We start from the raw sequence: 72089 nt of genomic DNA, 5'->3' as shown, positions 1-72089 counted from the left end.
TGGAGGGTGGGCTCCAGGAGGAACTGAGGAGAGTGTAATCAGGACCCTCATTAGGGGCCATGGGGTGGGAAAGGTTGGGAACTGGCCAGTCATTTTTATCCCATCACATGAATTATTATTTTTGGCAGAGGAGAAGGTGCCTGTGTTAGTACCACAAACTGTGGCTTAAAATGACAGAAATCTATTCTCTTACAATTCTGGAGGTTAGAAGTCAGAAATCAAGGTGGTGGCAGGGCCATGCTCTCTCTAGAATCTCTAGGAGAGGGTCCTTCTGAAAAAAGAAAAACTTCAGCTGAATTACATTTAAAGGAGTTTAATTGAGTTTAATTAAATGAACAATTTGTGAATCGGGCAGCACCCAAATCAAGCAGATTCACAGAGACTCCGGCGCAGCCACATGGTGGAAGAAGATATATAGACAAAGGGAAATGATGTACAGAAATTGGAAGTGAGGTACAGAATGGCCAGATTGGTTACAGCTCAGTGTTTGCCTTATTTGAACGTAGTTTGAACACTCAGCAGAGTATGAACGGTTGAAGTATAGCCTCTGGGATTGGCCAAGACTTAGTTATTGTTACAGGCCCATACTCCTAAGTTAGGTTTTCAATTTTGTCTGACTATTAAGCTAGGTTACAGTTCATCCACAAGGACTCAAATACAGAAGTACAGAGTCCTTCTCAGGACATACATAGTTTGCTTTAACACTTCCTTTCCTCTTCTCAGCTTCTTATCCTTTCTGGCATTCCTTGGCGTTTCTTGCCTTGTAGACCCATCATGTTCATTTCTACCTCCATCTTTACGAGGTCTTTTCCCTGTGTATTTGTGTCCAAACTTTCCTCTTCTTATAGGGCCACCAGTCATTGGATTAGGGACCACTCTAGTTGAGTATGACTCTATCCTAACTTGATTGCATCTGCAAAGACTATTCCCAAATAAGACAGTCACAGGTTTGGGGGTCAGGATATATCCTTTGGGGGAACATAATTTAACCCAGCCTGTAACAACGTCATATCATTCAGATTGATTCTGAGCTAGCCCATTCCCAGTCTAATATCTCCAAACCTGGTTTCCCTAGACCGTTGAGCTTGTCTGCGACTCTTGTACAAATGAAGCTGTGAGGCGAGCTGCCCTGCTGACCAATGGCAGGGCCTCCCTTCTGGCTCCAGGCTCTGCACTGAAGCGCAGTGGGCCAACCAGGTACTTGCCCAGTGCCGTGGGGGAAGCCAAGGAGGGCATAGCCAGTAGGAAATATATTCTACAGAAGTGATCACTTTTCAGTAGAAAAAAAAAAAAAAAAAAAGGCCGGGCTCAGTGGCTTACGCCTGTAATCCCAGCACTTTGGGAGGCCAAGGCAGGTGGATCACGAGGTCAGGAGATCGAGACCATCCTGGCTAACACAGTGAAACCCTGTCTCTACTAAAAATACAAAAAATTAGCCGGGCGTAGTGGCGGGTGTCTGTAGTCCCAGCTACTCGGGAGGCTGAGGCAGGAGAATGGCGTGAACCCGAGAGGCGGAGCTTGCAGTGAGCGGAGACCACCACCGCACTCCAGCCTGGGCGAGACTCCGTCTCAAAAAAAAAAAAAGTAATTAATTGGTATGTTTTAAAGGTATATGTCAACATAATGTTTTATTAAGATTATGAGTGAAATTTTTTCTTCTACAAAGAATCAATGTGAAGTTATGGTTAAAATATCAATCACTATGTCATATTAGGAGATAAAAGAGGAACTATTCAATAACTGAAGCTAGGAAAACATCCATATGGAGAAAAATGAAACTGGGCAATGTCAAAGCATGTCTTCATTGTTTATCTTGGTAGAAAAGATAGAGGACTGTCTTTCTCGGACTAAAGAAGGGAAGAGGCCAGGCATGGTGGCTCACACCTGTAATTCTAACATTCTTGGAGGCCAAGGCGGAGGGTTCACTTGAGGCCAGGAGTTTGAGACTAGTCTGGGCAACAAAGCAGACCCTGTCTCTATAGAAAAATGTTTTAAATTGGCTGGGTGTGGTGGCATGTGCCGGTAGTCCCAGCTACTCAGGAGACAGAGGTAGGAGGATTGCTTGAGCCCAGGAGTTCCAGGCTGCAGTGAGCTGTGATTGAGCCACTGCACTGAAGTCTGAGTAACAGAACAAGACCTGTCAGTAAAAAATATTTAAAAAGAAGGGAAGAATTCTTAAATTAGGTACAAAAAAGTACCAACCAAAAAGAGAACAGATTGATACATTATATTATTATTATTGACTATATTAACTATATTATAAAATTGAATATTCACATTCTCTATGACCCAATGTGTGCATCAAGATATATCTATTAGAATACCCTTAGGAACTCTGTAGATATCAGCAAAAACAAACAAAATCAAACCAGAAACATCCCAAATGTCCACTGACAGGTAAATGAATAAGCAAATTGATCTATTCACACTGTAGAATATTACACAATTAAAGCAATGAACTATAACTATATGCTACACTGTTCTTACAATGTAATTGTATATAGACTACCTATAACATAATACCTTTCTATCAAGTGTTCTTCATTTATTTATTTTTTGAGACAGGGTCTAACTCTGTCACCCAGGCTGGAGTGAAGTGGTACAACCTCGGCTCACTGCAACCTCCACCTCCCAGGCTCAAGTGATCCTCCCGCCTCAGCCTTCTGAGCAGCTGGGACAGCAGGCACATGCCACCATGCCCAGCTAATTTTTGTATTTTTTTGTAGAGATGGATTCTTGCCATATTGCCCAGGCTAGTCTCTAACTCCTGGGCTCAAGCGATCCTCCCACCTTGGCCCCCAAAAGTGCTGGGATTATAGGTGTGAGCCTCTGTGGCTGGCCCTCTAACAAGTTTAAAAACAACTAAAACTAAACATTTATTAAGCATTACATTAATCAATTTAACATTATTAAATTTATATAATTTAATACATTATATATATTTATTATTAAATATATATAATTATAAATAATATAATTTAACATTAATTAAACATTAATTAAGGATAACACTAATTTAACTATTTTTTAAAGGAAGAAAATTATTGGACAAAATGGAAGTAAAGGGGTAAAGGGAAGCACACAGGTAAATGTAAGTTATTGTTGCTATTTTAGGCCAGGTGCAGTGGCTCACGCCTGTAATCCCAGCATTTGGGAGGCCAAGGCTGGTAGATCACTTGAGCCTTGTGTTGAGACCAGCCTGGGCAACACAGGGAGACCTCGTCTCTACAAAAATAATAAAAATTTAAAAAATTAGTTGAGCTTGGTGCACCTGTTATAGGTGCAACTGTAGTCCCATCTATAGCTACTTGAGGTGGGAGGATCACCTGAACCTGAAGAGGTCAAGGCTGCAGTGAGCCGTGATTGTGCCACTCCCCTTGGTACCAGTGAAACCCTGTCTCAAAAAAAAAAAAAAAATTAGATCTTGGGTTGACAGATGTGTTCACAGGTGTTCAGATACATATAATTTTGAAATAAATTAATAAAATAAAAGAAAGCCATGCTAGGAAAAAAGGAAATATCAATGGTCAAGTGGCTAGGCTGTATGGCATGAAGAGTAGTTAGTCAAAGAGAAGCACCTTTTCAAATGTGCCCTATCACCCACCAGCCAGTAGTGGACAGCTCCCTGTCATGGGATGACCTGGCTGTGCTTCTCCTGGAACTTGGGCCTTACCATCTGGGAGTTCCCATTTAGTTGAGAAGCTGTAGAGGGAGTTTATTTCTGTGGCCTTGTAATGGGGCACATCTTCTGTTTGGGGGGGAAGTTCCCTCCTGTTCCAGGGAGATCATGAAGCAGCAGCTGCATTGGCAAGGGCAGAGAAGATGTCCCAGTGATGGCTATTAAGGGGTCCCTCCCTTGCAGAAAAGGATTAGTGTCCAGCTAGCAGAGAAACACTTGCCAGGTACTTAATAGGTTCTACTTGATGGTAGTAGAAGCTCTCCCCAACACACATGCCCACTCAGCCTGGGAGAAGGTAGCAGGAAGGAAGGAGGCCCCCTGAGTATTGTGACCACAGAGATAGCCTGCCCCTGCAACCACACCCACACACTGAGGTTTCACCAGGGCGTAGGGGAATGGTGGTTAAAAGACAAGAGAACAGGCAGATACTATTATCTCCAAGTTTTGCTCCAAAATATGAGCTCTGAAAGTGAACGTGAGGACCCATTTCCATCTGTCCCCTACCCCATTCTACTCCCAGGTATAAGTTGCTTACCAAGATGAATAATGAGGGTTCTTTGCAGCTTGTAAAATACTTTTTAAAAACATTATCACATTTGATCCTCCTTAAAAAAAACCCAGTGGGGGTGGTTATCGTGCTTACCTTTATTTTACAGATGAAAAAACTGAGGCTTGGAGAGGCTCAGCGACTTGTCTAAGGTCATAGACTTGGAGGCAGAGATGAGAGGAATGCTTCTGACTCCCTCTTATGCCATGTTCCCAGAGGGAGTGCCCAAAAACATGCTGTCTCAGCAGGAAGCAGCCACTACCCAAAAGCAGAATGGGAGGAAAGGAACAGGGGCCACATCAGATCCTTACTAGCCAGTGCAGAAATGGTGGTACTGGAAGGAGATATTTAGAGAGTGGCCCTCCTCTCACCTGATCCAAAGGCCAGGATCGAAGGAGCTATGTCCTAGAGCAGCAGAGTTCTGTTAATTTGTTGTCTGTGCCTTCTGTATAATATCCCTTTGTGCCCCTGGATATGCTGTTTTCTCCAGTGAGTCTAGGGAAGGAACTCCGAGGGATCATTTCACTGTCATTAAAAAACAAAACAAAACAAAACAAAAAAAAGTTTAAAAGGGATGCTTCAAAGTTTGATGCTCTAGTTGTTTTTAATCAAGCAGGGATTGCTCATTGTAAAAGTAATTTGGGATAATATAATCAAATAAAAAGTAGAAAAAAGAATCACACCACCCAGGGATAATCACTTGTCCATCACCAACTTATCCCTGGCAGGGAATCTGCAGATAACATAGCACTGTTACCTCCCTTTGAGGCCTCAAATAATTTCTAACAGAAAGAGGCTGTTTTCGCTTAGGATGCAGATGAATAAAGAACAGAACTCCCCAGGCCGGGTGCGGTGGCTCACACCTGTAATCCCAGCCCTTTGGGAGGCTGAGGCAGGTGGATCACAAGGTCAGGAGATGGAGACCATCCCGGCTAACACGGTGAAACCTCGTCTCTACTAAAAATATAAAAAATTAGCCGGGCATGGTTGCGGGCGCCTGTAGTCCCAGCTACTTGGGAGGCTGAGGCAGGAGAATGGCATGAACCCGGGAGGCAGAGCTTGCAGTGAGCCGAGATCGCGCCACTGCACTCCAGCCTGGGCAACAGAGCAAGACTCCATCTCAAAAAAAAAAAAAAAAAAAAAGAACAGAACTCCCATCCAAACGGTGAGAAAAAGACGTATAATCTACAAATCACACCTTTTCTTGAACTCGTCAGAGAGCTGAGGTCACAAGGCAATGAAATGAACTGAATTCTAAAGAGTAACTATCCCCCCTGAGAAGAAATAGGGAACAGGAGCTATTTTACCTTTGCCCAGGACTGGCTACATCATTTACAGATTTATAGGACCCAGTGAAAAATACGGGGAACTTCTGAGCACAGGGCACTGTGTGACTGCACAGCTTGGATACCATGAGGTGGGTCCTGTCTTTGGCAGAGAACAGAAGGAAGTGGCCACCACCAGTGTTGGTGAAAAGGAAGGAACTCAAATGTCTTGGATTCCCGAAGACTAAGTATGGATTAGCATTCAGTTTATTTATTTATTTATTTATTTTTGAGACAGAGTCTTGCTCTGTCACCTAGGCCAGAGTGCAGTGGTGCAATCTTCGCTCACTGCAACCTCCTCCTCCCAGGTTCTAGTCATTCTCGTGCCTCAGCCTCCCAAGTAGCTGGGATTACAGATGTGTACCACCATGCCCAGCTAATTTTTTTTTTTTTTTTTTTTTTTTTTTGAGATGGAGTCTCACTCTGTCACCCAGGCTAGAGTGCAGTGGTATGATCTCAGCTCACTGCAACCTCCACCTCTCAGGTTCAAGCGATTCTCCTGCCTCAGCCTCCCAAGTAGCTGGGATTACAGGCCTGCACCACCATGCCTGGCTAATTTTTGTATTTTTAGTAGAGGCAGGGTTTCACCATGTTGGCCAGGCTGGTCTCAAACTCCTGACCTCAAGTGATCTGCCTGCCTCAGCCTCCCAAGCTGCTGGGATTACAGGCGTGAGACACTGCACCCGGCGCGTATCAGTTTAGAATGACTGGGAGCCCCAGACAGAAGGGGAGTTTGTCACTACAAGCCCTTTTCCATGGGCCTCCACTAGGTGCTCACGAGAGAAAATGGGGATAGGGCAAGAGCCCCATGCTTGATGGTGCAGGCATTCAAGATGATGCAGGCAACCCTACGCCAGGGTGTAGCCAAGAAGTGGGTGGGGACTCACTTCCAAAGACTCCTCTTTCATCAAGTAAAAGCATCAAGCAGCTAGAAGAATGGCAGCAAACACTTTCCACCCCAGAGCCACAGGTGTAGAAGCGGAGTCTGGCTGCCTTTGGGAAACAATAGGAAACTCTCATTCTACATTGGCAAGGGCAAAGATCCACTGCTTCTGGGATAAGAGTCAAAGCAAAAGCTGACTTCTCCTGGGAAAACAGGGGTAGGAAAACCTTCTGGGCCTAGGATTCTGCACCAATATACAGTGGAGACGTGTGAGTCTGGAGGAGGGACTCTTGCTATGTTGCTCAGGCTGGTCTTGAACTCCTGGCCTCAAGCAATCCTCACACCTCAGCCTCCCAAAGTGCTGGAATTATAGGCATAAACCACTATGTCTGGCCGGAGGGGCTCTTTTACACCCAAGACCCAGCACAGATTCCAGGACAGAGTTTGGTTGCCATGGGGATGGGAAAGGAGCAGAAACTCTGAGAAGGCCTCAATCACAGGGCTCAGGCTCACAGCCTCTGCCTAAGACTGAGGCTGGACCAGGAGAAGCAAGAATGCCCTTAGACCCTACCATGAGCCTAACATCGAGTAACAAAATAACAGCAATCTATATTAATCAAAACTTAACTGGGCGTGGTGGTGTGCACCTGTAATCCCAGCTACTGGGGAGGCTGAGGCACGAGAATCACTTGAACCCGGGAGACAGAGGTTACAGTGAGCAGAGATCATGCCACCGCACTCCAGCCTGGGCGACAGAGTGAAATTCTGTCTCAAAAAACAAACAAACAAACATATTGGCTGTATTAGTAAGCTTTTGCTAGATTGTGCTATGGAAACAACCAACCCCAGAAGCTCCACGGCTTGTGAAAATAAAGGTTTGCTTCTTTGTCATATCACATGGCCTTCATGAGTGGGTTTGGCCCTGCCCCATATCTTGTTCATTTTAGGATTCAAGTTCAAGGAACAGCCCCCTCCTATCTGAAAGACAGAAAAAGGGACATCAGAACCACATGAAGACTCTTTTTTTTTTTTTTTTTTTTTTTTTTTTGAGACAGAGTCTCATTCTGTTGCCCAGGCTGGAGTGCAATGGCGCGATCTCGGCTCGCTGCAACCTGCACCTCCCTGGTTCAAGAGATTTTCCTGCCTCAGCTCCCCAAGTAGGTGAGATTACAGGTGCCTGCCACCATCCCCGGCTAATTTTTGTATTTTTTTAAGTAGAGACGGGGTTTCATCATGCTGGCCAGGCTGGTCTCAAACTCCCGACCTCAGGCGATCCACCCACCTCAGCCTCTCAAAGTGCTGAGATTACAGGCGTGAGCCACCATGCCCAGCCCGCATGAAGACTCTTAAAGCTTCTCCGAAATGGCCTGTGTTGCTTCTGCTCACATTTCATTGGCTAAAGCAAGTCACTCGCCAAGCCGGATGTTAGCAGGGTAGAAAAGTGTAAGCACGTTGCGGAGAGGAGCAGCAAATAACTGAGGATAATGATACAGTCTACCTCCTGAGCATTTAAGAAGCCTTAAATATAGCATCAAAACATTTTTTCTGGAACTAAAAACATGATTTTCTGATTAAAAACTCAGTAGATGTATTCAAAGAGCTCACGGGCAAAGTCATAAAAGAAAAACTTCAGCCAAATTAAATTTAAAGGAGTTTAATTGAGCAAGGAACAATTTGTAATTCAGGCAGCCCCCAGAATCACAGCAGATTCACAGAGACCCCCGGGGTGCCTCGTGGTCAGGACAAATTTTTAGACAAAAAAGGTAAAGTGAAGAGGCCGGGCGCGGTGGCTCACGCCTGTAATCCCAGCACTTTGGGAGGCCGAGGTGGCCGGATCACGAGGTCAGGAGCTCGAGACCATCCTGGCTAACGAGGTGAAACCCCGTCTCTACTAAAAATACAAAAAATTAGCTGGGCGTGGTGGCGGGCGCCTATAGTCCCAGCTACTGGGGAGGCTGAGGCAGGAGAATGGCTGAACCCAGGAGGCGGAGCTTGCAGTGAGCCGAGATTGTGCCACTGCACTCCAGCCTGGGCGACAGAGCAAGACTCCGTTTCAAAAAAAAAAAAAGGTAAAGTGACGTACAGGAATCAGAAGTGAGGTACAGAAACAGTGAGATTGGTTACAGCTCTGCGTTTGTCTTATTTGTACATAGTTTGAACATTCAGCAGTCTGTGACTGGTTGAAGTATGACCACTGGGATTGTCCAACACTCAGTTATTGTCACAGGTACATACTATTAAGTTAGGTTTTCAATTTTGTCTATTAAGCTAGGTTACAGTTCACCCACAAGGACTCAAATATAGGAGTACAGAGTCCTTCTCAGGCCATATTTAGTTTGCTTTAACAGTAGAAATATTAATTAGTAGCCTGGAAGATCAAATGGAAGAAAATCTCAAATCATAGCACAGAACTTCAAAAAGATGAGGAAATATAATCACTATATTATTATCAAAACTTACATACACTAATATACTTAATTTATACTGACATCTATGAGTTAGCTATTATTACTCACCAACCCATGTCACAGCTGAAGAAACTGAGGCTCAGAGGGGTAAGGAGCAATCCCAGGGTTGCACAGCTGGTATTCAGACCCAGGTAGTTGCGCTTCTGTGACTGTGCTGTTAAGTGCTGGTTTGCTGTTGTTGTTGTTTTAAATTTAACTTAATTTTATTTTAAGTTCCAGGATACATGTGAAGGATGTGTAGGTTTGTTACATAGGTAAACATGTGCCGTGGTGGTTTGCTGTGCTGTTGTTAATCACATTTTTTTGCTTCTTAATGCCCATGCAATTTTACCATGATAAAAGACTTGGAGGATTGATCCAGGAGACCTAATTTAAGAAACAGAAATTCAAGAAGGAGAAAAGGAATTGTTGGAGGAAGTACAGGGATTAAATAAATGATGAAGTTGAGGTGGGAGGAACACTTGAATCGGAGGTCAAGGCTGCAGTGAGCTGTGATCATGCCACTGCACTCCAGCTTGGGCAACAGAGTGAGACTCTGTCAAAACAAAGAAAGAGAGAGAAAGAGAAAGAGAAAGAGAAAATGCTTCTGTGATTAAAAAAGACTTGTTATTTACAAGGGCTCATTGAATTCCAGCCTGGATTGAGAAAAAAGGCACACATCCAGAAATATCCTGTAAAAAGCCCTCAACTTCCAGGATAAAGAGAAATTTCTGTAAGTTTCCAGGCAAAAAGAACAAATGACTTATAAAGGAGTATCAGACCTTCCTCAGGCTTTTCATCTACAACAATGGAAGCTAGAAGATTACAGAATAAAATCTAATGACAATGAGAGTAAAAAGACCTTGAGAAATTAGCCAGGCATGATGGCTGGTGCCTGTAGTCCCAGGTACTCGGGAGGCTGAGGCAGGAGGATCGCCTGAACCCGGCAGGTGGAGGTTGCAGTGAGATCACGCCACTGCACTCCAGCCTGGTGACAGAGCAAGACTCCGTCTCAAAAAAAAAAAAAAAAAGACCTTGGCCTAAGGATCTGACACCCAGGCTGACAGGCCTCACTTATCACGGTGAAAGAATGTTTTCTGTGGATATGATATGAGTCAGAGAGTACTGCACCCACACACTCTACTTGGGGAATTTATTCAAGAAGAGCCTCCGTCCAAGCAACACGTGAATCAATCCCAAAGGTAGTATGTGCTTAAAAAATAATAAATAAAGGCAGTGGCTCACATCTGTAATCCTATCACTTTGGGAGGCTGAGGCAGGTGGATTGCCTGAGTTCAGGAGTTTGAGACCAGCCTGAGCAACACAATGAACTGTACTAAACTACAAAAAAATGAGCTGGGTGTGGCGGTGTGTGCTTGTAATCCCAGCTACTTGGGAGGTTGAGGCAGAAGAATCACTTGAACCTGGGAGGTGGAGGTTGCAGTGAGCCAAGATCGCGCCATTGCACTCCAGCCTGGGTGACAGAGCAAGACTCTGTCTCAAAAATAAAAATAAATAAATAAATAAATAAATAAACCAAATGAATCAAAACAAAAATCTCAGCGTAGTGGAATATGATAAAAAGAGGAAACAATAACAGTGAGACATAAGCCTAATACATATCTATTTATCTAAATTTAAATGAATACTGATAGAGTAACTAGGAAATTATTCTATAAATTTGGTTTTATCAGATGCTTGAAGGCAGCATGCTCTTTAAGAGTCATCACCACTCCCTAATCTCAAGTACCCAGGGACACAAACACTGCAGAAGGCCGCAGGGACCTCTGCCTAGGAAAACCAGAGACCTTTGTTCATGTGTTTATCTGCTGACCTTCTCTCCACTATCATCCTATGACCCTGCCACATCCCCCTCTCTGAGAAACACCCAAGAATGATCAATAAATACTTCATAAAAAAAAAAAAAATTTGGTTTTATGATTGTGGTGGGAGATTTAAAAACACTCCTTTTAATCAAATCTAAACAGGCCAAAAAATAGTGAAATCATAAAGAAATGAAATATTTCATTAACAGGCCCAATTATAGTAAGTGTTAACTCAATTATAGTAAATGTAAATGTTAATGTTTACAATGATAATAAAGGTTATAATGATAGGAAATGTACTCTATGTGTGGCAGAGGCACCTGGCAGCCTTAACTTACGCATACCCTGAGAATGACTACAGTCTAAGAAGAAACTGTTTTTGGAGTTACAACCTAAAGAATCCGGGAGTGGCCAAGCTGGAGATTCACTCCCTGTGGTTTGAAGGACATCTGAGCTTCTGGCCCATCCTGTGGAATGCAGGACACATAGGGGATCTAGGCATTTTGTTTTGGGTTAAATGGAGGCTGCTAGGTGCATGCTTTTCACAAAGGGTAGCAGTCTTCCTGTTCAGCCCCCTGCCACTGGACTGTCCCTATTTGTAAGTGCCCCCAGTAAACCCTTTGTCTCGTTCGCTCTCTCTGGATCTCTTTTTGTCCCTTCAGACACAGTGCTATTCCTACTGGAGTCAATTGGGGTCTGGCACAACACCCTATGAATAGAGAGAGTGAGAATAAGGCTGCTCTCCTGCATAGAGACCCCACCATCCCAGGGACATAAAATGCTCCTCTCAGGGAACATTCTTCTGCTCACTGACCTTTAAATCGAGATGAGAAATGACTCCTTTGGTTTGAGGTTTTGTTCTCTGTTCAGAGATCTCCCAGAGAAGTCTTTATTTTAAACTATGGCCATCACCTTCCCTTCAACAGAAATCTGCTTGTTAAATTCTATCCTGAGAAGAGATTTAATAAGGGATAAATGGGGAGAGTATAAATTCAAGGGAAGGGTACCTAAGGGAGTGAGACAGTGGGGAAAAGACCCTAAAGCTATTAAAAAGGGTAGTTCTGACCCACCTCAAGCCCACCTTGCCTGCCTCCCAGGCTGGGATACATACTCCCGGCCCTTCTCTCTCTGCTCCCATCTCTTCCTGTTCTTCCCTATCATCTCTCCGTGCCTACATTGCAATTGTTAAGTTAATGGGGGATGGGACAAAGCATTTCTTGTTCCTTCAACCTAATTCCCGAGAGAAGCAGCTGCTACTTAAGGAATTTCTCAAGCTCAGAGCATAATTAAGTGTGACTTTTAGCCCTGAAAAAAAAAAATCTGAATTTCAATTTGGAGCTCCTGAGTGAGCAGTCTCCTTGACATTTGAAAGCTCAAACCTTATCTGGAGCAGCCCTTTGGAGGCTGACAGACCTTGTTGAACTTGAGCCATTTCAGAACCCACCGTAGGGTTATTTTTCATTCCTGTTTTTCAATTACACAGCAGCAGAAGATTCAATTAGACTGTGAGGGCTTTTCCTCATTAATCCATAGAAGCTTAAGTGACCATATTTTATAGAGAATACCATAAAATAAATATTGCACTGGATTTCTTTCTTATGTTAGTTTCCTCTTGCTATTATTAAAATGCGAGGAACATCAAAATCCAGAAGCCTCAGGGTTCACTCAGGTGTCAAAACCTCCACAAGCATCTCTTCCCACTGCTTCTTCTCTGCTCTGCCGTGACCTTTGAGAGCCTCGGTTTTTACCCAGCTGTATCTGTTTCTAGCCTCCTCCCCTAGCACATTTGTATATGTATTACAAGAATAATCTCACTGTGGATGTCAGTATTTTTCCATTATAACAATTGCTCCACTTGGTGCGTTTACACAGACATACCATTTTTAAAGTACAAAAGCATTGTGTCAGATATCTTATACACATTTTTCTCTATCCTCACACAAACATGTAAGCTTGGTATTATTATTCCCATTTCTCAGATGATGTTCTGGTTATCCATTGTATCTATATGTACCATGTTTTGTTTATCCATTCATCTATTGATAGATATTTGGGTTTGAGAAAGAAAACAACATTTTTGCCGGGCGTGGTGGCTCACACCTGTAATCCCAGCACTTTGGGAGGCTGAGGCAGGCAGACCACCTGAGGTCAGGTGTCCGAGACCAGCCTGGCCAACATGGTGAAACCCCATCTCTAGTAAAAATACAAAAATTAGCCAGGTGTGGTGGTGCATGCCTGTAATCTCAGCTGCTCGGGAGGCCAAGGCGGGAGAATTGCTTGAACCTGGGAGGCAGAAGTTGCCGTGAGCCGAGATCACGCCACTGCACTCTAGCCTGGGCAACAGAGCGAGGCTCTGTCTCAAAAAAAAAAAAAAGGAAAACATTTTTATATGGGGAATGTGAGCCCCTTTTAACTACCAGGCCCAGAGAGCACTGAAATGTGACAGTGTGTGACAGCAATCATTCTCACTCCCCCCGGTAAGCCAAATAATTACCTCTTGAAGCCACTTACTATGCAGGCTCTAGACTAATGCCAAGTAGCCATAAAATGCCCCATGCTAAACACCATAACTCATACTCTACATTTCAAGTACGCATAGGCAATTGCTAATCAATGTTGTTTCTGCAAACCAGTGAGAATTCCTGTCAAACAATTTTGTATCAGCCCATTTCTTGTTCTCTTTTGCCTTTAAAAACCTGCTTGTAACCAATCCGGAATGGACCACTCCCCAAACCAACTTGGAAGCCAGTTGCCCTCAACCTTGGCCCAAATAAACTGTCTACATTCATTTTGCCTCAGATTCTTCAGGTCAACGTTTTGTTTCCATCTCTTGGCTATTGCAAATAATTCTGCTGTGAACATGAATGTACATATATCTGTTCAAGTCCCTGCTTTTAATTCTTTCGGATATGTACCTAAAAGTAGAATTGCTGGATCCTAATAGTAATTCTGTTTAATTTTTTGAGGACCACCATGCTGTTTTCCACGGTAGCTGGACCATTTGACATTCCCACCAACAATGCTCAAGGATTCCAACTTCTATGCATCCTTGCCATCCTAGTGGGTATGATGTGGTATCATCTGCCACTTTTGAATGGTAAATACCTAAGAGAAAAAGCAGCCCCCAATATGAGGCTCACCTCCCTGGGCTTCCCTTCTCCCTGGCATCTTGGCCCATCAAGTCCTTACTGCCTTTGGTAGTTCTCTAGTACATTCACACCTATTTCAAGAACATTTTGTCCAGCTTAGAGTTGTACTCACTAGGAGGTTGGTTGAAACAAGCCATTGGTGCCCCTTCCACACTTCTGGAAAAAAAAAAGATTACTCTCTAACTCCTTGCATCATGGGATTGTAAGAAAACCTATAAGGTCATTTTCTTGTGTGTGGGTTTTTTTTGTTGTTGTTGTTGCTTGTTGTTTGTTTTACGTAGAGATGGGTCTGATTCCCAGGCTGGTCTCAAACTCCTGGGCTCCAGTGATCCTCCTGCCTTGGTCTCCCAAAGTGCTGGGATTACAAGCATGAGCCACCATGCCTGGCCCTATACAGTCATTTATATGTGGTAATCATCAATGCTTTTGCCAAATATCCATTTTAGTTTTATCCCCTTCTGGGCATGTGTCAGGATTGTATTTCTTGGTGTCCTTGTGATAGGGTAGAGCCACATAGCCAGTCCTGGCCGGTGATTTTCTTTGTCGGATGATGTTGGAGCAGCAGTGTAACTAAAATGCGTGCCAGTCACTCACCACCTGCAGGGTCCAATTCACAAGAGTGAGGTCTGGTCTAAAGAAAGTGACTTTATTCCAATGTTTAGCTTAATGGAAGTACAGGCTCCTGCCTTTAAGGGTATTGCTTCACTTTTGGGGCAGAAAGCAGGGAATTTTAAAGGGGATTTGGCATGAATGGCATGCATGGGAGGGAATGAGCAGGTGCAAGATCTAAGTGACTGACTTTGGTGCCTTATCTACCAGGTGGTCAAGCTGGTGCCATTGCAAGTCGTAAAGTGGCCATTGCCTCAAGATCCCCTCCGGGTGGGAGACAATTCCCTCGCAGGCATTCTTTAGGTTGTAAATTGACTGTTGTCTCTCAGGTGATCTCTTGATGGAAGAGAGCTCCCGCTCTGGAGCTTCTAAGTCAGCACATAGATAAGCTTGCTGCGCAGGGAGTGTCTTAAGGTCTGTGTCCTTCTGCACACTCAGGGAAATCCATTTACCTTTTGCAGCTCCTGGAGGCTGCCACATTCCCTGGCTCATAGCCCCTTCCTTCTTCAAAGCCAGCCACGGCTGGCTAAGCCTTCCTCATATCACATCACTCTGACACCCACTCTTGTTAACAAAAGACCATGAGGTCCACAGAGAAAGGAAAGGAGAAGACTTTCTTTTCAGAGGGAGAAGCAATCGTGGATTGAGGAACATAGCTTCCAGGGACAACCAAAAGTACACGCCCTGCAGAAGGAAGGGGGAGCTGGTATATGTGTCTTACAGGGCAAGCCTTACATGCATATTGAGCAGGGTTGGGGACATTCTATGAATATTCATGAGGGATGGCTGGCACGTGCACAGTGGGTAAACGTCTATAATGTACATTCCGTTCACTTTGGGATGGGGTTTTAGGCATTAAAATGAGGTAGAATTTGGCTCTTGATCTCAAAAGGTAAACTGTGGGGCACAAAGACACTTTGTGCACAGTCTCTGTAAGCTAAATGGCTGCAACTAGCTTGAGGTCTGCAGCCATTTATCAATAAAGAAAGTTTATAAGACCAGTCATCTGTCCAGTCAGAGTTGTGGTGGGGAGGGAGGGGAGATTGGGGACTGGGTATGCAGGAGGCAGGTGGAGGGGTTGGGTCGGCTAGAATCTTGGGGTCATTTGGGAAATTTTCCAGCTATAGTTGTTTGGGCAATGCTTTTCAGAAACTGGTTTCTGCTTAATTACAGGAAATAAACCTTATGGCCGTTAACGACACTGGAATTTGTGACTAATCCCCCATCCTGCTGGCCATGAGATTCTGTTTTTGGTGTATCTCATTTTAGCCACAAGAAGTCTGCTTTGTTTGTTGGGGGTATATTTTAACACTCTTTTGCCTCCCTCTTCCACATTTAAGGATCTGTTAGGAATGCAAAATGCTTGTTCCCTGGTGCCATACAGAAATAGCACTTGAACATAAATTTAATTCTCTCAGCAAGGCAATTTTTACTTTCTGCAGAAAGGGTACACTCGCCAGCCATCTTGCCACGAGAGTATACTGAACAAAGGAAAAGCAGACATATTTATCTCTTACGCATTTGGGTCGTTCTTACTGCTGTGTCCTGCATCCACTAGCTGGAGCCAAACCTCATAGTCTAAACTGATCCCCGATTTGCTAACAACCTAAAACTTTCTTAAATAGGTGAAGGCAAGGGAGAACAAAGGAAAGGAGGAAGTTGCTTACAAAAGATTTAGAGAAGCAATAGCATTTCCAAATAAGGAAGGGGCATAGGCTGTTAGCTGGAACGTGCCTGTGAGCATGTCCAACAACTATATGGGATAGGGCTTAACAAAGAGTTATTAGCACAAATCAAGGAGGTTTGAAGAAAGTCTTTAAAAGAAGCTATTATTTCTAACACTTATGATTTATTTTTTAACAAGAAGGGAAACTTTGAAGAGGAAACTTTTTACTTTCTATAGATCTGTATGATTACATTGGGCCCACCTGCATAATCTAGGGTGCCCTTTCTATTTTAAGGTCAAGGGATTGGCAACCTTAATTCCCCTTTGCTATGTACGGTAACATATTTTCAGGTTTTAGGATTAGGACTTGGGCATCTTTGGGGGGCCATTATTCTGCCTACCAGGGTCACTCAGCTTTGCCCTGTGGTAGGAGATGGTGGTAATGACCGTGATGGTAGTGGTGGTGAGGCTCATAGTCCTGATGAGTCTTGCTTGAAGCTATAGGTCAGTACCTTCCTGATTTTTACATAGTGGGTGTCCTACATTTTCCAACCTTCCAGAATTACCGTTTACTTAAATAATCAACGAAAAGAACATGCTCTGCAGCCAGAGGAATTCTAGCCCCTTTCCAAATTGCCAAGAGTTCCTGGAAGCACATCCACCCTCACAGTCACTGGTCTCCTCCCACTCTGCTGCTCCCAGCTTCTCCTCGATCCCTCTGGCTCCTCTATCACAGGCTCTGCATACCTTCCACTTCCTCTGAGGATTTTCCTCCCAAACAGGGACCTTCCCGTCATTCTGGAGACAGGGCTACCTGGAGAGATCAAGGTTAGAAGGTTTTATTAACTCCACCAAAGGCCTGAAGATCCTTGTAAGGACTTTAAAGTACAGGAGGAGAGAACTTCATTTAGTACTTAGTACAGAGAAGTTCCTGAGTCCTTTGGTTACACCAGTGTCAAGGGAGGCCTTTACTTAAAGTCTCCCTGCTTGAGCCAAGCTTAAATTCTCTTCCCTGAAGCCCCAGGCCTCAAATTGCTCCTTCTAGGACCACCAAAGGAAACAGAAACCCTTAAATATTGATTTTATTATGCAGAGCATTATAGCTCCTTTGGTCTCCAAGAGCTTACTTCAGCCTGATCTCAGGGCCTTACCTTTGCATAACCACAGGGCCCATTAAGACGTTTTTCCCAAACAAAAGATACATTCTTTCCCAAGATGAATTCTTCTCCCACTCTTGGAATGCACAAATGCTGCAGTTGAAAAGTACAGCAAAGCAAAAACAGCTCCGTTTATTTCTACTTCCATTATTTACCACAGAAACAAGTAGTGTTAGTATGTGTGGTGTGGTGCAAAAGACTTAGATTTTATATCACAACACACATACCAATTGTATTAGTCCATTTTCACGCTGCTAATAGAGGCATACCTGAGACTGGGCAATTTACAACATAAAGAGGTTTGATAGATGCACACAGTTCCACTTGGCTGGGGAGGCCTCACAATCATGGCGGAAGGCAAGGTGAAGCAAGTCACATCTTCCATGGATGGCAGCAGACCAAGAGAGAGAGCTTGTGCAGGGAAATTCCTCTTTATTAAGCCAACAGATCTCATGAGACTTATTCACCATCACGAAAATAGCATGGGAAAGACCTGCCCCCATGATTCAATTACCTCCCATGGGGTCCCTCCCATGACATGTGGAAATTCAAGATGAGATTTGGTTGGGGACACAGCCAAACCATATCATCCCTGCACACATGTGACTTAAATAAAAGAAAAAATACCTATTCCTACTATTTGGGATACACACCTTGATATTTTCCATTCTGTTCAAATTTTAAAATGCTAAACATGATTTACAGAGGAGAACAAAATATGCCACCCTAAAATATGACCGTATGAAACCAGATTATGCCACTGTAGGGGAGTGAAAATGATTTCCTTCCACCCTTCTAGGTCCCTTGGCTGGGCTATGAATTAAATTGGCATAAGACAGATTAACAGGAGAAAAATCATATTTAATTATGGTCATATGCACAGAGACCCACAAAATATGACTCAAAGAAAGACTGATGATTGGAGTTTATATGGCATCCTGAGCTACAGAAAGGAACGGTGGCTTGCAGCTTCTGCGGGTGTGGTGGCCACACAAGTTATGAGAGAATGAGGGAAGGAAATGTATGGTGAATAAAGGTCTTCTTGTTATGCAGGTAAAAGTCTCCCAGGTTGGCCAGTTGGTGGCTCACTCCTGTAATCCCAGCACTTTGGGATGCCAAGGTGGGCAGATCACCTGAGGTCGGGAGTTTAAGACAAGCCTGGCCAACATGGTGAAACCCTGTCTCTACCAAAAATAAAAAAATTAGCCAGGTGTGGTGGCATGTGCCTGTAGTCCCAGCTACTTGGGAGGCTGAGGCAGGAGAATCTCCTGAACCCAGGAGGCAGAGGTTGCAGTGAGCTGAGATCATACCACTGCACTCCAGGCTGGGTGCAAAAAAAAAAAAAAGTCTCCCGGGTAAAAAAAGTTGGCTGGAGCAGCCCTCAGGAGAATGAGTGGTTTCTGTCTGGATGTGACACCCAGGCTCTCTTGTGTGATCCCAGTTAATCTTCCCTGGTGGATGAGATTCCTGGGAAGGGAATTCCTGGGATTCAGGACCGTTGAGTTCCCTTTGGAGGATGGTCTTTAGGTAAGGGGAACTCAGAGAAAGCCTCTGCCTGTTTTCCTGTTCCTCTATTCCCCATGTACCCTCAGTTCAATGTAATCAGCACACCAAGGCATCATATTCTGGGGGTGGCACTCCCTGAACTCCCTCACCTCCCCCCCCCAAATATGCCATTTTGGCATAAGGATTATTTGAGCTTGAGCTTTTTTTTTTTTTTTCTTGAAAGGGTCTTGCTCTGTCACCCAGGCTGGAGTGCAGTGATGCAATCATAGTTCACTGCAGCGTCAAATTCCTGGGCTCAAGTGATCCTCCTGCCTCAGCCTTCTGAGTAGCTGGGACTACAAGTGTATGCTTCTGCATATTTCTTCTATTTTTCTGTAGAGATGAGTCCTTGTTATGTCGCCCAGGTTGATCTCACACTCTTGGACTCAAGCGATCTTCTTGCCTTGGCCTCCCAAAGTGCTGGAATTACAGGTTTCAGCCACCATGCCTAGCCCTAAGCTGATTATTTTGAGGAACAGCAGACACAGGAGAGGCTCCAAAACCAGTATAAGTTGCCCTTTTGTTAGGGAAATTTACATTTCTAAAGTAACTCCCCATTTGTAAGGATGTCTCCCTCTCTGCACCAGGAAGAAAAGGAAGACTCTAAATCACAAGACTTTTATCAATGGAGAAAGCACTGACTTAAATCTGCACAGCAAACCTTACTCTTGTTAACTGTACTTTTCCTGGTCACCTTCCCATAACTTGCCTTGCCCACACCCTTCTGCCTTTGTTAGCTAAAGAGTGTATTTCAGCTCAAGTTTTAGCCACTACTCTTCCCTGAGTTTCTCCCATTTGTATATAAGATCTGCATATTAATAAACTTCTGTTTGCCGTTCTCTTGCTAATATATCTTTTGTAACAGGAGCTTGAGCTGAGAACATAGAAGAATAGAAGGAAATATTTTGTTCTTCCCTTACACTCACTAAATATTTTTCATGACCTGCTGATAGCTCATAACCTGCACATTTAAAAGCATTGCACTAAGCAGAATACCCTTTTATCTCCCCTCCCAGGGCTAAGTATTTGTGTAATGCTTTAGTGTCTACAAAGCATGTTTTAAAGCATACATTATCCCATTTAATCCTTGCACAACCCCAAAATGGGAATAATAACTTTCCTTTTATAAATGGGGGGAAATGAGGTCTAAAATGCTGGAGCAGCTTGCCAAAGTCATGCACCCAGAAATGCAGAGTTTGGATACTAATCTCTGAATCTAAATCCAGAGCTCTTTCACCAAAACCAGACTCCTAGTCCCACTTTATCAATACCTTCAACTCTTATGGTTTAGGTTAAACTAGACGAAGTAAGCTCTTTTTGCGTAAACTGGATTCTTAGTGCTCACAAAACCTCAGAATTCTTTGTGAGCCTGGAGTTTGCATACCTGTCCTGCCTTCCCTTCCCTTAGCCCAGGTGGTCTGGCAGAGCTGGGAAGGTCTTTGCAGAGTATAAGGTGTGCCACTTTCCCCCCAGGGCAAAAGGCCTCTACACCCACCTGGGGCTTCACTGTGGCTGGCCTTGGGTTTGAGCCCTGCCTTTGAACACAGCAGGGGGACACAGTCCCTGCCCTGGGTTGGAAGTAGTTCATTCACGTTGCTGTAACAAAGTACCATACACTGGGCAGCTTATACACAACAGAAATGTATTTCTCATAGTTGTAGAGGCTGGGAAATCCTAAGATGAAAGTTCTGGCAGATTCAGTGTCTGTTGAAGGTCTGCTTCCTGGTTCATAGATGGTGCCGTCTCAGTGTGTCCTCACTTGGTAGAAGGAGTGTCGATGAAAAGAGTCAACTCTGTAAAATATTTGAAGAGATTTATTCCGAGCTAAATATGAGTGACCCATGCATGGCCCATGACACAGCCCTCAGGAGGGCCTGAGAACATGCGCCCAAGGTGGTCAGGGCACAGTTTGGTTTTATACATTTTAGGAAAACATTAGTGTATTAGTCCTTTTTCATACTGCTATAAAGAACTGCTTGAGACCAGGTAATTTATAAAGGAAAGAGGTTTAATTGACTCACAGTTCAGCACGGCTGGGGAGGCCTCAGGAAACTTATAATCATGGCGGAAGGTGAAGCAAGGCACCTTCTTCACAAGGCAGCAGGAAGGAGAAGTGTCGAGTGAAGGGGGAAGAGTCTCTTATAAAACCATCAGATCTCATGAGAACTGACTCACTATCACAAGAACAGCATGGAGGGAACTATCCCCGTGATTCAATTACCTCCACCTGGTTTCTCCCTTGACATGTGGGGATTATGGGGATTACACTTCAAGATGAGATTTAGGTGGGGACACAGAGCCTAACCATATCAATGAGACATCAATCAAATGCATGTAAGATGTACATTGGTTTGGTCCAGAAAGGTAGGACAACAGGAAATTGGTAGGGGACTTCCAGGTCATAGGTAGATTCAAAAATTTTTCTGATTGGCAATTGGTTGAAAGAGTTAAGTTATTGTCTAAAGACTTAGGAATGCCTGGGATAAGATAAGGGGTTGTAGAGGCCAAGGTTTTATCATGCAGGTAAAGCCTCTAGGTAGTGGGCTTCAGAAAGAATAGATTGTAAATGTTTCTTATCAGACTTAAAGAGTGTTCTATCAGTAATTCCAAAAAGGAGGAGGGTATAGGGAGGCAGTCTGACCCCTCCTTCCCATCATGGCCTGAACTAGTTTTTCAGGTTAGCTTTGGAATGCCCTTGCCAAGAGGAGGGGTCTATGCAGATGGTGCGGGGCTTAGAATTTTATTTTTGGTTTACAGGAGCAAGGCAGCTCCCTGGGCTTCTTCTACAAAGGCTCTAATCCCATTCACGAGGGCACAGCCCTCACAACCTAATCACCCCCCAAAGGCCCCCCCGACCCACCTCCTAACACCATTACCTTGGGGGTTAGGATTTTAACCAGAGAGGAGGAATTTTGGGGGAACACAGACATTCAGACCTTGGCACTCAGGAAGCTGGGAAATGATACCAGGTATTGGAGAGGGAAAAATGGCTTTCCTCTACCCTTCTGCTTCATTGGCTAGGCTACTAATTACATTGACATTAGGCAGATTAACAGGGGGAAAAACATGTTTAATTCCATGCATACACATGGGAGACCCACAAAAACAGGAGAGTCACAGAAGGGCCAAATGATTGGAGGTTATATAGCATCCTGAGCTACAGAAAGGAACAGGGGCTTGGGGCTTCTGGGGGTTACCTTACACAGATGAAAAGTCTCTCAGGTAATAAAGCTTGTCTAAGCAGCCTTCTTCCTAATACAGATACGTTTACTAAGGTAAACTTCCTTTATAGATGTAATTTTTTTTTTTTTTTAAATAAAAAGAAAGCTTTTCAGAGCTACCCCTCTGTCTGCAGTTTCTCAGAATAACTAGCTCAAAATATACCAATGAAGTATAGTTTGGAGTGGCATATTCAGGTCACCTACAGTAATATTTTGGGGTGGTGTGTCCTGAGCCCCAACACAGAAAGACAAACCATGGGGTCTGAGGACAGATGAGCCAGCCTAAGGATGAGTGGCTTTGGGTGAGGGGCTGGTGAAAGGTCAACTGAATGAGCTGAGGATAGGGATGGGGTATCACATATCCATGAAATGCTGAGCACCCTGGGGGAAGGAAAGAAAACCTGGGGGTTAGAAAGCATGTCTACCAGGCCGGGCGTGGTAGCTCAAGCACTTTGGGAGGCCGAGGCGGGTGGATCACCTGAGGCCAGGTGTTCGAGACCAGCCTGGCCAACATGGTGAAACCCCATCTCCACTAAAAATACAAAAAAGTTAGCCGGGGGTGTTGGTGTGCACCTGTAATCCTAGCTACTTAGGTGGCTGAGGCAGGAGAACCTCTTGAACTCGAGAGGCAGAGGGTTGCAGTGAGCTGAGATCGTGCCACTGCACTCCAGCCTGGGTGACAGAGCAAGACTCCGTCTCAGAAAAAAAAAAAAAAAAAAAGGCATGTCTACCAGTTTTCAAGTTGAAACACTGCCTCTCCTTCTTATTCTCCTACAATTCTGCTTCCATGGGTTTTCTACATGAGGCAGTGGTTAGGAGGAGTTTTGCAACATTTCAAACAAATGAGCTTTGTCTTTGTAGGGAAGGAAGGCTATCTAAACGCTGATATGTCTAGAGAGACTGGTGAAGAACTTTTTCAAATGGGCTGCCAGGCTCTGCAAGCCAGAGAGCTCAGAGAAAAGCTCATCAGGGCCGAGAGAGAACTCTTTCTATATCCTCAGGATCCAGCCCTAGGTACCCGGGACAGCATTCTCTTCCCACCCAGAGAAACCAGGGTTCCACAGAACTGAGCCTCCCTCCAGCGCTAGCGGCTGGTGGGGGTTGAGGATTACCCGTATTTCATCCAACCGGAGACACCATCACTGTAAGCTGCACTGTTATTTTCTGTACCATTATGCAAGAAAAAAAAAGCCAAATATGGAGACACCACTTAAAAGCTGGGATGCTGTAAGAAAATAAGTCTTCCCACGGGAGTGGCAGGCTGGAGAAATGCGCACGTCTCAATCCTGACACTGTGGAGGGAGGAACAACAATTCTCTCCTGAGAATTTGAACCACAAGCCTGTGCTCATGCAGATTTGAGGTCTGAATTCATGCTGTCAGTGTGGTCTGAAAAAGTGAAGCTGAAAATTAATTTAAGGTGGTCTCAGGTTGGTGGTGACTTGGAAGTGACTGGCAGCTGTGCGTCATTTCAGGGAGAACTCAGCTTCGCACTGCAGGATGCCACTGATTTTAAAACACATCCTGGTTTCAGTGATGTTAAATATGAAGAAATGTGTTGCTTAAAATTAATGATGAAGGGGGCCAGGCACGGTGACTCATGCCTGTAATCCCAGCACTTTGGGAGGCTGAGGTGGGTGGATCATGAGGTCAAGAGATTGAGACTATCCTGGCCAACATGGTGAAACCCCATCTCTACTAAAAATACAAAAATTAGCTGGGCATGGTGGTGCGTGCCTGTAGTCCCAGCTACTTGGGAGGCTGAGGCAGGAGAATCGCTTGAATTCGGGAGGCAGAGGCTGCAGTGAGCCAAGATTGCACCGCTGCACTCCAGCCTGGCAACAGAGCGAGACTCCATCTCAAAAAAAAATAATAATAGTAATGATGTATGGGCATGAAATAGGTGTGACATTGGCTGAACTGATTACTAACTTTTCCAGGTTTGTCTGGAACTTTCCTGGTTTTAGCTCTAAAAGCCATGTTCTCTATGAAATCCCTCAGTCCCAGACAAACCACAAAGTTTGATCACTCCACCCATCTGGTTGTCTTTTGGAGTTATCTCCTCTGGCCTGGGGGGCCTTGTTTTTTGCAGGGGTGGGATAATTGTACCCAGCACGGACACCTGACCTGGGGTAGGATAGGGGAATATGGAAATTTAAACTCGGGAATCTGAAGAAATGAGAACATTTTCTGAGAACACTAGGCCTGGGCTAGTTATTCAGTTTCTCTTGGGTTCCTGTGCATTGAAATAATTTCAATAAATTCTCCCTTTTATTTATGTGCTCTTTGAGGGGTGGGGTAATTTCAGTATATCTTTGGCCTTTATAGCTAATGGGGCCCTGACTGAGGTAGGGAGGCAGCCCTGAAAGGCTTTTTAGAGGCTCCAAGACTGTCCTAGGCGCCAGGCTTGCCGCTTGGAAACCTTCCAAGAGAAACCAGCGATGCCTGTCAGCAGGTCTGTGTGTGTAGGGGATGGGCTTTCCTTAGGCAGATTTGTCTAAATGAAGCAGAAATACCATGAGCTCCATCGAACACTGTTGTTATTCTCACAACCCTGTAATTAGCAGAATGATGTGAATTATTCCCTAAACAAAGGCCAACAGAATAGTTTAACCGTCTCTGTTTTATTTGTGTACTAAATAACTGTACTTGGAGTCGTGTTTGCTTCCAAGCTCCTTATCACGTGTTTTCCTTTTTCTCTTCCCTGCCTCCTAGACCAGTAAACTTCTTGAGGGAAGAGTAAGGTTCTCCTGCTCATACCTGCCTCTCCCAGAGCCCAGCGTAGCTGCTTGTTTTCCTGTAAGCTCCTCGAGGACAGGCAGTGCGTCTCTGTGTGTTCCTAATGCTGAGCACCATCATGACACCTAATAAGTTCTCAATGAGTGAGTGCTGAACTGAGCTGCTGCTTGCAGACTCACCGATAAATACCTGAGCCAAGGATGACGGGTTTCCTCATCCATTCATTCACTGAGTAGTTAATGAATTTGTATTATATGTTTCCATGCAGCTTACATTCTACTGAAAGGCAGACCAAAACCTAGTAAACAGACAAATAAAGTCAGAATAAGGTATGATAAATGCTGTGGGAAACAAAAAGGAGAAAGAGGCCCAGTTGAGATACAATAGCCAGGGAAAAACCCCTCTGAGGAGGTGACAGCTGTGAGAAAGGAAACACTTTCTCCCCACTCTCTTAGGTTCAGTGTTGGAGGCCTGCGAATTAAACTGACAAAAGACAGATGGGCAAAACAAAAACAGAATTTTGCTCACATACATACATGAGAATTCACAGAAAAATGGGGCTCAAAGAGATGATTAGAATTGGGGGCTTATATATCTTTTTCACAGGCTCTCAGGTGAAAGACCTTTGTCTTTTGGTGGTAGCTCTGACATTTGATGACACAATATACACTCTTAATAGGAGAAGGGGATGGAGAGAAAGGGGACTGGAAAACCAATGACTTCTAGAAAAGATAAATGAGCCCTAAGGCGAATAGATATGAGGGAGATATGATAGTTTTGTGACCATGTCTATTTAGGAGAGTTTTTATAGCCTTGTGGCTTCTCCTCTCTGGTGAAGGGAGTCACTCTTCCCTGGTTGGGAAACCTCTGGGAAGGGGATCTACGATGGTTGCATTCTTTTGGGAGGCTCTGCTTTTAGGCAGAAAGGGGAGTTTAGGAAAAAAAAATCTCTTCACCGTGGTATGTTCTGGATCCTTTTGCTAGAAAGTTGGTTTCTTTTTTTTTTTTTTTTTTTGAAACAGAGTCTTGCTCTGTCACCCAGGCTGGAGTGCAACGGCTTGTGCATCTCCTTCTGCAGCTTTCTCTGTATTCATTGTTATGGACTGAATTGTGTCCCTCCAGATTCATACAGGGAAGCCCTAACCCCTAATGCCACTGTATTTGGAGGCAGGGCCTACAAGGAGCTAATTAAGATTAAGTGAGGTCACAAGGGTGCAGCCTAAAGCCAAAAGGACCGATGTCCTTATAAGAAGAGAAAGAGACATGAGAGAGCCCCCACTTCTCTCCTAAGCAAGCACAAAGAAGGGGCCATATGAGGACATAGGAGAAGGCAGCTGTCTACAGGACAGGAAGAAAGGCCTCACCAGAAAGCAGCCCTGACAGCATTTTGATCTTGGAGTTCTGGCCTCCAGAACTGAGAAAATAAATCTCTGTTGTTGAAGCCACCCAGTCTGTGGTATTTTGTGATGGCAGCCCTAGCCAACTAATAGACTTGTATTAGTATACACAAAGATCCGTGCACAGGGAGAGTGTGTTTTATTTGATGTTTATTTGAGCAAAAATGGGATTGGGCTATACTCTCTTTCCTCTGAAACTAGCCTTAGTCGTTAACACTATTAAGTGGCCATCTGGCTTCTTGCTGACACCCCACATCCAGTTCCATTAGGACATCCTGCAGGCTCCACCTTCAAAATCCATCCGGAATCAGACTGCGTCCCCCCACCTCGTGGCTTCCACTTGGAGCAAGCCCGATCCTCTGTCTCTCTCACTTAGCTACAGCAGCCTCTACACCCCTCTCTGCTTCCACCCTTGTTCCTTCAGTCCATTCCCCTCACAGCAGCCAGAGGAACCCTTTGAAACCTGTCAGATCACGTTGCTCCTCAGCTTAGAAATCTTAACTGCTTTCCATTCTACTCAGAGTAAAAACCAGTCTCAGCCACGTGGGGGGAGTGCACTCATTGTCTCAGTTACTCGGGAGGCTGAGGCAGGAGGACTGCTTGAGTCCAGGAGTTCAAATGCAGCCTGAGCAACATAGTGACACCCCATCAATAAAAAACCAAAAAAACCAAAACCAAAGTCTTCACCAGGAGCTGCCAGGCCCTACATGGTCTACACCATGCATATACATCCCCCGCCCCCCCACACCCCTGCTCGCCTCTCTGATCTTCCTTCCCATCCCCATCTCCTGCTCCCCTGGCCTCTTTGACGCTACTAGATCACACTAAGCACATTCCAAAATCAGGGCCTTGGCACTCAGTGGGGAATGCCCGTCCTCCTGACGGCCACAGTGTTCCTTCCCTCACTTCCTTCCGGGCTCCATCCCCCAACCCACCGCCATTATTCTTCATAGCATTTCTCATCAGCTGATACTATATACTTATTTATTTGTTTATGGCCTGTCTTCCTCCACTAAGATGTGAAATGCATGAGCAAAAAAACCTTGTCTTATTCCCTGCTATATCCCTAGCACTTAGAACAGTACTAGGTTCATAGATGATGCTTAGTAAATATTCAATAAAGAAATCTCTCCAAGTCACTAAACATAAATATAACAACCTTTTTAATGGTTTTATAACATGTGCTAATATGAATAGATCACAATTCACGAAACCATCCCCCGTTAATGATGTATATGTTGTTTTTCACTTTTTCCTACATTAAGCGATGTTTGTGACAGACGCTTTTACGTACCCTTCTCTATTAGTCCTTTTGTTTCTATAGGATATTTTCTCTAAAGCTGGATTGATGTGTCAAGAGATAGGCATCGGCTGGGTGTGGTGTCTCACACCTGTAATCCCAGCACTTTGGGAGGCCGAGGTGGGCAGATCATGAAGTCAGGAGTTCGAGACCAGCCTGACTAACATGGCGAAACCCCGTCTCTACTAAAAATAGAAAAATTAGCCGGGCATGGTGCTGTGTGCCTGTAATCCCAGCTACTAAGGAGGGTGAGGCAGGAGAATCTCTTGAACCCAGGAGGCAGAGGTTGTGGTGAGCCGAGATCGCACCACTGGACTCCAGCTTGGTCGTGACAGAGTGAGACTCCATCTCAAAAAAAAAAAAAAAAAAATGAGAGAGATAGACATCAAGTTGGAATAGCCATTAGTGCTTTTTCTTAGTCACTGTTCATAGACAAATCCCCAAGCAAGGCCTCAATCATTTCCGGGAACCTGGGGCCAGTGCAATATTGTCCTTAGACCAGGCAAGAGGCCCTCTACCCTTTGGAGGGCCTTGCATGTCACAAACACAAAAATTAAATTTATTGAAGACCACATGGGAGCTTTTGTCACCTGGGATCCTGGCCATATCACTGGCACAGTGTGACCCGTAATCGTGAACACCGATGCATGAGATGAACACCCTCAGTCTCCACATTTCCCTCCTATGTTCTCAAAACAAAAGGCTGCTGAGCCCAAACACTGTGAAGGTCTACAGGTTGTGCCCCTGCTGACACTGGAGACAGACACTGCTTTGGAGGGAGAAGGAATGTAATTGCCTCATATGTGTGTCCCTTCTCTCAGAGAGCACGAATTCAAGAGGTCCTGGCATAACCAAATATTATTTCTCAATAGTGCCAAGGGCCTATTTTTTTCTTAATTTGTCCTAATTCATGATTCTGGAGGCATTCACAAATTAGCTTAGTGTTTACAGGAGTCGCACGTGGTGGCTGTGTCAGTTATCTATTCCTGCATAACAAACCACACCGAAACCAGGTGGCTTAAAACGACAAAAATTTATTTGCTCATAGTTCTAGGTTGGGCTCAGCTGGGCAATTTTTCTGCTGATCTCCTTTGGGGTCACTTATACAGCTGCAGTCAGCCAGCAGCTCAGCTGGCACTGGATGTTCCCAGATGGCTTTGTTTATGTGCTTGATATTTATGCTGGCTATTGGCTGGGGCGCCCTAGTTCTCCTTCAAATAGCCTTTCCTCCTTTAGGAAAGGACTGGGCATTTTCACATAATGGCAGAAATGTGTAATGTAATTAAGGCCTAGCTGTGGGAGTTGCACCATGTTACTTCTGTCTCAGTCTATGGAGCAAATGAAGCCTTAAGGTATGCCCAGATCCAGGGATTGGAAGGATATAAGCTCTATGTCTCCATGAGAAACATGGCAAAAATTATATTGCAAAGGGGCTGGATGCAGGGAGGCAAGACGTGTTGGGGACCATTATGTAACAATATGCCACAGTGCCTGGGGAACATTTTGCCCGGCTGAAGAATTGAAATTTTTTGGCAAGGCACAGTGGCTCCCATGTGTAATTCTAGTACTTTGGGAGGCCAAGGCGGGTGAATCGCTTGAGCTCAGGAGTTCAAGACCAGCCTGGGCAACATGGTGAAACCCTGTCTCTACCAAAAATACAAAAAATTAGCCAGGTGTAATAGTGCGCACCTGTGGTCCCAGCTACTCGGGAACCTGAGGTGGGAGAATCGCTTGAGCCTGGGAGGTGGAGAGCCATGATCACACCACTGTACTCCAGCCTGAGTGAGAGAGTGAGACCCTGTCTTAAAAAAAAGAAAAAAAAAAGAATTCATATTTTCTTACATTTATATACATGTAGTTGTAAGATATTTGAAGCATGATACAGATTCTTTGTTTTGCTTATTAAACAGACATTAAAACCCAGAATTGTGAAGTTTTATTTATTTATTTTGAGATGGAGTCTCGCTCCGTTGCCAGGCTGGAGTGCGGTGGCACGATCTTGGCTCACTGAAACCTCTGCTTCCCTGGTTCAAGTGGATCTCCTGCCTCAGCCTCCCGAGTAGCTGGAACTACAGGCACGCACCACCACGCCCAGCTAATTTTTGTATTTTTAGTGCAGATGAGGTTTCACCATGTTGGCCAGGATGGTCCCAATCTCTTGACCTCATGATCCACCCGCCTTGGCCTCCCAAAGTTTTGGGATTACAGGCGTGAGCCACTGCGCCTGGCTGAAGTTTTACTTTTATAATAATATTGAATAAGATTTAATTATCAAGTATAAAAAAATTTAGCCTTAAATAACTTTATTTTTTAAATTTACTAATTAAATTTTTGTATTTTGCTTTGTAATATTAATAATTTGGTCAGGCATGGTGGCTCATGCCTGTAATCCCAGCACCTTGGGAGGCTAAGGTGAGAGGATCACTTGAGCCCAGGAGTTTGAGACCAGTCTGGGCAACATAGTGAGACCCCTGGTGGAGCTGGGGAAAGAGCCACAGAGAGAGCTCAAAAAATTAGCTGGGTGTGGTAGTGAGCACCTGTAGTCCCAGCTACTTGGAAGGCTTAGGTGGGAAGATTGCTTAAGTTTGGGAGGTCGAGGCTACTGTTGCCCAGGATGGAGTGCAGTGAACTGTGATCATACCACTACACTCCAGCCTGGGCAACAGAGAAAGACACTGTCTCAAAACAAAAAAAAGTTGAATGTTTTAGAAGAAAAACAACTTTATTTTGTAAACTCTTAGATCACTAGGAATGAATACAAGTTGAGTTGGGATCAATTTAGAAAATATGACAGTGGAGCTCAAAAAAAAAAAGCCAAAAAAGGAAAAGTATTCAGAAGGGCATCAGCTTAAATTTTTTAAAACTGGCAACACTGAAAATGAACAGTTTTCTGTCGAGGTCTCTCATGAAATTTGTAAGCAAGAGAACTTCACAAATTCTTTTTCTTTTCCCTTCCCTCCTTCCCTCCCTCCCTCCCTCCCTCCCTTCCTTCCTTCCTTCCATTTTTGAGCCAGGGTCTTGCTCTATTGCCCAGGCTAGAGTACAGTGGCATTATCATAGCTCACTGCAGCCTGGAACTCTTGGGCTCAAGCAAATCTCCTGCCTCAGCCTCCCAAGCTAAGACTACAAGTTCATACACCTCACACGGCTAATTTTTTATCTTTTGTAGAGATGAGGTCCAGCTATGTTGCCCAGTCTGGTCTTCAGCTCCTGGCCTCAAGTGATTCTGCTGCTTCCCAGGCTGGAGTGCAGTGAGCTGTCATCACAGCCTCCCAAAGTGTTGGGATTACAGGTGTGAGTCACAATGCCCAGCCACAGATGCTTTTTTAATGAGATTTTAATGCTGATGAAACTGTAAAAATTATTTTCATTAAATTCATAACTTGAAGAGGTTGAATGCAACTTCTTTTTTTTTTTTTTTTTTTTTTTTTGAGACGGAGTCTCGCTGGAGTGCAGTGGTGTGATCTCAGCTCACTGCAACCTCCCCTCCCGGGTTCAAGCAATTCTCCTGCCTCAGCCTCCCGAGTAGCTGGGATTACAGGCGCCTGCCACCATGCCCAGCTAATTTTTGTATTTTTAGTAGAGACAGGGTTTCTCCATGTTGGCCAGGCTGGTCTCGAACTCCTGACCTCAGGTGATCCACCCACCTCGGCCTCCAAAAGTGTTAGGCCTGGCCGCAACTTCATATTTTTTTACCAAATGAGGATCTGATTACAGATCCAAAGAATAAGAATGTATGTGGCCTCTGTTTGCACTTGCAAGTGTTGGGGGTGATGAAATTGTGTCAATCAGCTTCCTTCTCCCCAGAGTCTGTTTTCAGGTTAGGCAGGAGAACAGGGCAGAGTCATTCCCAGAAGCCTGGGCCTTTGTCAGATTCTTCAGAAGGGACGGCCTCCTGGGACACTCTGGGTCCCTGGCAGAGAGCTCAACCCTGACAGCCTCCCTGAGTCATACCAGAGCAGTCACTGGGTCCTGATGTCCCTGTTTCAGATGCTCTGCTCCCTGCCCCCGCATCTCTGGAGTCATCGGGGCTGCTGCATGCCCATCAGCCTGAGTAGTTGCAGGCTATTGGTGTCATTTCTGGAAAAGAAGGCAGCTGCTTCTCTGTTTTTCTCTTCCAACACAGTGCCCTATTTACCTACAGAACCCCCACAAAGTGACAGCCGTGGCAGATCTGCTACCATTCAGCAGCTGCCTCAAGTCACCCAACATAATGTTTGAGTCTCCAGTGAGAGGGAGGGAGACAAAGGCTGCATTCCACAGACCTGGTGTTGGAGGCCCAGAGAAGAGAAGTGATTTCCTCAAGGTCACCCTGCTTCTCGGTAGCAGAACCAGGATTCTCAATTTTCAGTTCAGATCTTTTCCATTGTATGAATTAGGAATACTGAACTGTCTTCACTTTTTGTTTGTTTGTTTGTTTTTGAGACAGGGTCTCACTCCCCTTGCCCAGGCTAGATTGCAGTGGTGAAATCACAGCTCACTGCAGCCTCAACTTTCTGGGCTTAGGTGATTTTCCCGTCTCAGCCTCCTGGGTAGCTGGGACTACAGGTGTGTGCCACCATGCCTGGCTCATTTTTTGTATTTTAGTAGAGATGTGGTTTTGCCATGTTGCTCAGGCTGGTCTTGAACTCCCGGGCTCAAGCAATCCACCTGCCTTGGTCTCCCAAAGTGCTGGGATTACAGGCGTGAGTCACATCTTGGTTAGAAGTTTGTTGTTTTGTTTTTTTGCCCTCCTTTGTAAGACAGCCCTATCCTGATAAATTATCAGAATACAGGCTTAGGGATTGGGTGAGTTTACCGATGAGATTGCAAGAATGCTAATTAAATTATCCCTTTCCCAGGAGCTTCTGCTTCCTGAGGCTGCCCCACTCCCAGCCACCAAATGCAAATGGACTTAACTGCAGTAAACTTTTGTTTACTTGGGGATGTTGGTTACATTTTCAACTGCAAAGATTTATAACCAAAGTTAAGGGGTTATAAAAAGACCTCAGTGTCCTATTTATTATGACGTGAAAAGTAAATATCCAGACTACCTTATCTGCAATAGCAAAAGTTTGGAAATAACTAACTTGCCCATTAAAATAGGATTGATGAAATGACTCCTAGTACATCCACAGGACAGCATACTATGGAGATATAAAAAAGGAATGATACAGAAGCTTTCCTTTTTACTTTTAAGTTCTATTTTTTGCATAATAATCTACAAATAGAATACTGTATAATGAAAAGCCTCCCTTCTATTCTGTCCCCCAGCCACCAAGTTCACCTTCCTACAGGCAACCAGCATGACCTATTGCTTCTGTAACCTTTTAAAGACATTTCATGCACATAGAAGCATTTATAAGGATAGTCAGCCCAGTGTTTTGAGGCTGGGCTCAAATGCCTCTGGATTTTTTCATTTACTGTTTTCATTTGTTCAGGAAACACTTACTGAGCACCTACTATGTGTCAAGCACTCTTTTAGGCATTTGGAATTTGGTAGTGAACAAAACAAATACATTTCTTGCCCTCCTGGGGCTTACATTTTTTAAATTTTTTTTTTTCCAAGACAAGGTCTTGCTCTGTCACCCAGGCTGGAGTGCAGTGATGTGAACACCGCTTGTTTCAGCCTCGACCTCCTGGGCGCAAGTGATCCTTCTGCCTCAGCCTTCCAAGTAGGTGGGACTACAGGCACCCACCACTACCCCCAGCCAGTTTTTAAATTTTCTGTAGAGACGGGGTCTCACCATGTTGCCTAGGCTGGTCTCAAACTCCTGGGCTCAAGCAATCCTCCCTCCTTGCCCTCCCAAAGTGCTAGCATTACAAGTGTGAGCCACTGCGCTGGCCACGCTTACAATTTTGTGGGATATAAATAAACAAGTGATATATAGTGATAAGTGGTAAGTGCTGTGGAGCAAAACAGGGTAAGGGGATAGATGTGTGTGCATGCATGCATGTGTGTGTGGCGAGGGTGGTGATGAATGGGATGTGGGTATTTTATGATAGGGTGGTGTGGGAGACCAGAATATGCCACCCCAAGATAGAAGGATTTTTGAGCTAAAGACAATTAAGAAGAAGCAGATGCAGGAAAGCTCTCTGCCCTCCTTCCATTTGCCTAAAAGCAGGACATAGATTTACAAAGGCAAAAGGTATCCTACCCTGCTACGCTTTTTCCAGGGAAAACAAAGATTAGCCCTGAAGGTCTAACTTTGAACCCTTATCAGCCTGGAGATGGCACCAGAGGAAGCCACATGAACAGGCCTTACTAGCCAGGCTGTATCTGCCATTTATTGGCTTTCTCACAAGTTGCTGCCCCTAGAGACTCAAAATCCTTTTCCTTTGCCTTGTCACTTCTCTAAATATTCATTGTTCTTTGTTGACAATGCCACATAAGCTAGAATTCAAAGCCACCTCTTTGAGAACTACTCATTCTCTGGGTGTGTTCCATGTATACATTAAATATACATGTTAAACTTCAGTTTGTTTTTATCTCGTCTTTTGCTACAAGGGTCTTTTCCAATCAAAAACCTATGAGCGTTGAAGAAAAAATTGTTTTTATTCTCCTATAGTGGTCAGTGAAAGATTTGCCAAGGCCTGAAGAAAGTGAGAGAGTGAGCCAGGTTTCCTCTGCTTTGAATCCAGATATCTGGATTTGAACCTTCAAAGCCTTCAAACCCTCCACGTGGAGCGGAAGGAACTTGCTATGAGGAACAAAGCAGTTATGGTTGAAACTGAGTGAATATATCTTGGAGACCTTCTGTATCATGAGAACTTGCTCATTCTTTTTACACCTGCATCTTATTCCATTGTATGTGTGCACCATGGTTGAATTAAGCAGTCTGTTACTAATGGAGATGTCTGAGACATCTGTTCTTTTGTGATTGCAAACAATATTGCAGTGAGTAACCTTATCAGGTGGTTCTTTGCAATATGCAAATTTCTGTGGAATTAATTCCCAGAAGTGGAACTGCTAGGTCAAAGGTATGTGTGCCTGTATTTTCATATAGATTTTGCCAAACTGTAACTAACAAAGAAGGTGAACTATTTTTGGTCTGCTGCCAACTATATATTGATTTTTTTTTTTTTTTGAGACAGAGTTTTGCTCTTGTTGCCCAGGCTGGAGTGCAATGGCGCAAACTTGGCTCACTGCAACCTCCGCCTTCCGGGTTCAAGTGATTCTCCTGCCTCAGCCTCTCGAGTAGGTGAGATTACAGGCCCCCGCCACCACGCGCGGCTAATTTTTTGTATTTTTAGTAGAGATGGGGTTTCACCATGTTGGCCAGGCTGGTCTCGAACTCCTGGCCTCAAGTGATCTGCCCGTCTCAGTCTCCCAAAGTGCTGGGATTACAAACATGAGCCACCGCACCTGGCCGATTTATTATTCTTTAAGTAAATATGTATTGAGCACCTACCATGAACCAGGTACTAGTCTAAATGCTGACTGTTGAGTATTGGAACAGAAACCACAACTTGCCAAGCATATCCTGACTCACAGAACAGATTGACTGTGCCAGACCAGTCATGCCAGAAGCTATGATGTGCTTCATACACTATCAAAACTCAATACTCAACACCAATTTATTCAGACCCATGATCCCAAGGTAAGACCACTGACAATTCCATTAATTATCTAGTTTTCAAAATCTTACCAATCCTTGCAAAGAGCACCCTCTAAATAACATCTGGGACAAAATATACCCATTAGTGAAGACCATTTGACTTTGGGTAGTGCAATAGGAAGAACACTCATTAATGAGAAAGGTCTCAAAAAAGAGGAAACAAACTTGCATTTTTTTTTTTTTTTTTTTTTGAGATGGAATCTCGCTCTTTCACCCAGGCTGGAGTGCAGTGGTGCCATCTTGGCTCACTGCAACCTCTGCCTCCTGGGTTCAAGTGATTCTCTTGCCTCAGCCTCCCGAGTAGCTGGGACTACAGGCGCCCACCAGCATGCCCAGCTGATTTTTGTATTTTAAGTAGGGAGAGGGTTTCACCATGTTGGCCAGGCTGGTCTCAAACTCCTGACCTCAGGTGATCCACCCACCCAGACTTCCCAAAATGGTGGGATTACAGGCATGAACCACTGTGCCCAGCCCAAACTTGCATTTTGATAAAACAAGGGAGTCATTGAGGAAGAGTGGAAGCAAGTCTCATCTTGGACATGTCAGGTGAGGTGGTCCTTTGTAGTTAGCGTTTTCTCTGAACATAAGGGTGGTGGGATTTCCTAACCATTAAAAAGGTTCTATCTCAGCCAAGCATGGTGGCTCATGCCTGTAATCCCAGCACTTTGGGAGGCCTAGGCAGGCAGATCACGAGGTCAGGAGTTCGAGACCAGCCTGGCCAACATGGTGAAACCTTGTCTCTACTAAAAACACACAAAAAAATTAGTCGGATGTGGTGGTATGCTCCTGTAGTCCCAGCTACTCGGGAGGCTGAGGCAGGAGAATCGCTTGAACCTGGGAAGGGGAGATTGCAGTGAGCCTAGATTGCACTACTGCACTCCAGCCTGGCAACAGAGCAAGACTCTGCCTCAAAAAAAAAAAAAAAAAAAAAAAAAAGGTGCTATATAGCTTTGGGCTTTGGGTTTTTTTTTTAAATGACAGCTTGACATATGATTCACATATTATACAATTAACTCATTTAGAGTGTACAATTCAATGGTTTTTGGTATATTCTTGGTAAATTTATGTGACCATCACTAGGATTAATTGTAGAACTTTTTCTTTTTTGTCTTTCTTTCTTTTTTTTTTTTTTTTTGAGACAGAGTCTGCAACCTGCACCTCCCGAGTTCATGCCATTCTCCTGCCTCAGTCTCCGGAGTAGCTGGGATTACAGGTGCCCGCCACCACGCCTGGCTGATTTTTGTATTTTTAGTAGAGACAGGGTTTCACCATGTTGGCCAGGCTGGTCTGAAACTGCTGACCTCATGATCTGCCTGCCTTGGCCTCCCAAAGTGCTGGGATTACAGATGTGAGCCACTGTGCCCAGCCAATTGTAGAACATTTTCATTACCCTCAAAAGAAACCTCATACCAATTAACTGTCATTTTCCATTTTCCCATTGCCTATTCCTAAGCTTGCTAATCTGTTCTTGCCTCTATAGATTTGCCTATTCTGGACATTTCATATAAATTGAATTATTCATTATGTGATCATCTTTTGTGACTGACTTCTTTCACTTTGCCTAATGTTGTCAAGGTCTATCCATTCTAGCATGCATCAATACTTCATTTCTTTTTATTGCTGAATTATACTCCATTGTATACTATATTTTGTTTATCCATTCATCAGTTGGTGGACATTTGGGTTGTTTCTACTTTTTCGTTATAATGAATAATATTACTAATAAACATTCAGGTACAAATTTTTGTGTGAACATATGTTTTCAATTCTTTTAGCCACGGACCTAGGAGTGGAATTGATGGATCCAATAGTAACTCTATGTTTAATCTTTTGAGGAACTGCCGAACTGTTTTCCAAAGCAGCTGCACCATTTTACCTTTCCACCAGCAATATGAGGGTTGCAATTTCTCCATATTTTTGCCAACACTTGGGTTTTTAAACATTTTTTATTATATTGTAGGGGCAGAAAGGTGTGATACTTTTCCTCACCCATCATAAGGCACATGGCCAATACTCTGATAACAAAAGACAGGTTAACAAGAGAAAAGCATAACGAATTTATTTAATCAAAGTTTTATGTGACACAGGAGCCTTCAGAAATGAAGGCCCAACAACTTAGGGAAAACCATTTATTTTTTGCTTAGGTTTGGTTAAGAAGGGACTGTCTTATAGAAATTGATTGGACAAAGAGGTACAAGCGAATAGGAATAGACTGAGGGGGAAAACCCAGCAAGGCTTGTCTAGATTCATCTTGGCCTCTCTGTGGAGCATCACTCTACCCTTCCCAGGTGTGGGGCAAGACACCCCTGAAATAAGGGCCTTCAAGGGAGAAGGGAGAGAGTGACCTTTCTAGGTTTTATGGCTTGCTTTTGGAGAGAGGGTCTCTGGTTTCTATGACTCACCTTAGAAGAATTCTTGTTTCTATGAGGAGAAAGAAGGGTGGGAGACAGGAGGACGGAAGAAGGTCAGAGAGATCTTGCTTCTGAGATCCTTCCAAGCTCTTTTAGTTCAAAGTACTTGCCATGCTGTTGGGACTCAGAAAACAATACCCCAAGAAGAAGACCTTAGCAGTGAAGGGGCATTGTTGTCTGGGGTAAATACCTGGGGTCTGTTGTCTGGTGTCAAGAAGATAAAGGACACAGATACACACGAAGTGTGAGTTTAGGAGCAGAGGTTCAATAGGCAAAAGAAAGAGAAGGGAGAGCAGCTCTTTCTCTGGTGAGGAAGAGGGGATATCCGAAAGGGAAAAGTCAGCCCATGGGGGACTGAGCCAGATTTTATAGGCAGGCTTGAGGAGGTGGTGTCTGATTTACGTAGGGCCCACAGATTGGTTGGACCAGGTGTGATGTTTGCATAGCTCAAGGGGAAGGCTGGTCACCCCACCCTTATTTTATTATGCAAATGGAGTCTTTCCCTGGCTGGTGCCATATTGTCTTTTCCTTACTGTACACATGGTTTGGCAAAGAGAAGCCGCCATTTTGAACATGGCTAGTCCCAGGTAGCCTTTTCCTATTAGCACGACTGCTAGCATTCACCTGTACAAGCTTCCAGCTCGTCTATGTCTGCAGCTCGATTTTACAGGTTGCTCTTCGTTAGAAAAGAGAACGATTTGGGGGCTGCTTTTCATTAAAAGGAAAACCTTACTGTGGTCTCCTGCACCCTCACTATCTGCCTAAGTAATTTCTTCTTAACTCCTATATCAGCAGCAGCCTCAGAAACAAAAAGTTTCCTCTGACCTTGTCATGCTCTCCTGTCTCTCAGTCCCATTCTCCCCAGAGGCCAGCCATAGCAACTAGAATCCCTCTTCCCTAAGGGAGGTCATTGAAACCAGAACCCTTTTCCCCCAGAGCTAGTCATAAAACCTAAAAATATTACTCTAATTTACTCCAATTATCACCAAAATAATTAGATAATATGTAAATTATCTAAATATTACTCTAATTTCCTCCACCTTTCCATGTAAAAACTGGACATAAATTATCTGGGCCAGGCGTGGTGGCTAACACCTGTAATCCAAGCAGTTTGGGAGGCTGAGGTAGGAGGATTCCTTGAGGCCAGGAGTTCGAGACCAGCCTGGGCAACATAACAAGACCCCATCTCTATTTTAAAAATTAAAATAAAATAAGAAATTACCCTGACCTACCTTGTTTGACTGTAGGTCATAAGAGTCCCATTCCAGACAGGGCTCTGTCTCATACTCAGAAGGAAGGAATAAGTGGTCAGAGGCCAAGAAAAATCTAGACAGACAGGCCTTGATGGGTTTTCCCACTTATTTAGATCATACCCTCTTGTCCAATCATATTTCTATACAGCTGTCCATACTTTTTAAAATCTAAGCATAAAAATGATAATTGTCCTTGTATCTTTGGGTCTTCATGCTAACAGCTCCCATGTAGACATGTTAAATAAATGTGCATGCCTTTTCTTCTATTAATCTGCCTCATATCAGTGATTTTTTGGTGAATCTTCAGAGGACCAAGGGAAATCTTCAAAGGGCCAGTGGGTTCCCCTTGGCCCCTACAATGCTAAAGCACCATAATTGGAGATATTTTGTTCTGAGCCCCAGTAATAGCTACTCTAGTGGGCACGAAATGAGATCTCATTGTGGTTTTTCTGGGTTTTGTTATTTAAGGTAAAATGTCACATGAAGTCTTGTACTGTCTATCCTCCACCATAACCACCACACAGATTGTCTCTCATGGTAGCCTTTAATCTCCCTCTGGGAAACACACCTTTCTTCTTTTTGGCTTTACTTTGTTTTTCTTGCTTCTGTTTTTCACTGCAAGTCATCAATTTCTGATGAAATACACTCATCTCAAACTGAGGCTTTAAAAAACTGGTATAATATAGTCACTTTTCATGCTGTGTAATTTTTGTCTTTAGTAACTTTCCAAACTCTGAAGTTATCTCTTAAAGAGGCTCGTAGCTATCTATTTCATAAACTGTATTATTAACACCAAAGGTTTATTTTGCTAATTCGAGATCTGACTTTTTCTGTGATTTCTTTAGTTGCAATTTATCTGCTATTTTTTCTGGTGTTAGCACTTTAGGTTTTTCACGTTCTTCTAACCTTTTCTTGATTTCTTATTATCTTTTCTTCTGTTGCCATTCTTTGTCTTTTATTGAAGCCATCCTTACAGGGTTAACAAGAATTTTGGCCAGAAATATAGTTATAATTAAGCATTGCCGGGTGTGGTGGTTCATGTCTGTAATCCCAGCACTTTGGTGAAGCTAAGGCAAGTGGATCACCTGAGGTCAGGAGTTCGAGACCAGCCTGGCCAACATAGTGAAACCCTGTCTGCACCAAAAAAATACAAAAATTAGCCGGGTGCAGTGGCGGGCACCTGTAATCCCAGCTGCTTGGGAGGATGAGACAGGAGAATTGTTTGAACCTGGGAGGCAGAAGTTGTAGTGAGCCAAGACTGTACCATTGCACTCTAGCCTGGGCAACAAGACTGAAACTCCGTCTCAAAAAAAAAAAAAAAAAAAAAATTAAGCATTAATCAGGCTGCGCTTTGACTCACTTCTTTGTAACCTTAAGTCACTTATGTAGCACTAGACGCTTACCATTTACATCCCCAATGTTCCTTTTCCGGTGTTAAGACTTTTGTTTAAAAATTGCTTAAGCAGATTCTGAATTCCAGCAAAACAGTAATGCCAACCAATTTAAAGACCCCCACGGAGGAACTGAATCAGCACAATAATACACTCTCCTTACCTCCGTGTCTCATCACTTCACCCTGCATTCAGCCAAACAATCTCCACACTTGAGCCCACTCCAAAATCCTTAAAAACCCTAGCCCCAAACTCCTCAGGGAGATTTGAGATCCCATTTGGCTGTCCTATGATTAAACCTCTTCCTCTGCCGCAGCCTGGTGTCTCGGCATACTGACTTGCCATGTGCACTGGGTGATGACTTTATTAAGGTTAGAGTATCTTCTCTGTTATTTTTTTCTTTTCTGAAAATTTTACTTCTTTTTTTTTTTGAGACAGGGTCTTACTCTGTCGCCCAGGCCGAAGTGCAGTGGCACCATCTCGGCTCACTGCAGCCTTGACCTCCTAGACTCAAGTGATCCTCCTGGGCTCAAGTGATCAATCCTTCCATCTCAGCCTCCTGAGTAGCTGGGACCATAGGTGTGCACCTCCACACCCAGCTAATATTTGTATTTTTGTAGAGACAGGATTTTGCCATGTTGTCTAGGATGGTCTTGAACTCCTGGGCTCAAGCAATCCTCCCGCCTTGGCCTCCCAACGTGCTGGGATTACAGGCGTGAGCTACCAGGCCCGGCCTGAAATTTTTACTTCTGGTTTTGCTTCTGCTTCCTTCCTTCCCTGCCCCTGACATATCATCATCATCCCAGTTATCCTTGATGTCTTCATCTTCTCCTTCCCAGTGGTCCCCTACCTTGTAGTGCCAGTGCCCTCCACACTCCACAGAGAATGAGTCCATGTCCCAAGAGTCCAAGTCCTCCCACCTATCATCACTGCTGCCATCTGAAGCCAGGTATGGCTGGGCCTGAAGGGAAGAGTTAGCGCTGCAGAGGTGAGAGGTGAAATGCTGGATTTGCTCTCGTTGGCTGGCAAGGGCCCTCAATGGTTGTGACTGGCATTTCCCTGATGGCTAGGGATGTTCAGCGGCTTTTCATATGCTTGTTTATTATTTTTTAAATTTCATCATCTCTTTTGATGAATAAGGTTATGCATCCTTGTATATGTTTAAGAGCCCTCTGTATGTTATTTTCTATGAATTGTTTATATCTTTTGTTTAGTTTTCTTTTGGGATGTTGTTTCTTTTTCTTGTTTTCTTTCTTCCTTTCTTGGCCTTTTTGAAGAACTAACTCATAGATTTATTTATTAGTGCTAATTTTTATGTTTTGTAATTCATTTGTTTATCCTTTATTAATTTCTTCCTCTTGCTTTCCTTAGGAACGATTTTCTTCCCCTCCCCCTATAACTTTCTTGAGTTTTTTTTGTTAAATGAATTTTATTATTTTGATTAAAATTATTTTTAACAGCCGGGTGTGGTGGCTCATGCCTGTAATCCCAGCACTTTGGGAGGCTGAGGCAGGCGAATCATGAGGTCAGGAGATCGAGACCATCCTGGCTAACACGGTGAAACCCCATCTCTACTAAAAATACAAAAAAATTAGCAGGGTGTGGTGGCACGTGCCTGTAGTTCCAGCTACTTGGGAGGCTGAGGAAGGAGAATCACTTAAACCCAGGAGGCAGAGGTTGCAGTGAGCTGAGATCATGCCACTGCACTCCAGCCTGGGCGACAGAGTGAGACTCCGTCTCAAAAAAAAAAAAGTATTTTTAACATAGTTTTTCTCCTCTACAAACTGTTTTAGCTATAGTCTATGGGTTCTGATATATACAGTTTTCACTAACATTATTGTCTACTTAGGGGAGAAAAAAGCTTTTCCTCTACCCTCTCAGTTTTAGTACCTAGCGACCTGTCAAGAGTCACATTCACAGGAGAAAAACCATACAGCCTTTTTTTTTTTTTTTTTTTTTTGAGATGGAGTCTTGCTCAGTCACCCAGGCTGGAGTGCAGTGGCACGATCTCGGCTCACTGCAAGCTCCACCTCCTGGGTTCACACCATTCTCCTGTCTCAGCCTCCCAAGTAGCTGGGACTACAGGTGCCTGCCACTACACCCGGCTAATTTTTTTGTATTTTTAGTAGAGACAGGGTTTCACCGTGTCAGCCAGGATGGTCTTGATCTCCTGACCTTGTGATCCACCAGCCTCAGCCTCCCAAAGTGCTGGGATTACAGGCGTGAGCCACCGCGCCCGGCCAAGGCATACAACTTTATCATGTTAATATTTGTACATGCGCCAGGCTTCACAGACAACAAGTGAAAAATCCAAAGAGATGATTGGATTTGAAGGCATATATACCATTTTAACATAAAGTGATAAACTAAGGAGAAATGACTAGAAAAGAAAAAGAAGCCTTGGGCTTCTAAGGGGTTAAATTGTAGGAAGGTGATGAGAAAAAGTCTGGGAGAAACTAATGGCAGATAAGGGTTGTTTAGTGCTATCTCTAGAGGTAACATTAATTTTCCATTCTCCTCTTCCTGGTATGGGTGGGGGGAACTTTACAAATGGGAATTTTCTTTGCAGAAAGGAAATGTATGTCCTGCTTGTAGTCAGATAGGAGGAGGGCAGAGAGCTCTTCCTGTGTCTGCTGCTTCAGCTCAAAATAATCCTTATACCAAAGTTATGTATTTTGAAGTACCATATTCTGATCTCCTTCACTGAGATATTTTATACTTTCTTTTTTTTCTCTTCCTCCTTCTTTTTCCTTTTTGGACCTAGTGTTAAGTCAGGGAGAGTTATAAAAGTCCAAGTGGTAGGCTGGACACTGTGGCTTACACCTGTAATCCTAGCACTTTGGGAGACTGAGGCGGGCGGATCATGAGGACAGGAGATTGAGACCATCCTGGCTAACATGGTGAATCCCATCTCTACTAAAAATACAAAAAATTAGCCAGGTGTGGTGGCAGGCGCCTGTAATCCCAGCTACTCAGGAGGCTTGAGATAAGAGAACCACTTGAACCTGGGAGGTGGAGGTTGCAGTGAGCCGAGGTCGCGCCATTGCACTCCAGCCCGGGTGACAGAGTGAGACTCTGTCTCAAAAAGGAAAAAACAAAAAGTCCAAGTGGTAAAGTTTGTTTGTTTTCTGGTTCTATAATAATTTTTAGTTTTATTACATCATGATTAGAGAATGGTGTCTCAGGCCAGGCATGATGGCTCATGCCTGTAATCCCAGTACTTTGGGAGGCCAAGGCAGGAGGATCACTCAAGCTCAGGAGTTTGAGACCAGCCTAGGCAACACAGTTAGACCTCACCTTTACTAAAAATAAAAAAATTATCGAGGTGCATACGCCAGCACACACCTGTAGTCTCAGCTACTCAAGAGGCTGAGGTGGGAGGATCACTTCAGCCTGGGACTTTGAGGTTGTAGTGAGCTATCATCACCAATGCACTCCAGCCTGGGTGAAAGAGTAAGACCCTAGAGAAAAAGAGAGAGACAGACAGTGGAGAGAGGGAGAGAGAGGTGTCTTTATTCCTTTTGCAATGTAATTACTTTTGGGATTTATTGAAGTTTTTGTGACATAATTACTGTGCAGTCAATTAATTTTGAAAACGTTCCATGGATACCTCATAATAAAATAAATTTTTAGTCTTTAGATTATAAATTTGATATATAAAAAGGAGCTCTATTGAAAAAATATGTTATTTGGGTCTACCTTATGACCATGGCCTAAAAGAGAGGTAAATTAAACTCCCTAACTGGTATGTTTCTATAAAAAGCAGTACAAAATTGTTCTTTATAGTCTTAATATTAATTAGATAATTATTAATTAGTGGTAATGTAACCACAAAACAGGTTCACCTTGCCTGCTGCCAAGTATTATTTGTTACTTAGATATTAATAAGAATTAATAAAAATATCAATTGTGTGAATTTCCCAACGTTATTATTAAAGAACTATTGTCTCATTTAATGATTTTTCTTTTTTAACAGAATTCACCCAAGTCTAGTATTAAGATCACAATCTCTGCTAAACTTTTTCTTTTTTTTGAGATGGAGTCTCACTCTGTCACCCAGGCTGGAGTGCAGTGGCGCGATCTTGGCTCACTGCAACCCCCAGGTTCAAGCGATTCTCCTTCCTCAGCCTCCCAAGTAGCTGGGATTACAAGTGCATGCCACCATGCCAGGCTAAGTTTTTTTTTGTATTTTTAGTAGAGATGGGGTTTCACTGTGTTAGCCAGAATGATCTCGATCTCCTGACCTCGTGATCAGCCTGCCTCGGCCTCCCAAAGTGCTGGGATTACAGGCGTGAGCCACTGTGCTCCACCTAATCGCTGCTAAACTTTTACACTTGCTTGGTGAAAACACATTTTTCTCAGCCTTTTGTATTCAAACTTTCTTTCTTTCTTTCTTTCTTTTTTTTTTTTTTTGAGACAGGGTCTCACTCTGTCACCCAGGCTGGAGTATAGTGGTGCCAGCTTGGCTCACTGCAACCTCCACCTCCCAGGTTCAAGCTATTCTCCTGCCTCAGCCTCTTGAGTAGCCGGGATTACAAGCATGCGCCACTACCCCTGGCTAATTTTTGTATTTTTAGTAGAGATGGGTTTTCCCTTGTTGGCCAGGGTGGTCTTGAACTCCTGGCCTCAGATGATCCACCTGCCTCGGCCTCCCAAAGTGCTGGGATTACAGGTGTGAGCCACTGCACCTGGCCACAACCTCTCTTAATCGTTTTGTTTTATCATTAGGTTTTACTTTGTGATTAAATATGAGAATGTCTTTTAGCAGCTGATTGTCATATCAACAAGTAAGTCATGTTGATATGACAATTATGTTGATATGACAATTATGTGTTGGTCTATTATCTTTGCTTTATTATTGTTTGTGTTTTTAGTGATAATTTGAAAGGTGTGTATTATTTTTGTTCTAGTAGCTACCTTTATCACTTTTTTAAGAAATAATTTTTAGAAAATGATAAAGACATAACTCTCATGTAGATACAAGAATGAACATGTGTTGAAGATTTTATTTTTCTCCTTAATTAGCAAGGGAACCAGTCAGGTATTATAACTGTTTCAAAGGAAAAAGTCAAAGGAACACAAATTTAAATGGACAAAGAGATTGAATTACAAATGGAGGCAAACTGGTTTTTCCACAAGGGAAAGAAATCAAAGGAATCTCTTCTAGGTAATACAGTTTGCATATCTATCAGTCACCTATGATTTACAAAGAGATGCAAAATAGCTCCAAGACAATGAACAGGACCAGAAAATGCAGTTTTTCATTGAAGTACAAAATTGCTTTTTATAGTCTTAATATTAATTAGATAATTATTAATTAGTGATAATGTAACCGCCCAACAGGTTCACCTTGCCTGCTGCCTAGACGGAGCTGATTTATCAAGACAGGGGCACTGCAAAAGAGAAAGAGTTTAATTCATGCAGAGCCAGCTGTATGAGAGACTGGAATTTTATTATTATTCAAATCAGTCTCCCTGAACTTCGAGGATGGCAGATTTTAGGATAATATGATAGGCAGGGGCCAGTGAATCAGGAGTACTGATTGGTTGGGTCAGAGATGAAATCATAAGGAGTCAAAGCTGTCCTCTTGTGCTGAGTCAGTTCCTGGGCGGGGGCCACAAGACCAGATGAGCCAGTTTTTTGAACTGGGTGATGCCAGCTGATCCATCAAGTGCAGGATCTGCAAAATATCTCAAGCACTGATCTTAGGTTTTACAATAGTGATATCATCCCCAGGAGGGCCAGAATCTTGTAGCCTCTACTCAAATTACCTAAACTCTGAGTCTCAGTTTCCTTCTCTGTAAAATGAGGATAATAATAGAACCTATCCCATAGGTTTGTGGAGAGGATTAGTGCATGTGAAATGCCTGATAAGTGTAATGAATATTGGCTGTTATTAAGGAAACTGAGGCTCAAAGCAGATGAAGGGTGATCTTTCTGTTCCCCAGTGCTGCTTGCCTTACCTAATATGTCAGAAGGTGACATAAGGAGGGGAGCATTCAGTTCTAGGATACACATTGTCTCTACAAGCATTTATGGAAACTTTCAGACCATGACTCTAACTCATGACATCCTTCCTCAGACTCCCCAAGAGCTGGCATGACACAGTGGGAGGTGCTGCCTGAGTGTGCAGAGTGGGCCTTCACAATGCCTGTCCAGGAGGACTGAGTTCACTGGGTGAGCACCTCAATCCCTTGTCCCTGTTGCCTCATCTGTGAAACGAAGGGGTTACCAGTGTGATGCTAAGCGTAGACCACAGACTATAGCCTCATCTTTTGGTGCACCTGAAGGAAGTTAGAAATGCAAATCTCAGCCATCCCCCTCCAACTCCCCTCACACAGACTTACTAAGTCAGAATCTCTGGAACAAGGATCTGAGAGCTTCCATTTCTCTTTTCTTTCTTTTTTTTTTTTTTTTTTTTTTGTGAGATGGAGTCTTGCTCTGTTGCCCAGGCTGGAGTGCAGTGGCATGATCTCAGCTCACTGCAACCTCCGCCTCCTGGGTTCAAGCGATTCTTCTGCGTCAGTCTCCCAAGTAGCTGGGACTACAGGCATGCAGCACCATGCCTGGCTAATTTTTGTATTATTAGTAGAGACAGGGTTTCTCCATATTGGCCAGGCTGGTCTCTTTTTTTTGTTGTTTTTTTGAGACAGAGTCTGTTGTCCAGGCTGGAGTGCAGTGGTGTGATCCCAGCTTACTGCAACCTCCACCTCCCAGGTTCAAGTGATTCTCCTGCCTCAGCCTCCTGAGTGGTTGGCACTACAGGCACCCGCCATCATGCCTAGTTAATTGTATTTTTTTTTTTATTTTTTATTTTTCTAGATGGAGTCTCGCTCTGTCACCCAGGCTGGAGTGCAGTGGCATAATCTGGGCTCACTGCAAGCTCCATCTCCCAGGTTCACGCCATTCTCCTGCCTCAGTCTCCTGAGTAGCTGGGACTACAGGTGCCACCACCATGCCCGGCTAATTTTTTATATTTTTAGTAGAGACAGTGTTTCACCGTGTTAGCCAGGATGGTCTCGATCTCCTGACCTTGTTATCTGCCCGCCTCGGTCTCCTAAAGTGCTGGGATTACAGGCATGAGCCACTGTGCCTGGCCAATTTTTGTATTCTTAATAGAGACAGGGTTTTGCCATGTTGGCCAGGCTGGTCTTGAACTCCTGACCTTAAGTGATCTGCCCATCTCAGTCTCCCAAAGTGCTGGGATTATAGGTGTGAGCCACCACACCTGGCAGAGTTTGCATTTCTAACATGCTCTCCAGGTACTTTTTTTGCTTGCTGAAGTGGAGAACCTCTGGGTTCTGACAGTGGACTGTCAGAGGTCTTCACAGACTTGAGTCCACAGATGCCTTCAGGTGCCAATGCAGGGGCCTCACGGTTGGGCTTCCTGGGTCCCCACCCTAGGTCAGTGCAGGACTCAACCAGAGCAACTCCCCTGGGGTTCTAAGAAAATGAATGTTCCCCTTCTCACTCATTAGAGGTTAGAAACTGCTGGGCTGGGGTCAGGGCCACTTTTGTAATTTGTGGGGTCCAGTGCAAAATGAAACTGCAGGGCCCCTTATTCAAAAAACAGGAAGAAAGCTTTTTTCCTTTCTTCTGTGGTCTCCCATGTCACAGTGGTTTTTAATTTGTGATTTAATGTCATGCACCCTTCAGGCATGGGGATACAGGCAAGGTGAGTACAGACCCTTACCAGCTTCCGGACCTTCCTGAGGAAGCTGCAGTTTACAGGGAAACCTCTGAGCTCTTTTTGGAGCAAAACTGATTGCAGCTGGCAGCACGCAGGTACTTAGGGTGATTAACGAATGCATTTGAAAATTCCCTCCTGCTTCAGCCTCAGCCTGCGCCTGAGCTATGGTCAGTGCAGCAGTACATTTCTGTATAATCTCTTTTGACAACTGAGAGGGGGGCCAACCCACAAGACTAACCCAATTACAGCAAAAGAGAGACCTGGCTGCTCCCTGTCGACAAGGTGAACACAAGGGTATCCTCTTTCGGGGATGTGGTGCTTCAGGACCAGTGGGCTGCCGGCACGGGAAGTACTTTCCTGCTCCAGCATCTTGAGATATTTTTGCTTTGTGACAAACGGTGGCTGTCACTCTTGGGCTGTGTCAATTAGGCACAATCTGCTTGCACCTCCACAGCTGGGCCTGAGATACTTCAGCCCAGGAAGAGATATGCAATGGTAAGAGCCCTTACCCGGGATCAGAAAAGTTGGGGTCTCTGGTTCCCTATCTTGCTGTGTGGCTTTGGGTAGAACATTCAGTCTCTTTGGGCCTCAGCATTCTCTTCTGTAACATAATAAGGTGTTAAAGTAGATTACCCCCACCTCTTCTTCTCTCTCATTAACATTCCATGCGGGTAAGGATTTAAGAGAGAGTTTTCAGTCTATACTGTTAGTTTTACAGGTATTGCTGTAAGAACATAGGGCAGAGGGGATATACACCAAAACAAGGGTTGGGGTTACATCATGGAAGGCTAAAGTGTCCACTTAAAGAGTTTGGCACTTCTTCATAGGCAACAGGGAGTCATTGAAGGCATCTAAAGAGGGAAAGGAATATGTTCAGAGCTGAGCATTAGGAAGAGGAAGTGGGAAGCGATGTTTCAGAAGAATTGAGGATGGAAAAGAAGCCAGCTAAGTAGTGACCACGTGTGCACACACCTTTTGCACTTCCTGGACAGCATCAGGCTGCCTCCCTAATTCACAGTCCCAACAGCAAGCTAAGAGAGTCCTTATTTCCTCATAATCTCTCTATCACTTGGCATTGTCAGACATCTACATTTTTGCCAATGAGATGGTTAGGAATTGGCATGTCATCGTACTAATTTGAAATTGCATTTCCTTGGTTAGTAGTGCAGTTGATTTCACTATATTGCCCAGGCTGGTCTCGAACTCCTGACCTCAGGTGATCCTCCTGCCTTGGCCTCCCAAAGTGGTGGGATTACAAGAGTGAGCCCCTGCACCCAGCCCATTTTTCTTTATGTATTTTTTTTTTTGAGATGGAGTTTCACTCTTGTTGCCCAGGCTGGAGTGCAATGGTGCGATCTCGGTTCATCGCAACCTCTGCCTCCCAGGTTCAAGTGATTCTCCTGCGTCAGCCTCCCAAGTAGCTGGGATTATAGGCATGCACCACTACACCTGGCTAATTTTGTATTTTTAGTAGAGACGGGGTTTCTCCATGTTGGCCAGTCTGGTCTCAAACTCCCAACCTCAGGTGATCCGCCACCCTCAGCCTCCCAAAGTGCTGTGATATAGGCGTGAGCCACTGCGCCCGGCCTTCTTTATGTATTTTTAAATCTTTTTTATTCCCCTACATATTCTGATACTCACCTTTTGTCAGTTATTTGCAATGCAAATGTACTTTCCTAGTTTGTCTTTACACTTGGGTTATTATGGTGGCTTTAAAAAACTAGTCATAGATAACTAACAGTTTAATTTTTATTAATTTATGTTTTTGAGATGGGGTCTCTCTCTGTCACACAGGCTGGAGTGCAGTGGCACAATCATGGTTCACTGTAGCCTCTACCTCCCAGGCTCAAGCAATCCTCCCACCTCAGCCTCTGGAGTAGTGGGGCCCTCAGGTATATGCCACTATGCCTAGCTAATTTATTATTATTATTATTTGTAGAGACTAGGTCTTGCTATGTTGTCCAGGCTGGTCTTGAACTCCTGGACTCAAGCAATCCTCCTGCCTCAGCCTCTCAAAGTACTGGTATTACAGGTGTGAGCCACCACACCCAGCCATCAACATTTTTACTTATGGTTTGTTCTTTGGTGTCTTTTTAGAAATTCTCTACACTTAAATCATAAACCTATTCTATATTTTCTAAAAGTTTTTTTTTTTTTTTTTTTTTTAAGACCGAGTTTCGCTCTTGTTACCCAAGCTGGAGTGCAACAGCGTGATTTGGCTCACTGCAACCTCCACCTCTCGGGTTCAAGCAATTCTCCTGCCTCAGCCTCCCAAGTAGCTGGGATTACAGGCACACACCACCACGCCAGGCTAATTTTGTATTTCTAGTACAAACAGGGTTTCACCATGTTAGCCAGGCTGGTCTCGAACTCCAGCCTCAGGTGATCCACCCACCTCGGCCTCCCAAAGTGCTGGGATTACAGGCATGAGCCACTGCGCCCGGCCTCTAAAAGTTTTAATAATTTTCTTTTACCTTTAAGTCTTTGACCCACGTTGAATTTATTTTGTGTATAGCATAGGTAAGGATGCAATTTTATCTTTTTCCACATGGATACCCAGTTGTCCTGGCACCATGTATTGAATGGTTCACAGGTCGACTCTGCTGCCCAGGGTGAGACAAGCAAAGCACTGGTTCTCAGGGTTGTGCAAGCTCATGACCGGCAGCAGAGAGTGAACACCTCCTTAAGTTTTGCACCCTGGGCACCTCACTTGCCTCCCCCTGCATGCCTGGCCTGGCTGTTGCTCTCTGCACCTGGGAATCCAGCCCAAGGTGAGAGGGCTTCTCTTGTCATTGACAGTCCCCGACACACACAAGAATTTGCGTCTCCTTCTTAGGAATGTTGGTTCCTGATACAGAAGGGGCTTTGTGAAGAAGGAGGAAAAGGAACTCTGGAATTTCCTATCAGCTCTGGAGGTGTTAGGAGGGGTGCCTGGGACTAGGGCAGCTATGGTGAGACCTTTCAGGGTGAGGGTCAGGGACCTTGTGCCCCAGAGGTGCTGTTTGAGGCTTCACAGTTTTCTGAGGCTTCTGGGGGCAGGATGCTGGTGCTTACATGGCCTCTCCCCTCTGCGCTGTCAGGAACGAACCCTGGAATGCCTGGTACTTGTGGTTCTGCCCCCGGCCTTCTCCACAGAATGTGGAAGATGCTTACAAAGCACCCTAGAAAGTTTAACCTACTGCACAGACGTGGACTCAGATAGCGGTAGAAGTAGAGAAAAATTTTCCTCTTCTTTTTTTTTTTTTTTTTTTTTTGAGATGGAGTCTCACACTGTCGCCTGGGCTGGTATGCAGTGGCATGATCTCAGCTCACTGCAACCTCCGCCTCCTGGGTTCAAGCGATTCTCCTGCCTCAGCCTCCTGAGTAGTTGGGACTACAGGTGCGTGCCACCACGTCCGGCTAATTTTTGTATTTTTAGTAGAGACAGAGTTTCACTATGTTGGCCAGGCTGGTCTACAAACTCTTGACCTCGTGATCCACCCATCTCAGCCTCTCGAAGTGCTGGGACTACAGGTGTGAGCCACTGCTCCCGGCCTTTTCATTCTCTTTTAATCCTTCTAATTGCACCTGGGAGAAAAGCTAACCTATAAAGCCCCCTCCGTGACAACACTTGCTAATCTTCCCCTGTTATCCCCTAGAGACTGGGCCTCAGGCTTGGGAGCCTTGGTGAGTTATGGTATCTGACCAGATATCTAGTCAATCGTTTTGTTTTGTTTATTGAGACGGAGTCTCACTGTGTTGCCCAGGCTGGAGTGCAGGGGCGCAATCTCGGCTCACTGCAACCTGTGCTTGCCAGGTTCAAGCAATTCTCTTGCCTCAGCCTCCCGAGTAGCTGGGATTACAGGTGCCTGACACCACGCCTGGCTTATTTTTGTATTTTTTAGTAGAGACGGGGTTTTGCCATGTTGGCCAGGCTGGTCTTGAACTCCTGACCTCAGGTGATCTGCCAGCCTCAGCCTCCGAAAGTACTGGGATTGCAGGCGTGAGCCACTGAGCCTGGCCACATTGTTTTGTTTTTGTTGTATTTATTTGGGAGGAGTTACCTTCTATTCTTGAAAGTGATGGCAGTTTGCTATTAATGATACCAGTAGAGCATTTCCTTTTGAACACATTTATTTGAGCAAAAAAATATGTCTTATGTGTGTAAAATCACATTTATGTGTGTATTTGGATAAAGACATGTAGGAAAGGAGGACATCAAAATGTTGATGGTGGTTTTCCCGGGGTGATGAGATTTCAGGTGGTTTTTGGCTTCCTTATTTTTTTTGTGTTGTTTGCATTTTTTATAATGAGTATACACTGAGTTACACAATCAGAAAAGAACTATATTTATTTATTATTATTATTATTTGTTTTTTGAGACAGTCTCACTCTTTCATTCAGGCTGGAGTGCAGTGATGTGATCTTGGCTCACTGCAACCTCCGCCTCCCGAGTTCAAGTAATTCTTGTGCCTTAGCCTCCTGAGTAGCTGGGATTACAGGTGTGCATCACCACACCGGCTAATCTTTGTATTTTTAGTAAAGATGGGGTTTTGCCATGTTGGCCAGGCTGGTCTCGAACTCCTGACCTCAAGTGATCCGCCTGCCTCAGCCTTCAAAAGTGCTGGGATTACAGGTGTGAGCCACCACACCCAGCAGAAAAAAAGTATTTTTATTATGGAAAGAGGTATATGCACTTAAAAGAACATATTAAGTGAATAATAATACAAGGAATATATTTGTCAACATGTTGACTAAAGTTGGGAAACCCAACTCACGAAATAGCAACTTAGGGAGAATGTGGGGCTTGCTTTGGGAGGCTGTGTGGGAGAGGAGGGGACAACTGAAAGCAAGCACAGAAGGATCTAGGAAGTGCTTCGTGTCCTGGGACATTGTGGCTGCCGCCAAACAGCAGCTGGGCTCTGTCCTTTCAGTGTTGTTCACAGGATGCCATTTCAGAGTCTCAGTTACAACTTTTTAATCAGGGACATATTGATCATTTGGTGAGGTCAAGGCTGAGTTTTGGTGGTGTGTTATTTACCTTGCCAGGATGGGGTGGACAAGAGGAAACTTCGTCAGGGGTCTTGCTATGTTGCCGTATTAGTCCATCCTCATACTGCTATAAAGACATAGCAGTATGAGACTGGGTAATTTATAAAGAAAAGAGGTTTAGGCCGGGCGCGCTGGCTCACTCCCGTAATCCCAGCACTTTGGGAGGCCGAGGCTGGTGGATCTCCTGAGGTCAGGAGTTTGAGAGCAGCCTGGCCAACATGGTGAAACCCCATCTCTACTAAAAATAAAAAATTAGCCAGGCATGGTGGTGGGCACCTGTAATCCCAGCTACTTGGGGAGCTGAGGCAGGAGAATCTCTTAAACCCGGGAGGCGGAGGTTGCAGTGAGCCGAGATCGCGCCACTGCACTCCAGCCTGGGAGGTTGCAGTGAGCTGAGATTGCGCCACCGCACTCCAGCCTGGGCGACAAAGTGAGACTCCATCTCAAAAAACAAAAAACAAAAAACAAGAAAACAGAAAAGAGGTTTAATTGGCTCACAGTTCCGCAGGCTGTACAGGAAGCATGGCTGAGGAGACCTCAGGAAACTTTCAATCATGGCAGAAGGTGAAGGGGAAGCAGCCATGTCTTACATGGCCTGAGCAGGAGGAAGAGAGAGAGGGGGAAGCGCTACACTTTTAAACAACTGGATCTCGTGAGGACTCACAGATGATAAGGGCAACAGCAAGGGGGAAATCCACCCCCATGATCCAACCACCTCCCACCAGGCCCCTCCTACAGACTGGGAAGGATTGGGAATTATACCTTGACATGAGATTTGGGCAGGGACACAAATCCAAACCATAGGAGTTACCCAGGCTGGTCTTGAACTCCTGGCCTCAAGCAATGTCTCTTCGTTGAGAGCACTGGCTTCTCCCCATTGGGCTGTCCTTGTCTGCAGGGTGACTGCTGTGTGGCTCCTATCCCAGACACTTGGCGGCTGGTGCCAGGCCCATTGTACTGGCCCCTCCCAGGGAGGACATAGTTTAACAGGAGCCCTGGGGCAAAGGATTCCTGATGTGTAGCCTTGGGAACCCTAGGCTCACTGCCCTCAGGAAGAGCCTTTTTCAGATCACAGCCTAAGTTACTGTTTAACCTTTAATAGGGCCAGCAGCACAGTCCAGATGCAACAAGAAGCAGACAAGTAATCTTAGCTCTTCTTCTTTGGGGACTTAACCTGGCTTCACATCTGATTCTGGATCTGGGCATGTAATGTGGGACAGATGTGGGGTAGGAGACAGTATCTGCTAATCATGAGATAATAAGGACTAAGTAGCTGCTACTCGCTAGCACTGTGGAAGGACCAGATAGTCACTGTCCCTGTTCTCCTGGAGGTGGCAGGAAGCAGCATGTGGCAGGGAAGTGGGGTTGCCACAGGACACAGTGTAGGGCTCTGGAGGTGGGGTAGGGCAGGGGGCCTGAGCAGGAAACCTTTGTGCTGAGACACAAGGAGTTTAAGGAGTTTGCCAGGTGAAAACAGGTAGGGAGGGGCAGCCCAGGAAGAGGACTGTGTGCAGAAATCCTGAGGCAGGAGGGATGTGGTGTCCAGTTGAGAGTCGCCCTTAAGGTGGTTAAAGAAGAAGGCACAGGCTGGGGATCCCTGGGGAGCATATGAGCCTCGGGAGACGGACAGGGCCAGATCCTGTGGGACCGCCTAGGGCAGTGGTTCCCAATGGAAGGCAATTTTGTCCTCCAGGGACATTTGGCAAGGTTGTCACAAGTATGTTGGGGGGTGCTCCAGGGATGCTGCTAAACATCCTGCAATGCAGAGGATAGCCTCTGACAACAAAGAATTTTCCGCCCCCAAATGTCAGTAGTGCTGAGGTTGAGAAACCCTCTTCTAGGACCACTTGAAGGACTTTGTTCCTTATTCTGAAGCCAAGGGGAAGCCATAAAGGGGTTTTCCATAGGAGAGTGACTGATCAGATTTCTGTTGTAGAGTATTCCCTGTGGCTGCTCTGAGGAATTTTGAGACCTAACTGTTCTAATTCAGAACCACTCTTGGTAGTTGTGGATCCATTCTCCAGCTTGGGAATTTCCAGCCTCTGTGATTTTCTCTCCCCCATCCCCGCACCCACACCTCCAGGGCTAAGCTTTTGGCTGCTTTGGGGCCATCTGGGTTTCTACCAGTGCAGGGAAACCAAAGCAGATATTTACTAAGAGCTAAGCAGGGCAGGGGTTTTTCCACTCCACACAATAGGCACAGCACTAGGGCCTACAAAAGTGTTTAAGGCCTATATATGGCAGGCAGAAAAATGCCCCTGCAAAGATGTGCATGTCCTAATCCCCCAAACCTGTGAATGTGTTACCTTACATGGCAAAGGGATTTGGTAGAAGTGATTAAGTTAAAGATCTTGAGAAGAGGAAAGATTATCCTGGATTATCTGGGTAAGCCCAATGTAATCAAAAGGGTCCTTCTAAGCGGAAGATAGGAGGATCAGATTCAGAGGCAGGGTGATGACAGAAGCAGAGGACAGAGAGGGATTTCCAGATGCTGCTGCTGGTTCTAAAGACAGAGGAAGGGACCAGAATTCCAAGATAAATTTGTGTGCCACCAAATTTTTGGTAATTTGTTACACAGCAACAGGAAACTAATACAGCCTGGAAAAAGTTTTTATTAACTCTGAAATAAAAGAGGAAAACTGCAAACTAGATGTTAATAAATGCATTTATTTTAAAATTTGTTTTTTAATATTTAATAAATACAAAAAGGTATAAAGATTAATACAACAGGCCGGGCACAGTGGCTCACATCTGTAAGCCCAGAATTTTGGGAGGCTGAGACAGGCGATTGCTTGAGGCCAGAAGTTCAAGCCCAGCACGGGCAACATAGGGAGCCCTTGTTTCTACAAAAAAATTTTAAAATTAGCCAGGTGTGGTAGTACATGCCTCTAGTCCCAGCTACCTGGGAAGCTGAGGCAAAAGGATTACTTGAGCCCAGGTGTTCAAGCCTGTAGTGAGCTATGATCAGGCTACTGCACTCCATCCTGGGTGATGGAGGGAGACTCTGCCTAAAAAGAAAAAAAAAAAAAAGACTAATACAACACACCACTAGGTAGTATTACCCACCCAACTCAAGAAATAAAGCCTCTGTTTCTTATTTTATCTATTTTTTTTTTAAGAATAGGGATGGGGTCTTGCTGTGTTGCCCAGGCTGGTCTCAAACTCCTGGGCTCAAGCAATCCTCCCATCTCGGCCTCCCAAACTGCTAGGATTCCAGGCACGAGCCACCATGCCTGGCTGAAATAAAGCATTTCTAATACAGCCAAAGAATCTTGCAGACCCCCATTGATTTCATTCCCCTTTCTTCCTTACAGAGGTAATCAATATCCTAAAGTTGGTATTTATTATTCTCATATTTTTAATAAATGTATCCCCAAACAATATGTAGTATTGCTTTGCATGCAACTTTATATACATGGCATCATAGTGTGTTTTCTTATGCAGCTTGATTTTTATGTCAAATGTGTTTTGAGAATCATTCTTGTTGATGTATATGGCAACTATATATTACCCTATCGTATGAATATGTCCTACTTTATTCTGCTGACAAACATTTAGGTTGTTACCGGTTTGGGGCTATTACAAACCATATGGCCATGAACATATTTGTACCTGTCTCATTGTGAATTTCTGCAAGGGTTTCTCTAGAGTTAATTCCCAAGAGTGGAACTTCTGGTACCTTGGATAAATAGTTTCTCCAGAGAGTTCAAACCATTCTTTAGAGAGACTGGGCCAATCAAAATTCAACTGGTGATGCATAGAATTCTTGGTGATGCTGGTATTGTTAGATTTTTGCCAATATAATGAATGCAAAATAATATTTTATTGTGATAAAAACTTTTATTTTCTGGATCACTATGGAGTTGAGTATGTTTTCCTATGTTTACAGATCATTCCTGTTTCTTCTGTGAATTGCCTGTTCATCTCTTTGCCCACTTCTCTGTTGGATTATGGTCTTTTTCTTGTCGTTTTGTAGAAATTCTTTGTATCGTTTTGGGTACTACCCCTTTGTAGCTATATGTGTTGCAAATATCTTCTCCCATGGTGTGGTTTGTCTTTTCATGAACATACGTTGTCTTTTGATGAATAGTCTATTAAGGCAGGAATATCTTCTTATCCCAAGGCAGGAACTGGGCAGAAATTCAGTTCCATGATCCACCTAGGATTATGTTTCAAGGCTCAACGGTGAGGATAGTTAAGGAGTGTAACTGGCACTGGACCTCTGTGTTGGGAAGTAATGGGGCATGGTGTGGACTGTAGCAAGCTGGAGAGTGTTGGGAACAGGTGCTTGGTGTCGCAAAAATCAACACTGAGACAAAGGATCTCTCAGCAAGGCTAGTTTACTTTCTGCAGAAAGGGTGCCGCTTGCTAGCAGTCTTGCCATGAGAGCACACCCAAACAAAGGAGACAGGGTCATTTATAACCTGAAGTGGCCACCCTACTGCTGTGTCTGGTTTCCATTGGATGGAATGGGACCTCACATTCTGTACTTGTCCCGATGGGCTAGTAACTTAGAACTTTCCAAAAGAGGCAAAGGTAGAGGAGAACAAAGGAAGGTGGAAGCAACTTGTGGAATGCTGAGAAAGGTGAAAACACCTCCAAATAAGGGAGAGAAACAGGCTGTGACCTAATGCTTGCTTGGACCAGTATAAGCATGCCAGGGCAAATATCTAGGCTAAAATACGGGAGCTAAGAACACAAAGTACATTGATTTGTTTATTACGGCTAGCAGATATCTAAGAATGTTAGCCCAGGTCTTTGAATAAATTTTATTTCTAAGAGAAGTTACTATTTATTCGTAATTAGACAGGGAGGAAAGTCCCTTTGAAGAGGAACCTCTACTTCACTTTCTACAATTGAAAATGGCTGTTAAAAAAAAGAAAAGAAAAGAAAATGGCTGTTATGGGATAGAGTGATTCCTTGATTCCAGCTGCCTTATGTCAGCAGGGAATGCAGACCTAATATTGTCAGATCTTCTGATTTTTTTCAAGAGAAACCAGAAATCCAGATTTTTATGGGGATGGCAGCTGATTTTTAAGTACTGGCTCAAATTCAATAATTTTACAAAGTTGTTCAGGCCAAATAATACATTTTTCTGGGGTGCCACTTTATGACCTTTGATTTAGCCCAGAATAAATTGTTTGTTTGCGGCCTGAACTACCTTTGGGATAACCAATTCCTAAGAGCCACATGAAATAATATTTCCTTTTACTTGTACTGAAATAACCTCTGTTGAATAACAAGAATCTTTCCTTACTTGAATGCTTAGGAATTTGTAGTCCCCAATACAATCTCACAGATTTCAGTTGTATCTCATATTAATTGTCTCCTTCTCAGACAGAAGTTGAGATGAATGAAATAGTCACAAAGCCTGAGACCGGTGTTCTGGTATTGACTTGCTTCCCACAGTACTTAATGAAAATAATTGTTTTTTTCTCTTAGGTATAAGTAAGTGTCTTAATGGCTGTAATTTACTTGTGTGAACCCAGAAAATCTGAGACAGGTCTCAGTTTATTTAGAAAGTTCATTTTGCCAAGGTTGTGGACAGCCTGTGACATAGCCTCAGGAAGTCCTGATGACATGTGCCCAAGGTGATCGGGGGACAGCTTGGTTTTATACATTTTAGGGAAACATGAGGGATCAATCAATATATGTAAGAAGTACATTGGTTTTGTCTGGAAAGGCAGGACAACTTGAAGCAAAGGCAGGAAGTGGGGAAGGAGCTTCTAGGTCACAGATAGGTGAGACACAAAGGGTTGCATTCTTTTGAGTTTCTGATTAGCCTTTCCAAAGGAGGCAATCAGATATGCATCTATCTCAGTGAGCAGAGGGATAACTTTGAATAGAACGGGAGGCAAGTTTGCCTTAAGCAGTTTCCAGCTTGAGTTTTCCTTAGTGTTTTTGGGAGCCCAAGATATTTTTCATTTCACACTTGTAAATACTGCAGCATTGACAATAGAATGCTGTGTACCTGCTAGTTAAATTAAGCTTCAATTCCAAGGGCAAGCTACACCCCAGGGGTGTCAGCTAGTGTTATATCTGAAAGGCTATTCAAGGTGCCCCTTAGAAGTTGCTTGAGTCATCTATATTTTGATTCATAGCAGATACTTTGCTAATCAGCACATAAATATCAGAAATTGGTTTTATTTTGTGGTGAAATCAGTGGCTTGGTAATTAGCTTGAGACAATGATCGAAAAGGGCTCACTGATGAGACTAAAGAGAATCAAGATACATGAATATGCTAACATATTTGAGAGGCTCTGCTCATTTGCCTGAACAGGGTGTAAGAGTCTATTGAGGCCTTTAGCATGCCCCTATAAAGATGGTGCAAGACCCTGGACCCTGAACCACTCCTGTATCCAGATATTGCTTTAGAAGAGTTTCTGGTTGCCTGATGCTGACCACAAAGATAATTAAATCCTGTCTCTGAAATGTTGGTTCTCTTACTGCGGACCATTCATGTCATGTAGTCATTAATGTCATTTAAAAGGACATAAGCTGGGACTTCATGAAACTTACAGAGTGGGTTGTATAAAATGTTCTGTGCCTAATAGTCCATGAATATTGGTTTAATAAATGTCTTTGAGTGGGGCAGAATTTGGCCTGGGGCTTGCTTTTATTACAAGTTGATAGCAAGGTAGGAAATGAGCGGCTGAATCGTACCCACTACAAAACATCTTGAGCTACTGCCATAAACTGAAAGTAACAGGCTAGTTCCCAAAAATGAAAAAATGGAGGAGCCAAAACAAAGCTGGAGGCATCACATTACCTGACTTTATACTACAAAGTTGTAGTAACCAAAACAACGTGGGACTGGTATAAAATCAGACCCACAGACCAATGGAAACAGAATAGAGAACCCAGAAATAAATGCACACATTTACAGTCAAGTCATTTTGTTGTTGTTGTTTTGCTTTTGTTTTTGAGACAGAGTCTAACTCTGATGCCAGGCTTGAGTGCAGTGGTGTGATCTCGGCTCACTGCAACGTCCTCCTCCCAGGTTCAAGCGATTCTCCTGCCTCAGCCTCCTGAGTAGCTGGGACTACAGGCGAGTGCCACTACACCCAGCTAATTTTTGTATTCTTAGTAGAGATGGGGTTTCACCATGTTGGTCAGGATGGTCTCAATCTCTTGACCTTGTGAGCCACTGCGCCTGGCCCAGTCAACTCATTTTTGACAAAGGCACCAAGAACATACATTAGGGAAAGGACACCTTTTTAATAAATGATGTTAGGAAAATGATAATCATATGCAGAGGAATGAAACTAGACCCCTATTTCTCACCATATACAAGAATCAAATAAAAATGGATCAGGCCAGGCACGGTGGCTCACGCTTGTAATCCTAGCACTTTGGGAGGCCAAGCCAGGTGGATCACCTGAGGTCAGGAGTTCGAGACCAGCCTGGCCAAGATGGCAAAACTCCGTCTCTACTAAAAATACAAAAATGAGCTGAGCATGGAGGCACATGCCTGTAATCCCAGCTACTCAGGAGGCTGAGGCAGGAAAATTACTTGAACCCAGGAGGTGGAGGTTGCAGTGAGCCAAGATCATGCCATTGCACTCCAGACTGGGCAACAGAGCAAGACTCCATCTTAAAAAAAATACAGTTAGATAGAAGTAATAAGATCTGGTGTTTGGTAGCACAATAGGGCAACTATAGCTATTAATAATCTATTGTATATTTCAAAATAGCTAGAAGAGTAGATTTAGAATGTTCCCAACACAAATGATAAATGTTTGTGGAGGTGGATATCCCAGTTATCCAGGTTTGATCATTACACATTGCATGCTTCTATCAAAATATCAGATGCACCCCTGATATGGTTTGGCTCTGTGTCCCCATCCAAATCTCACATCAAATTGTAATCCCCATGTGATTACGTAGGGAGGGAGGTGATTGGATCATGGGGGCAGTTTTCCCCATGCTGTTCTCATGATAGTGAGTTTGTTCTCATGAGATGTGATAGTTTTATAAGGGGCTCTTCCCCACTTTGCTTACTTCTCTCTCTCTCCTGCTGCCTTGTGAAGAAGGTGCCGGCTTCTTCTTCGCCATGATTGTAAGTTTCCTGAGGCCTCCCCACCATGCAGAACTGTCAGTCAATTAAGCCTCTTTCCTTTATAAATTGCCCAGTCTCAGGTATTTCCTTATAGCAGTGTGAGAACAGATTAATACAACACCATAATATGTACAACTATTTTTTTGAGACAGGATCTCACTGTGTCACCCAAGCTGGAGTGCAGTGGCATGATCACAGCTCACTGCAGCCCTGACCCCCAACCCATGTCAGCCTCCCACATCAAGTGATCTTCCCACGTCAGCCTCCCAAGTAGCTGGGACCACAGGTGCATGCCACAACACCTGGCTAATGTTTTATATATTTTTTGTAGAGATGGAGTTTCACCATGCTGTACAAGCTGATCTCAAACTCTTGGCTTCAAGTAATCCTCCCGCCTTAGCTTATCAAAGTGCTGGTATTACAGGTGTGAGCCACCATGCCTAGCCTGTACAACTATTATGTGCCCATAATAATTAAAAATAAAAAGTTTTTTGAAAGAAAGAAAATAGAACATGGAGGAGCCAGCCTCAGAGATGAGAACTGATTCCTGAAGGCCCCAGGAATACATGACTAACTCTGCTTCTGTAGGGGAGTAAAAAATGGCTTTCCTATAGCCTTCTAGGTTCCTTGGCTGGACTATGAATTAAATTAATGTAAGACTAATGAACAGGAGAAAAGCCATATTTAATTACCTATGCATGCATGGGAGTCTTACAGAATATGAGACTTGAAGAAGGGGCAGATGACTGAAGCTTATAGAGCATCCGGAGATACAGAAAGGAATGGGGGCTTGGGGCTTCTGGGAGGTGGTGGCCACACAAGTTATGGAAGGGAGAGGGGAGGAAATGTGTGGTGAATAAAGGTCTTCTTGTTATGCAGATAAAAGTCTCCCAGGTAACAAAGTCGGGAGCAACCCTTAGGAGAATAGGTGGTTTCTGTCTAGGCCTAGTGTCCACCTCCAGGCTCTCTCCTGTGAACCCAGGTAATCTCCCCCTGGTGGATGAGATTCCTGCAAAGCAGATTCAGGACAATTGAGTTCCATTTGGAGGAAGGTCTTTAGGCAGCTAAGGGGAGCTCAGAAAAAGCCTCTGTCTGCATCCACACTGTTCCCCGTGTGCCCTCGGTTCAAAGCAATCAGCGCACCAAAGTTTGATATTTTGGGGTGGCATTTCTTGGACTCCTTCAATTTCATCCTCCAAGCCAGACTTTTCAACAGGAAAGTCATCTGGGTGTCTACATACTGGTTGTCATTGTATTCATATTTCATTGTTCCTCTTCTATCTAGTTGTCCCCAATGGTTGGCAGGAAATTTATTTTTTATTACTTCTCTTCCTGTATTTTAACTGGAAACAGTGGTGTTTTCTGACAACACAGCACACAGGCAGCTGGGTTTTGTGGCATTGAGCACATAACAAAAGGGTCATGGGCTTTTGGCTTTATTTCCTGAAAGTTGGTGCTAGTGCCCGCATTTGATGTTTCTAGCCTATGAAACACATCAGGTGTCCCAGGAGGAGATACCAGCTCAGCTGCCGTAGGTACAGATACAAGTATGGGGCAGTGGCAGAAAAGTCTGAAGCAAGAACAGGACTGTGGCCTGGGCAAGCCCTTCCTTTGGGGTTTGAGCCCTAGGGGAGTTATCTAAACCTAAATGCAGGCCTGCAGGAGTGTAGCCTGTAGGACTTGCACACAGGGCTCTGCCAATTGAATGGGGATCAAGGTCACCAGTGTCTCCAAGGCACAGACCTACTAAACAGGTTGTCATCATAACATAGTGGTAGAGGCGGGGGGTGGGCCTTCAGTGAAGCCACAGGGAAACACAGCAGGAGCCCATCAGCGCAGCCTGTGCCAGCAGCCTGGGGGACCTTCTTGGAAAATGTTTATTTATTTATTTATTTTTTACCAGAAAGATTAATATGAAACACAAAGAAAATTACTCATGAAAATATACAGGAAATCAATTATTTCAAATAAAATACTACTACAAGCCATAGGTTCTGCATATTTGAAATCTAAATCCTGGAATTGTCTGTTGCTGTTCACCTGTCTCATTTTTGCTCTCCAGTTACACTTAAGGCTGGTGCTAATTTAAATATTCAGGGAGGGTGGGTGTCTAAGAGGTTCTGTCCATTTGGAAAAGGCAGCAGAGACTATCCTCTCACCCACTGCCCTAACCTGTGGATTATGTTGTGAGGGTAGGACCTCGTGCCTACCCTCATAACACTTTCAGTTCTTTGATTTGTGATCTGCTTCTTGTGTTTCACTGTGCCTGGCAAGGCCATTTCTTCTCTGCTAGTTCTAATTTAGGCAGATGGCTGTTGCTTTTCTTATATATGCCAACTTTTCCACACCAAAGTTTGTATCTCTAGGGAGCTACTTCTGTTTATTAACAATGGGATTTTATTCCTTCAGTGAAAGTAGATTATGAACAAATAGCAAAATGAATATGTATTTCACCAATCTCTTCCAGCTGCCTCTTAGCTCACCAGAGGGGCTGAGAGGAGCCTCTGCCTTATTCAGTCTTGAATCTTGGGTGACTGTGTGTGGCCATTTTTATGTGAGCCATTTCTGCTGACTCTCTCCTCAGCCTGTCCTAATCAAGCTTCTGCCCCATCTGCTGCACTGGTATGCTCTTTCCACAACTACCCGTGAAGCCCTGTCATGCTAAAAAGAATTGACATGGTCCACCTGTCATTTACTTAATGCTTCTGCTTATACTTGCATGTGAAATTAACACTCCCTTTTTATTTATATTTATATTTGTATTTTAAAAATTTAATCTTGGCCAGGCACAGTGGCTCATGCCTGTAATCCCAGCACTTTGGGAGGCTGAGGCATGCAGATCACCTGAGGTCAGGAGTTTGAGACTAGTCTGGCCAACATGGTGAAACCCTGTCTCTACTAAAAATACAAAAATCAGCTGGGTGTAGTGGCTCATGCCTGTAATCGCAGCTACTCAGGAGGCTGAGGCAGGAGAATTGCTTGAACCCAAGAGGCAGAGGTTGCAGTGAGCTGTGATCATGCTATTGCACTCCAGCCTGAGTGACAAGAGTAAAACTCCATCTCAAAAAAAAAAAAAAAAATTTTAATCCCTTGTCTGTGGATTTCTCTCACATCTTTCCCAGCTCATCTCACAATCTCTCCTATCATTTTCCTTCACTCCTTAAGGGGCTTCTCTTCCTCCCCTATTTATAAGTTTGCAAAGGTCCATCCTCAGCGAGCAAGCACTTTTATCCTCATGTTTTACCTCCCAAAATGCCTCTGAATGCAGACCTCTTTCTGAATTCATGTACCATATACCTAACCCCTAGGGGATGTCTTAAAAATTCTCCAAACTAAATTTTCTTAAAAGTTCTCCAAACTGAATTTCCCCCAAATTGCATACACCATTATGCCCCCAAGTTCTGCTTCTTTTCCTAGGCTATATTTCCTGACATGTCTTCTGCAGCCCAGGCAACAGCGATCAGGAACACAGATCCATTCTTGGGTTCCCAAAGGGGAAGCTGACTCTGAGAATTGCAATTATTATACTTTCCTTGGTTGGATCAGAAAATATGGCCTTGAGGATTTGGCAGATATTAACTTCAAAAGGAAGTTTGATGGCTCTCTCTCCTATGTTTGTGTCCCCTTAGAGGTCTTTATCTCCGCTGGTAGAAAATGGAGAGGAATCACTGTGCTTCTCCTTTGCACATAATGTCAGCCTAGAGATGCATATGTGTAAAAACAAAGTTGGAGGGGGCTTAAGGGGATGAAGAATGAACTAAGTAGGATTCTCCCAAATGCTCTACTGTGTCCAGAGAATACAAATGAAGCCAACACATTTAGCTCTAAACCTTGGAGCTTTAATCTTTCAAGAACACATTTCCTTCCTGTATTTCTAGTAACTACTGTTTCTGACTTTTCTGGAAATCCCACCAGTTTCCTTGACTCCCTTTTCCATAAGAATTGAGTCATAAAAATAGAACCATGAGAAAAGTTAGTTTGACCCCTTTGCCCTCTGAAATGTGCTGGTGGAAACAGCCTGGGGGGATTGGGGGTGGGGGAAATGCCTCTTTAATCGAACTGGTTCTTCCATCTCAAGGAAAAACAAACTGAAGCAAAGAATAAAAATTGCTTTAATTAGTCCTCCATGGGAAAGGGATTTTTTTTAAGGAAAGAATTTACCTGTGGACTCTTCTAGTGTTTGGAGAAGGAATTTTTAACCTGAGATCCATGAATGGGCTTTACTGGGATATATGATTCTCCAGAAACTGTGAGCTACATGTTTTTGTTTCTGTGAATTTTTCTCAAATGAGGGTCTATAATTTTTTATCAGATTCTCAAAGAAGTCCCTGTCCCCCGCAAAATGTAAGAACTACTCATTTAGAGGATAACCTAGTTGAATTATTTATTGCTGTGTAACCAATTACCTCAAAATTTAGCGATGTAACACAACTATTTGTTATCTCACAGTTTGTACGGGTCAGACATTCAAGAGTGGTTTAGTTGGATGACTGCTCAGGGTGTCTTATGATGTTGCAGTAAAAAGTGAGCTAGGGTTGCCGTCATCTGAAGAATGGGGCTAAAGAATCTGTTTTCAAGATGGTTCACTCACATGGCTGTTGACATAAGGTGCTGGTTTCCTGTTGGCCATTGGCAGGTGGCTTCAGTTCCTTACCACGTGGACCTCGCCATTGAGCTGCTTGAGTGTTCTCACAACATGGCACCTGGCTTCCCCCAGAGTGAGTGACTGGGAGAGAGCAAGGAGAAAATCACAATGCCTTTTGTAACTCAGTCTCAGAAGTCATACATTGTCAGTTCTGTCACATGCTATTCTATAAACAAGACAGTCCACTTTTTTTTTTTTTTTTTTAAGAGACAAGGTCTTACTCTGTCACCTAGGCCAGAGTGCAGTGGCACAATCATGGCTCACTGCAGGCTCAACCTCCTGGGCTCAAGTGATCCTCCTACCTCAGCCTCCTGAGTAGCTGAGACCACAGGCACATGCCACACGCCTGGCTAATTTTTATATTTTTATATTTTAAATTTTATTTCCCATACTACATGGATATATAATTTTTGTATTTTTTGTAGAGATGGAGTTTTGCTATGTTGCTCAGGCTGGTCTTGAACTCCTGGGCCCAGGTGATCCACCTGCCTCAGCCTTCCAAAGTGCTAGGATTACAAGTGTGAGTCACTGCACCCAGCCTACAGCCCACTCTTTTTTTTTTTTTTTCTTTTTTTTTTTTGAGACAGAGTCTCACTCTGTTACCCTGGCTGGAGTACAATGGTACAATCTTGGCTCGCTGCAAACTCCACCTATGGGTTCAAGTGATTCTCCTACTTCAGCCTCCCAAGTAGCTGGGATTACAGGCGTACACTACTACGCCCAGCTAATTTTTGTATTTTTAGTAGAGGTAGAGTTTCACCATGTTGGCCAGGCTGGTCTCGAACTCCTGACCTCGTGATCTGCCCACTTCAGCCTCCCAAAGTTCTGGGTTTACAGGCGTGAGCCACTGTGCCTGGCCAGCCCAGTGGGTTCTTCCTGCCTGCTGCACAAACCAAATCAACTCACCAAGACCGTGGCATTGTAGTAACAAAAGTGTTTAATTGTCATGAGGCTGGTCACTCCCCATAGCAAACGGGGTTATTACTCAAATCAATCTCCCTGAAGGCATGAGGTTAGGGGTTTTTCAAAGATAATTTGGTGGGCAGGGAGCATACTGATTGGTTGGGTCAGAGATGAAATCTTAGGGAATCAAAGCTGTCCTCTTGTGCTGAGTCAGTTCCTGGATTGGGGCAACAGGACTGGTTGGCAGGTCCAGATGGTGTCATGTGGTTGTCAGAACGGCAAAATCCGGAAAAGACATCTCAAAAGGCCAATCTTAGGTTCTACAATAGTGATAATATCTGCAAGAGTAACTGGGGAAGTTGCAAATCTTATAACTTCTGGAATAATGGCTGGTAATTATTTAGAATTCAAGCCCCTCTCATCCTCCTAACTAGGTGGCCGTTTATTAGTTTTACAGGAACAATTTCATTTTTGGGAAGGGCTATTATCATTTAAACTATAAACTAAATTTCTCCCGAAGTTAGCTTGACCCACACCAAGGCATAAGCAAAGAGAGCCAACTTGTGAGGCTAGAAGCAAGATGGAGTCAGCCATGTAGATTTCTCTTACTGTCATAATTTCCCAAAGGTGGTTTCAGTATGAGGATTACATGAAATGCTGGATTAATAGCTGCTAAAAAATGTTAGCAGTAACAATGGTGAGCCCACCCCCAATCTAAGGATTTCCATTTCCATTCAATAGAATTATACATTTATGAATTGTTAATCTTCTACATGTGGTCAGAAGTGATTATTTATTGAGAATTACTTTGTAGAGCAGGTGCTGTAGGGCAGGGAGATAAAAAAGAAATTAAAAACAGACCCTGTTCTCAATAATTCTACATTTTAGTTGGGGAAAAAAGATACATATGTGTAGAACAGAGGGATGCTTTGGAAATCCATTGATACTCATCTCTTTGTTGAGAAACAGGGGAAGTCCTTGCCTTGAGTGTAATTTTGAAGGTTAAGATTCAGGCATAGGAACATGAATGAAGATTTAATTGGAAAGGGAAGCTGAAATTTGAAGGAAGACCACAGAAGACATTTCAGGACCATACCAGAAAAAATAAAAGGGAAAAGAAGAGGATTTATGAAATCAAGAGTTCACAGATAAAGGAACAGACTTAAAGAAAAAGCAAAAAGCCACTGGGTGCAGTGGCTCACACCTATAATCCCAGCCCCTTGGGAGGCCAAGGCAGGCGGATCACGAGGTCAGGAGTTTGAGACCAGCCTAGCCAATGTGGTGAAACCCCATCTCTACTAAAAAATCCAAAAATTAGCCTGGTGTGGTGGTGGATGCCTGTAATCCCAGCTTTTGGGAGGCTGAGACAGGAGAATCGCTTGAACCGGAGAGGCAGAGGTTGCAGTGAGCTGAGATCGCACCATTGCACTCCAGCATGGGCAACAGAGTAAGACTCCATCAAAAAAACAAAAAACAAACAAAAGCCAGGCACTTCTCTGAGGGAAGAAATGATCTGTGCCATGGTAATTCCTGAAGGAGCACTTTATCATATTTATCCAACTGTTTACTGGAAGAGAAAGATATTCTATTAACCCTTCAAGAAGAAGGAAAGTATCTATTAGGCTTCTGTAATCCAGCATGGAGGATACTTAAAAAACAAATACTGAAAAACCAATTCTCTGACTAATTATAATTTTAGATTAAAATGTTTGCTGACCGGCATCCCATGGAGCTGGTTCCCTACAGCCCAGCTTTTTGGCTCATCCCCTGTTGTGGGTTTTCAACAGCTCTCTCAGGCAACCTCACAGGCTGGGGAAGAGAGAGAGGAGAGGCCTCTCCAGGCTGGCCTCAAAGGGCATTTGTAGCATGGAGAGCATGGAACGGAAGGAGTTCAGGAAAGGACATTTCAAAATATGACACTTTGGTGTGCTGATTACATTGAACTAAGGGCACTTTGGGAACAGGAGATTCAGACAGAGGCTTTTTCTGAGCTCCCCTTAGCTGCCTAAAGACAATCCTCCAAATGGAACTCAACTGTCCTGAATCCCCTTCACGGGAATCTCATCCACCAGGGAAGATTAACTGAGATCATAGGAGAAAGCCCGGAGGTGGAGACCACATGATATGGTTAACTGTATCCCTCACCAGATCTCATCTTGAATTGTAGCTCCCATAATCCCCATGTGTCATGGGAGGGACCTGGTGGGAGGTAATTGAATCATGGGGGCAGGACTTTCCTGTGCTGTCCTCTTGATAGTGAATAAGTCTCGTGAGATCTGATAGTTTTATTTATTAATTATTATTATTATTATTATTATTTTGAGACTGAGTCTTGCTCTGTTGCCAGGCTGGAGTTCAGATCTTGGCTCACTGCAACCTCTGTCTCCCAGATTCAAGCGATTCTCAGCTTCCCGAGTAGCTGGGACTACAGGCGCATGCCACCATGCCCAGCTAATTTTTATATTTTTAGTAGAGACGGGGTTTCGCCATGTTGGCCAGGATGGTCTCAATCTCTTGACCTCATGATCCACCCACCTTAGCCTCCCAAAGTGCTAGGATTACAGACGTGAGCCACTGCACATGGCCTGATCTGATGGTTTCATAAAGGGGAGTTCGCCTGCATAAGCTCTCTTGCCTACTGCCATGTAAGATGTGCCTTTGCTCCTCATTTGCCTTCTGCCACGATTGTGAGGCTTCCCCAGCCATGTGGAACTGTGAGTCAGTTAAACCTCTTTCCTTTATAAATTACTCAGTTTTGGGAATGTCTTTATTAGCAGCATGAGAACAGACTAATACACCATGCCCAGGCAGATATTCTCCTGAGGGTTGCTCCAGACAACTTTTATTACCTGGGAGACTTTTATCTGCCTAACGAGAAGACCTTTATTCACCATACATTTCTTCCCCTCACCCTCCCATAACTTGTGTGGCCACCACCTCCCAGAAGCCTCAAGTCCCCATTCCTTTCTGTAGCTCAAAATGCTACACAGGTTGCGTATCCCTAATCCAAAAACTCGAAATACTCTAAAATCCAAAAATTTTTTGAGTGTTGACATGAGCCTTCATGTCACGAGTGGAAAATTCCACACCTGAACTCATGTGATGTGTCACAGTCAAAACACATTAAAAACTTTGTTTCATGCTCAAAATCATTAAAAATATTATATAAAATTACCTTCAGGTTGTGTGTATAAGGTGTATATGTAACATAAATGAATTTTGTGTTCATACTTGAGTCCTAGCCCTAAGAACTCTCATTATATATATGTAAATATTTCAAAATTGGAGAAGATTCCCAATCTGAAACACTTCTGGTCCCAAGCATTTTGGATGAGAGATACTCAATCTGTGTAAGCCTTCAATCATCTGGCCCTCCTTTGAGTCTTATATTTTGAAGGACTCCTGTGCCAATGTATGTAACTAAAGATGGCTTTTCTCCTGTTAATCTGTCTTATGTCAGTTTAATTTGTAGTCCAGGCAAGGAGCCTAGAAGGGCAGAGGGAAGCCATTTTTCACTCACTTTCAATGTGGAAGACTTGGTCACATGGCTGACCTCAGGACAGTCATATAAGGCAGCTCTCTTGACTGGGGATTGAGAAGAACACAGCCATACCTCTGGTTGGTTCCCAGGAGCATTGGCTTCTTTGATGTCACAATAAAGCAAACGTTGGACTTTCTCAGAAGTTAGAAGGCAGGTGGCCGGGCACAGGGGCTCATGCCTGTAATCCCAGCACCTTGAGAGGCTGAGGCGGGTGGATCACCTGAGGTCAGGAGTTTGAGACTGGCCTGGCCAACATGATGAAACCCCATCTCTACTAAAAATACAGAAAATTAGCTGGGCATGGTAATGGGCACCTGTAATACCAGCTACTCAGGAGGCTGAGGCAGGAGACTCGCTTGAACCAAGGAGGCAGAGGTTGCAGTGAGCCGAGATCGTGCCACTGCACTCCAGCCTGGGGAATAAGAATACAATTCTGTCTCCAAAATAAAGAAAAAATATATATATTTATATATAGAGGCAGGTCCAATTCATTTTGCTGACCTTGGAGGCCATCTGATTTCTTTGAGGTTTGGGTCTGACCGTGGAAAGTTCTTAATACTTGTGGTAGCATCTGCGATTGAAGGAGTTTTTCATCACAGCAGCTGTGAAACAGTCCCCTCTCACCCCCAACCCCCAGTTTGGGAAGGGCCTCTGTGTTGTGTTGGCCGTCACAACACCCTCAGATCCTACCCTCTGCCTCCTGGACAGATCTCCTGCTGGCACCTAATGTTGAAGCAACCTATTGGCTCCTAGCACTGTCTCTCATTTTTTTTCCCTTGAGACAGGGTCTCTGTCACCCAGGCTGGAGTGCAGTGGCGTGATCATGGCTCACTGCAACTTCCACCTCCAGGCTCAAGGAATCCTCCCACCTCAGCCTCAGCATCCTGAGTAGCTGGGACTATACCACGTCTTGCTAATTTTTGTATTTTTTGTAAAGATGGGGTCTCACCATGTTGTCCAGGCTGATCTCAAACTCCTGGGATCAAGTTATCTGCCCTCCTTGGCCTCCCAAAGTGCTGGGATTACAGGTGTGACCCACTGTGCCCAACAGGCTCCTAGCACTCTCAATGCCTACAGAGAACTCTTTTAGGAAAAAAAATAGAAAAGGAAACAATGATTTTATTGTTTTTGTTCAAATAACACATATTTATTATAAAAATTTAAGTAATATAGAAAAGCATAATGAAGAAAGTTTAAAAAAAAAATACACACACACACTATAAATCCCATTGCTCCAAGATAATCATCCCCCAAAATTTGTAAAAAATATGATTCAGGAATCTATAGGTAGGTGAGTAGACAGAACAACAGAAATGATTTTATAAAAATAAAATCATTCTCTGCATACTATTTTAGATGTAAAAAGTTTAATATCATTTAACTTAAATTTAGCAGTACAAAAACTGAAGCAAAACTTTTTTTTTTTTTTTTTTTTTTTCGAGATGAGGTTGCTCTGGCACCCAGGCTGGAGTATAGTGGTGTGATCACAGCTCACTGTAGCCTCCACCTCCCAACCTCTGGAGTACCTGGGACTCTAGGTGCTCACCACCATGCCTGGCTAATTTTTTTTTTTTTTTTGAGACGGAGTTTCGTTCTTGTTGCCCAGGCTGGAGTGCAATAGTGTGATCTCAGCTCACTGCAACCTCTGCCTCCCAGGTTGAAGCAGTTCTCCTGCCTCAGCCTCCCAAGTAGCTGAGATTACAGGCATGCGCCACCATGCCCAGCTAATTTTGTATTTTTAATGAAGACAGGGTTTCTCCATGTTGGTCAGGCCGGTCTCGAACTCCTGACCTCGGGTGATCCGCCTGCCTCAGCCTCCCAAAGTGCTGGGATTATAGGTGTGAGCCACTGCACCCAGCCTTTATTTTGTTTTATTATTTGTAGAAATGAGCCCTGGCTATGTTGCCCAGGCTGGTCTGGAACTCCAGGGCTCAAGCAATCCTCCTGCCTGGAATTACAGGCATGAGCCACTGTGTCCAGCCAGCAAAACTTAAAAATTACTAAACTGGCCAGGTGCTGCGGCTCACGCCTATAATCTCAGCACTTTGGGAGGCCGAGGCGGGCGGATCACCTGAGG

The 72089-nt window shown here is 44.0% G+C and overlaps 1 pseudogene; it reads right to left on the bottom strand.

The window, feature by feature from the left end:
- Positions 1–39248: 39248 nt before the first annotated feature.
- LOC129030015 (eukaryotic translation initiation factor 3 subunit J-like) lies at positions 39249–48201 on the bottom strand (annotated as a pseudogene).
- Positions 48202–72089: the final 23888 nt, after the last annotated feature.

This window comes from Pongo pygmaeus, chromosome 12, assembly GCF_028885625.2.
Source record: "Pongo pygmaeus isolate AG05252 chromosome 12, NHGRI_mPonPyg2-v2.0_pri, whole genome shotgun sequence".
Taxonomy (NCBI): domain Eukaryota; kingdom Metazoa; phylum Chordata; class Mammalia; order Primates; family Hominidae; genus Pongo; species Pongo pygmaeus.
This window is presented reverse-complemented; position numbering and strand designations above follow the sequence as displayed.